Here is a 66,201-nt window from a genome sequence, read left to right on the forward strand (position 1 = left end):
TGAGCTGAATAAGTGTCACCTGAATAGTTAGTGCATCTGCCTTAGAGTGAGCAAAAGCACATAATAAAAAACACATCAATATTGAGTTTAGATATACCTGAAGCGGCACATCCATCCTCCTGGCAATCTCCCGTAAGATGGAGGCAGTTACAGCAGTGGTGGCGTATCGCTGGTTGCTGTTAAATTTTATGACTGGACCCTAAACCAGAACACAGAGACATTTAGGACACAGAGAGAGGATAAGAAGTGTGTGTGTAATGGTGTGTATGAAAGGTTACAATACCTTATGGAAAGCTGGTCTGTGATTCTCTTCATGCTTATCTCTTTGACAGTGAAAACAATGAAAACATTACAAATCAATACCTTCAACCACATGAATCTATAAACCTTTTATAATAACCATAGGCACTGAAAATGAAAGACCTTGATAAAGGCTATTAGCTTTTATGGTCTGACACCAGTATGTTTATACACAGCTGTAACTGAATGATTCTTTAAAATGCACTGATTGGCACAGTGACTGACTGGTAGTTTGGATGCAGAGCATGAGCCATATCAGCGCTGATCATGAAGGACACTGGCATGGCCTCCTGAAAGGCAGTCAGATTTTCTTTGCTGGTTGCCAGGCGACGCAGAACAAGCTCCGTCAGGTTTGACATGGCACCCTGAGCACTCTCTGACCCTACCTGCAGGACAAAGGTCAAGGATTTGACTAAGGGATGTTTATTATGTCTAACTTAATGCTACAAATCAACTTTAAAATGGTGCACTATTTTGTCTACAAATTATAATTTTGGAGAGAATTGGAGAAGAAAAGCTACCAGTAAACCTGTGATTTTTTTCCTTCTAGCAAAGCAACCAAGAGGCATATGTCTAAAACGGATACATTTTGTTAGAGTGAACAAAGAAAATATTTTGCTCACCTCTTCGTTGTCATACAGAGTGACCATACGGATATTTGGCTCTTCCGAGAGAGAGGCAGTAGTACTAGAGTCTATCAGAGCCTGAAACAGATTAGGACACATAACATTGTAAAAGCCGCATTTGTTGGGTTGTGTGTACAATGTTACATGCCTGGGGTAATAAAAACATAATGAAACTTACGGTCAGAGCACAGAAGCAACTGTGAAGGTTGTCCAGACGAGGAGAAAAAATAAACTCTTCATACACACCTCCCAGTGCCTGTAAAGTGCAAACACATTAACCTTTTTTCTTTTATTTAATTCTTTATTAGGTTCAGAACATCCCAGTTTACTCAGATGTGGAATGTGATTCTAAAATTATTAGTGTGTATGTTCTGTGAACACAAAAAAAAGTGAATGATAATTAGTATGTACAGTCGGAGAATTTACAATTAGATATGTTTTTTTTCTTTTGGATTCAAATAGCAGGGCCAGCTGGTATAAACGGGGTAGCAGGGCTCAATTTTTGGCATCCACATTGTCTTATTTGCTGTTTACAAATGGCTTAAAGTTGGTTACTTTTTACTTTTATGGAAACAAGAACACCACTATTGAAAGCCAAGATCAACTGATTAAACAGGTAGAATCAGATTGGCTCTGGCTGGATCGGAATGGAAACCTGCACCCACATCGTCGCTTTAAGGATAAGATTGGACACCCCTGAGGTAGAGGATAGATTTCTTTCTGGTGCGTACTGTAGATTTAAGCAGCCTGACAATCAGTGACAATCATTCAGAGAGAGGGACAAACTGCAGAACTGCCGCCCCCACTGCCTGACCCTCCATTTCACCTGTCAATTCCCACCCACCAGCCAGCTCTCCTGTCATACGACACCGGGAAGGTTGAAAAATAACACGTTCTTCCTTCGAGACACATTAAGCCAACAGAATCTTTTCAATCTGCTGCTCATGCTGCATCACAGGGCAGTGTAACACTAGGAGGAAAGCGATATCTACCCTCTTCAGCATACGTGAGCTAAGAGGTGCCTGTGATTGTCAAGTGTCACCGTGATCGACGGGAGAGAGAGAGAGAGAGAGAAGGAGAAAGAGAAATGTCATTCCTACCCAGAAAGCAGAGCCAATTTTGCTCCCTTTGCTCCCAGTCACAGATGGCTGTGGCCTCAACGGGATCACTTATGAGCTCCTGACGATAAAGTGAACACTTTTCTGTTGTGCCACTCAGGAGCCCTGAGTGTGTTTATATGTTTAAGTGTGATAGTTTTAATGTTTAGAATGAGACTCCATGCTATCAGGCATAATGGTTTCATAACAGCAACACTAATTTACTGATAGATGATGTTGGTTACTTTTATGTCCAAATATGCCAATATCTATGCCACACTAGATCAAGATCAATATCCCAGTGCAAATTCCATGGACCACATATACTGTGCCTATTAAAGCCTATTAAAGTATGTACTTGTAGTGCAGTACTGTTAAGCCATAGTATTTAGTATGGTTTCTTTTCTATGTTTATACTTTTTTTCATGGCCAATTTGACACTAATTTAAAAAATATTAATCTGAATAACACAATGATTTACTGCTATTGATAAAATAATTAAAATCTTAATTTTAATTTTAATAGTAATCTATTTGGTCTCATCTTAACAGGGCTGTCAAACACAGTTTCAGTATTGTAACCTGTCAGAGCAACTACAGTACAGATGGATTCAAGCCAGGCACACTGATGAATGCAGAGAGGCAGGATCAGATACAGTTGTACAAATGAACCCTCATCCACAATTGACTTTATCCTCCCTGGACAGTCCTGACAGGCGCTTAGCTGCTGCTGTGGGCTCTAGCATGGCACCGATGCCCTCTAATTTGCTGTGAAAAGCAAAATGCCGTGTCAGATTTTCCTTAGAGGACTCACCGCTGGCTGTGTGTCTGCCAGACACAGCTCAAAATCCAGCAGCACATCAGACTTGACCTTCAGCTCATCACAGAGCAGCTGGACCAGAGCCGGGTGGTGTTTCTCTGCCTGAGGAACACACAGAAATCCACAATGTTCTAAAATGTCCATTCTAGGTCTATCAAAAAAAAAATTCACTGTTTGATTTCTACTCAATTTTGCATTATATTTACATAAATTCAAATTGTAAGATCCCACATTCCCATTCCTATAGAAATATTTCATAGTCTATTTACTGCGTAGGTTCTACAACGCTTTTATGTTGTACCCTGTATAATCAGTAAATAGGAAACTATTAGGTCTGACTGTGTTCAATGGGCTTAAATAAAAAAAAACAAAGAAACAAAGTAAAGAGGTGAAGATTTTACATGGATCCTGGGTCATGAAAGAATATCTATCTATCTATCTATCTATCTATCTATATCTGAGTCAAGAAAACATTTCTAAATAAAAATGTATCAAAAACATTATAGTTAATTATAAATATAATGGTATTTCCTTTTTGTGATTTTCTTTGCTTAATAAAGCAATGCAGAATTCATATTTAATGGTGTATATTATACAAATGCATACTGTAGTGCTACTTCTAATGTCTGTTCAGTCTCAACCAGTAATATTAACTCATATAGGGCTGTAGGACTCTGTCGTAAGTCTTTTATAAATTGAATTGGATTGTCTCAGACTCACTGGCATTTGTACTTGGACTTGTCTTGGGCTTGGGCACTGGTCTTGGAAATATGGTCGCTGAAGTTTAACAAGAAGTATATCCTTCTTCTAGAGAACAGCTTAACCTTTGGAGGGATGCACAGATAAAGCTAACTAGCTTTCCTGTCTCAATCTTGAGTCGGTCGTGCTTTCATCTGGACTCGATCTTAACTTGGCCTCAACCTCCTTAAGACTCAGTCTTGACTCGACTGGTCTTGGACTTGTCTTAAAACTTGACAATGGCAGTCTTGACTACAACCCTATTGTTATCATGTTCTTTGGTTATTCGTATATTACTATTATTCTGTAACCAGTATAAAATACTAAGTAACCACAGTAAACCTATTATAGGGGGGGAAACTGTAGGAAATTACAAGTGTGAGGAATGTAAATTAGGATTGGGTATTATTATTAAAAATGTTAAATAAGTAAGAGCTGAATGAATTAGATTTTTTTAAAGAAATTGAACAGCTTAATGACCAAAAAAAAAGTGAAGAAATTTGATTGCTCTGGTCCATGCCAAACTTATGACTAGAACGTCTTCTTACTTTTATGGCACTCATAAATTCTATTAATTTTAATTAGCCAGAGTGTCTTAACTTTAGCTGGATTGACAACCTGTGAATTAGATTTATAATGTGCACCAGATTAGTTGTTCTTCCAAACACACAGTGAGAAGGAAAAAATATGGAAGATTGATGTCTTACTGTAGATCCTGCATTGCAGGGATCACTAGAAGAAGCAGCAGAAGCACCTGTCTCTAGCTCCTCCTGAATGGCAGTGGCCAGGAAAGGCACGCTGAATAACACACACAAAATTTTTTTTAAATGATCTGACTACACAATATTGTATTGTATTGTACTGCTTGAATCTCTGCTTGCTCCCTCTAGCCTGCTCCTCATCCTTCAGACTCACAGGTGGTTCTCCTTGTTAGGGCCAAACGAGTCGTTGATGTCTCTCTGCAGGTGAATGGCCAGATGGGGGATCCTCAAGATGGGCCGCTGGACATGCACGAGACGATGCACCAGCTTATCTCCATTCTACACTCACGAACACAAAAATCAAGTGCTTGTACTTCTAATACAGGCAGGGTGCGATATATAATCTGTACATATATACATATACACACTCAGATGCCATACCCTGACCATGACACGGCCGGCAACAGTCAGATCCCGGTCGAACCATGTGTTCCAGATTCCTCCACCGTAGCACTCTACACCTACCTGCAGGCAGCCTGACCTCGTCTTCTTGGAGCGTGGCTTTACCTGGACACACAGATGGACACACAGATGGATACACACACATCTGCTTGTCCTGGTTGCCAGTGCAAGTCATTTATCCACTCCTGCCTGCCCGGTTTGTGTGATCAGATTTAAATCTGTTTCATCTGCACTTTTTGTTGCTGTGAATAACACAACTATGTGTAGACAGTGTCTTAGAGTCTCTATACAGTTTTATCACTTTTCTCAAAGATCAGTTGGCGAACGCTTACCCTCAGACAGGGGCTGTCTGTGTGGGCTCCGATGATGGAGAAGCCGTTGCCTGGTTTGTACAGGCCGCCCACAGAAAAGGCAATGATTGTGGAGTAGTTCCGTGTCAAAAAGTACTGTGGAGCAAGAAAGATATTGCTATACATCATTACAGGACAAATCACTTATTACATTTCTACTAATTTCTGCATTTCTTCTGCACATTCTGCTAGATGAAAAGTGATTTACTAGATGGGGCAATATATGATGTGATGCTGGTGCCTGATCCTGACACACTACTCACCCTCAGGATCTGCCTGATTCATCCTAATACTTCTCCTTCTACTTGGCGCATTTGCACTTGCGACTCAGTTTGTACTGTTGTGAATAATCCCACATGGAAACCTTAACCTTTCCCCATATCAGCTTATTCTCAAGTCTCACCCTTGCTTCAGTGGATACTCTCTACTGTATACTGCAGGTTTGTACCAAAGAACTGCTGCTGCAATCATAAAGACTGGACTCTTATTCACAATATGCTCAGAGTAGGGATCCTTTCAACACAATTAGCACTTGTTTGACTTTATAGTATGCAACTGTAGGAGAGTAAGGATTTATGGTCTTACTATCCAGTGTCACCAAGATGACATTGTGTTCCCTATTTCTCAAGGGTGTCATTTCAAAAAGTTTTTTTTTTTTCTTATCAGTATATCTCCACTGGCTTGCTTATTAGGGATCTAAATCTGGATTTCATATCTGCAGGACAGAGGTTTTGCAGAGACAGACACATGCAAATGTTCACATGCGCGCACACACACACACACACACACACACACACACACACACCAGGTTTGCTGGTTTGATATCCCAGTGTTCGGATTCCTTTAGCTCTGTAAAGCCAGCTTTTAAAAGACGAGTCTTGCACTCTTCAACCACTGTAAGAGAAAGTGAAGAAAAGAGAAAGAACAATTAAATCTAACACATTTGATTGCCCTTGGGGCACATTATGCTTGAGACTGCAAGTACTATGACTTTGTACTTAATCATTCAACCGGGTTCATCACAGTTTTCATCAAGAACAAGGTGCAAAAAGTGCAAAGAGCAACCTGAGATTATGGCTCATGAGATATTATCTAAGATCTTGAGAGACAGGCTCACTGGCCAATCTTATTTAAAGAAAGCTTAAAAGAAATGACATAACTTGATGAATATAATCATACGCTCTGTCAGTAAAGTTTATAAGCATGTAGTTCTTCATAACCTGTGCATTATAATACATTTACATACATTTACATAATCTTGAACTGATACTATAATTTACATAGTCTTGAACTAATATAAAAATAAAGAGACATCTAGCTTAAATAGAGATTTAGAAGATCTTGTTGCTGTAATGCTGTTTTTCTTACCATGATATGGTGAAACTCCACGATTCACAAAATTAAGAAACTCCTTTGCAGCATTCTGAACAGCTTCCTTTGAGGTTTTCATGATGAAAGACTGAAATAAGCACAAAAGCCGGTTAATAATAACAATAATAATAAAAAAAAAAAGAGGTGCATTAACTTACAAGTCACAGACAAGCCGGAATAAGTCAAACACACACGTGATGCACACGTCAAACCGCTGGCCAGATGTTAAAAAGTCTTGTGCTGTGACGTACAGCATTCAGTGGCTTTCACACTCAACTCACCTGCATAAAGGTTCAGCCCAAATATCCAGCTAACCTGATACAACAGCAATAAAGCAGTAAAGACTCAATCTGTGGGTAAAGTACAGCGGCTTCACCGCCACTCGGGCGCTCCACTGCCCTCTAGTGTTCTGGAGGTGTATTTTCAGCAGCCAATAGCAACTGTTTGAAATGACTGGGAAAATGAAGTCATTTACTAATGCTGCGTTCACGTGCTGTCGGATTTATCCGCCTTCCCACTTCTGAAGTCAGAATTCCGAGTATGTCGTGTTCACATGCTTTGTTGTCGGAAAGAACACGGACGACACCAGGTTCATTCACACATATTTCTTTTTTTCTTGTACTTTTATTTTGACACCGTAACGCATTACTCAGCTAGCTTGCTGACGATAATGGAATTGTGCTCATGTACAAGCTATTTTCACGGTGTAAAAATGTACAACATGTATAGACTGGCTGCTGATATAGTACATACATGAATATGAGCAAAACTGCAAGCTCTGACAATTAGCAGCATACCGTAAATACGAGTACCGTATTACGAGTATTTATGTATTACCGTAAATACGAGTTTCCCACTAGGAAGTTGCACATGAATGACCCCTCAAGTCGTAATTACGACTGGGAACCTCGTATTTACGGTAATTTCGATTCGTGACGGCAGCATAAGTCATAATGAGAATTTTTTTTTTTTTTTCTTAAACCTTCAAAATTATGACTTATAAATTGAATTATCGCGTCTATTTGGTGGGGGCCACAGTGGCTTAGTGGTTAGCATGTTTGCCTTGCATCTCTGGGGTTGCAGGTTCAAGCCTTGCAGGCTCCCTACCTTGTGTGTGTGCAGAGTTTGCATGTTTTCCCATGCTTCCTCTGGGTATTCTGTGGTCTCCTCCCCCAGTCCAGAGACATGCATTATACAGTAGGTTGATTGGCATCTCTAATTTGTCCGTGGTGTGTGATTGTGCCCTGTAATGGGTTAGCACCCTGTCCAGGATGTGCCCTGAATCCCCTGGGATAGGCTCCAGGCTCCTTGTGACCCTGTGTAGGATGAGTGGTTAAAAAAAAGGTGGATGGATGGAGTCTAATTGGACAAAAAGTGTTGATTCAGCAGTTCTGGCAGTACTTCCAGCTGTTAATCACAAGTCTCTACAGGTTAAAAATGTGTGTAAGAATCCTGTCCCTGAGCTTTCCACAATTCTCTAAATATAGGCAATTATTTATATAGAAACACAAATACATTGTACTGTTTGGGAACACATCATTATATATTTCAGCTTCTTAATATGGGTCAATAAAAGTATATATAAGCTATATATACACAACTTTTTTATGGATAATTACTGATATAAATATTTTATTTGTATATTTTTATCCTAACTACATTAATTTCACATAAATGTTGCTTCTTAGACAATATAATGATTCTTGCTGAAAGATGATCTATTTCTTTGGTTATTGGCATGTTTATCATGCAGTTTTCTCAAAATTATTTGGTTTTCATTTTTTCAGATGGCAATCATTAGCATAATTGGTTCATTTGACAGGGATAATGGGTCAAGGTGGTGGTTCTGTAATATCTTGAGTAAATTTATTTAACATTTTTATCCCTAAAGCTAGGCAAAACATGCACATGCCATATATTTGGGGAAAAATATTTTGTCACTCATTTGCTTTTTGTTGCTTAGGTTTGCTTATTGTTGTTGGCTTAGGGAAAGTAAAACTGAAGTTCCTTGTTTAAACACTGGATGTCGCTATCACATAAAATGAAATATTTTCCCCTCTCATACAGGTCACTCTGTAAGTATTGGAAGAGCAAGGCCAATTCTTTTGTTTTTGCTACACACTGAAGACATTTGGGTTTGAGATCAAACGATGAATATGAAATGATAGATCAGAATTTCAGCTTTCATTATCTGATATTTACATCTAGATGTGTTTAACAACTTAGAACATAGCACCTTTTGTTTGAACCCACCCATTTTTCAAGTGATCAAAAATACTGGAACATGTGACTGACAGGGGTTTCATGTTGCTCAGGTGTGCCCTGGTAGACTGATTGTTTAAACAATTAATAGCTCTGAATGTCTACTCTTAGTTTGAGCCATGGGTTTTACCTGTGAAGAGTGCATTTATTTAAATTAAAAAAAAATAATAATAAATTATATATATATATATATATATATATACATACATAAAATCATGATAATGATTAAAATGTTTGATGTAAAATTCAAACTAACATGTCTGGGTGTACAAAATTTTCCAGAAGACTAAAGTGAAATTCCCTGTTTCTAGAATTTTATATGAAATAAAAAGTACAATGTATCTTCCTTTATCAGTTCATACTTATGTTTATTCTGGTAGAACATCAGCAAACAAGTTAGTTCCAGTTATCACTTACATTACAGCAGCTATAAATAATCGTTCCCTCACTAGCCTCTCATTTTTTTCTCCCTTGAATCTAATAAAACAAAAAATGCAGATGTCATGTGACCAAGAAACCACAAAGCCCTCTTTCTGAAGACTTTGCCATGGTGTAAATATTTACGGTACAGCTTAACTTCTGACTGTTACAAAGCACTGACCGCTGGAGACGCCTTCCATAAATGTTCAATAAACATCTCCTCACAGAAAACTGTTTAAATCTGTTTGTGTATCCATCATTCCCACCCCTGTGCAAGTTGATACTATGGAAAGGATTAATTAGTATTAATGTCAGAGCCATCGTTATTAATTAAGTAATCAAGGCCTTCTGACCAGTCGAGAATTCAACAGCGCTGTGGTATAAATTGGTATAAAGAATACCAGAGATGAGTAAGATCTTAATTCCAGGTTATGTGCTGAATATTTAGGCTTATGACTTTATCTAATGATGGACTGCTGATGGAAGGTAAAAGGGCAGAAAGTACTGTGTCACTACAGCCTGTCTACAAGCCTATAAAAATAGATTAATAGTTTATTCTTTATTACAGGAGCCAGTGTAACCCTGCTGTAGGCAGAGTGTAACCCATGACATGGCCACTTTAATAAACCAGTACACAGTTGCGGATTAGGATGTGAATGTCTGTTTGCATTCTGTTGCCTGGCTGCAATAGAATATTTAGAAACATGACCTGTCTCTCTCTTATACACACACACACACACACACACACACACACACACACACACACACACACACACACACACACACACAACGTTTTTCATACTGTCCTTGTGAGGACCTTCCAGTGACATAATTATTAATGCAGCTAAATCTACACCTAAATCTAAGCCTTACTTTAACCTGAATAACCAAAAGCAAACCTTATGTTTTTTTTTAAATAAATGTTTTTGTAAAAAAAGCAGTTTTCCTCATAAAGACCAACCAAACGAAATTAATAAAATTTCAAATAAATACAAATAAAATTGAATTGAATTAAAAATGTCCCCACATAGATGAAACTGACAGAAATACCTATCTTTTGGTCCCCACTAAGATAAGAAGATAAAAACTAAGATAAAAACATGTCCCACACACCCACACACACACACCCACACACCCCTCTTTATAAAACCTAGCATTCACTTAGTGGTCAGGTGATATGACAAGGTTAACATGAGGGAGCTAATAGTTACAACAGGATGTATAGCTTGGTAGATAGAAACCTCGCAATATAAAATGAGAATGAAGTTCTGAAGTTTTTATGGTCTTTCATCTTTTTTATTTTTTTTTTTTAATATTTGTATTTGCATGATGTTGCCTGGCTGCAAAAGAATATTTAGAAACATGACCTCTCTGTCTGTCTCTCAGTTATCTCTCTCTCTCTCTCTCTCTCTCTCACACACACACACACACACACACACACACACACACACTTGGGAAGCTGTAGCTGGATAAAAGCTTTGAATGTATTCATAAGCATACAAAGATATGTTTAAAAATGAAATTGATAGGGAAAAAGTATTCAGCCACATATATATAATTATAATATATTAATATATCAATATATTAAAAAACATATATGTAAGCGTTACATAAAATACATCAAGTTCTAGATATAAATGCTGCAAAAAATGTTTGTGGGGAAATTGTACCTGGTATCAATATGTTGCCAATTCAATGAAAAAAGCTACAGAGCCATAGCAAAGAACTTAAACATCCCTGTCAGTATAATTGTTTAAACAATATGCAGATGGAAAGTTCATGGAACCACTACTAATAGCCCCTGGTAAAATGTACAACACACGGATTCACAACGAGCTCTCAGACAGAGAACAATAGACAATCAGCTGTACCTCAATCATCTCTGTTCCACAGCCCCATGAAAAACTCCTCTGGTTAAAAAAAAAAATGCACGTCTACAAATTTCACACAAGCATTTAGACAAATGTAAATCCTTTTGGAACAAAAAACTACACAAATATAGAAATCTTTGGCAATAATTCAGTTTGTCGTGTTTGGAGAAAGATGGGTTGAATGTATGGTCCCAAGAACACCAAACCTGCAGTGAAGTATGGTGGTGGGTGCATCATTATATAAGACTGCTTGTCTGCAAATGGTACTGGGGCATTTTATGTCATCATAGGAAATATGAATAGAGCAATGTACTGGGACATATTAGAGGAGAATTTAATCTCACCAGCCATTAAATGGAATCTGGGGAGAAGATGGATGTTTCAACTAGACAAATGTATGGCCAAAATAACTAAAAACTGAAAAAAGAAGATGAAGGTGCTTGCATGGCCTAGCATCTCCTTACTTTATTTATGGAGGATTTTGAAACTGAAATTTAGTTTCTAATCTAACCTAATAAATCTTAAAGTGAGTGAAATTTCCACAAACGAACACAAAGTGTAAATGCAGACTGTGTGTCTATGATGTACAGAAAAAAAAAATCTAGTGTAAGATACTGTATATAGCACAGATTGGGAGAGGGAAAGGGAAAGGGGGATTCTGATTACATCAGAAAAGCATGGGCACTACAGTGACCTCATTTGCCACGCAAAGGCTTTGAAAAAGAAAAAAATATTTCTCATTTTCCAATGGTCAAATTATTTGGGATAATTTCAGGACTTTGGGGTGTTTGTCAGGTGTAGTTGGGTGGGAAAAGTTGCTGAAACTTGGCAACCCTGGTTAATGATATTAGCTGTTCTGTGTACACCTTGCTGGTGATGGGAAACACACCTGCTGTATCGAACACAACCAAACAAAGGTATGTCTTAAACTGCTCAAAATGAGCTGCTAGACTGTATGCTGGATGACTGGATGTGTTATCAGCTGTCAACTGCCTATTACAGGGTTACTCTAAAAACTCACTAGATAGTAGCCTATAGCGTAAATCAAACGTGATAACCTCAAACAAAATTTAGCCAAGAGGCTATGTCGTCCTGCCCCAACAAAAGCTATGGTCACAAGCTGCTGCTGTTCACTTCCCAGGACGCAGCAGGGTTGATGGAGGGATGACATTTTTCCACTGATTGCAGCTTATTTGCACAGTAATTGGGAAGCACTGAAGTTGAAAATAGGAGGTAGATCCTAGATCTGTACAAAAAACTGTATGTGAAGTCATCTACATTTACTAATTTAATAGAATTTATATACTATACTAGTATTATACTATAGAGAAAGTTAAAGAAGCTGATACAACTGCTGCATTACCAGATTTCATCAGGAATAGAATAGAATAGAAATAGAACAGAAAATCACAACTAATCACTAATGGCCAGAGTGTAAGTATTAAGGGGAACTGGCTTGTCAAAGTGGTCTTGCACCAGCATATTTGACTTTATTTGTCTGTTAAGAGGTAAACACAATCATACAGAAAGAAATGTCACAGTTTAATTATTGTTGCTTCCTGGAATGTGAATAGGTCCAGCCTGTGTGTGTGTGTGTGTGTGTGTGGTTATTGTACAGTATGATATAGTGATTTATTATCAGCTGAAGTGTGACATGCTTCAAGGGTATGCATGTGTACATATTTACAATTTAATGTTGTGCGTGTGCAGCCTGATTTTGTAAGTATGAATAATTAGGAAATTAATCCTGAATGGTTTACTTCCTTCTGCTCCATATTTTAAACATTTTAACATTGAAAAATTTGGCAACCCTGCTATGTTTCTCACAGGGACTGCCTCTGTATCTGTGGAACTTAAACATAAGAAGTTTGCTCTACCTTATATAGAGGTGAGAGCAGAAGAAAGAGATGGAAGGGAAAGAAAGGGGGGAGGTAAGAGAAAGATCGAGGGAGGGAAAGACAGAGAGCCAGTTTATATCCTCTGTCACCTCTGATCTCTGTCTCTGCTTGAAGACTTCCAGAGAAGTCTCTGTAACGACGTAATTCCAAAGCGTTATCCCTAAATGCCTATAAATAGACTATTGCTTGTGGTGAACTGTTCCTATTGGCTGGTCCAACCTTATTTGATCATTACAATGAACCTGCCATTGGCATTAAATACGGATTAAACACGCACAGTGATGGCTCCAGACTGGCACTCCTTGCTTCGAATTCCCAAGCATCAATTCTGAGCCCCTGCTAGTATCTCACTTGACCTCTGAGCCCAGCACATTTGCACATCTTTACTCCCTCTCAGGTGAGGTCATCATCCATAGATGCATCATGACAAATGACATCATTAGTGGCGCCCTGTGTTTACAGAAGCTGAAGACGAAGAACACGACTCTCGTTCTTCTAGGAGACACACATCACTTCTTTTCTGCCTCATGCCTTTCCTTTTTAAGGCAGGTTTGAACAGACCTCACCATTAGCCTCGAGTGCTGCATTCAGTAGCTCTGCTTAACAATGCGAGAATGAGGCAGACTAAGATGCAACTGGTGCATCCACAGGCTATGATGTCAGAACATCAGAATAGCATGATGTGGGATGTTGATGTTCTTGTTTGTTAAATATCCAGCTGACAGTCTGTGATTTGTCACATGAAATCGCTGTGTAATCCTTTTAAGGGAATGAGAAACAAATGGAGATAACAGCTGGCAATCTGAATCAAGCAAGCCTGTCCAAAATAATAATAATTACTAAGAAATTTTGAAATGATTCATCCCGGGCTAGGCAAAATGATGGTTTTCGTGACTAAGATGATGGCTCATATGGTGCATACATTTTTTTTTTTCCTCACCCTGATGATGTAAAACTCTGTATATTTCTGCAATGAAATCCACACACCTGACAAGAGCCAAGGGACAGCTAATATCACAAGAAAAGCAGATATCACAACACAAATTAAAACATGGAAGATGTTTGAGACAGAGAAGGTTCAGACTGGAGAAAGTAAGAAGGATAGAAAAGGTTGAAAAGTATGGGATGGGAGGGGATGAGATGGGATTGTCCAAAAGCCTTTAGGGAGGGGGATCCACAAAGAGGGCCTGACTTCTACAAATAGCCACAGCTGCTCATCGTCCCCTCACTCCTGTCCTCTTTCCTCTCTTGTGTGTGAGTGTGTGTGGCCACTCCGTCCTTCCAAAATGAGCCGCGCCTCTTACGCCTCCTCCCAGTCCTCCTCATACCGCCGTGCCTTCGGTGGGCCCGGCTTCACCACAACCCCCATTACCCGCTCCTCTATGCTTGGCCGTGGCTCCGGGGGCTCACATGTTAGCTCACGGGTCTACGAGGTCACCAAGACAGCAAGTTCATCATCACCAGGCTATACCAGCTACCGCGCGTCTTCCTATGGCATCCCTGCTCTTTCAGCAGGCATCTCCCGCTCCTATGCCGCCGGCTTGGGTGAGACACTGGACTTCAGCCTTGCCGATGCCCTCAACCAGGAGTTCCTGCAGACGCGCACCAACGAGAAGGCTGAGCTGCAGCACCTGAACGACCGCTTCGCCAGCTACATCGAGAAGGTGCGCTTCCTCGAGCAGCAGAACCAGGCTCTGACGGTGGAAGTGGAGCGACTGCGGGGCCGAGAGCCAACGCGCATTGCTGACCTCTATGAGGAAGAGATGAGGGAGCTGAGGCGCCAGATAGAGGTCGTGACCAATCAGAGGTCCCGAGTTGAAGTGGAGAGAGACAACCTGGCTGATGACTTGCAGAAACTCAAACTCAGGTGAGAAGTACTCAATAAATCCACTTCATTACAGAAGATAAATTAGATATATTAGGATAGATAGATGGACGAGATCAACTGATCGATAGATATTGTTACAGCAGCCAAAGCAGAGTATGAATGAAGAGCATAACATATACACCACGTGTTTGACTGTGCACCAGTACGCTTCCTCTACCACTGTGAAAATGACAACAGTCTGTTTTTGTAGTGTCACTGTAGGTGCCACTGAAGTCTATTTTAGAAGAGCCAGAGAATATAAGAGGTCAGAGGAGTCATAAGCTTATCGAAACTTGGTTATTTTTGTCTGTAAAACGGTCACGTGAATGCCCTCAGAGGTCAGGTCTGTGTCAGAACGCATTTATATTAATAGGGCCCTGAGCTCCTGCTGTTTAGTTCTGCAGTTCTGTTTGGTGAGAGACAGAAGAGCTGCAAACACACGAGAGGGATTTGCTTTCACTGTTGGATGTGGAAAAGGAATTATAGATCTCTTGGCGTAGGTGTAGCATGTTTTCATGGGCAACTGGCATTTGCTCTGGTCTTGCCTTCCTCATTATAAAACAACACACTACTTAGTTGACTTAAGCTCTGGCCTAATAAAGGCAGCTGTTGACAGAGTTTACGTCACTGCAGTTTTTTTTTCCTATTCAGGACTAAATATCATGACATCTTTGGCCCCACATCCAGTTGGATGGGTTGATCTGTGTATGTTTTGAGACAGCAAGAAAGCTCCTGTCTCTATAAAAGGAAAAGAAGGAAGTGGCTTTTAAGATCTGTGTACTGTCTCTGACTGCAGGCTTCAGGAGGAGATTGCACAGAGAGAGGAGGCCGAGAACAACCTTGCAGCATTCAGAGCTGTAAGTCTGCCTCACAAAAACTCACTGAGGAACTTCCATCATTAGTATAGTGTGTATTGTTTAACATATAAATATGAGATCCATAATTCTGTGAAAATGACATTGAATGTTCTATGAAAACAGGATGTGGATGCAGCCACCCTTGCCCGTTTGGACCTGGAGAGACGCATCGAAACTCTGCAAGAGGAAATCGCCTTCCTCAAGAAGATCCACGAGGAGGTTCGATCAGCCTAGACATAGACACACACACACACACACACACACACACACACACACACACACATACACAGAATGATTTCTTCTAAGCAGCAGGTGTTTATTAGAACAGAACACTAATGTTGCACTATAATGGCTACTTTTATATTAAACATCACAATATGGAAATCTAAAATTGAGAAACATTTTTATTATGCTATACAATTTATCATTTTAAATCAGCAGAAAAGTTTTTCTGCCATTTATTTTTTTACATGCCTTTCTTCTTTCACATATATAAATCTTTTAATCAAAATATGACACAATTAAGTCAAAATAAGTCACACAGAGTTCTAATCTTTTAAATGCTAAATATGAAAAAATGGTAAATCTGCCACCACAGTATGCAACTAAATACAACATTAAAGCATATTGCACCAGATGCAATACAAAACATTAATTATGAGCCAATTAGCTAAACAATTAAAATATGACTGAAGGTGTGGTCCCACTGGAATATAATTCTGAAGCTGTATCTGTTCCTGGAGATTGCAGAGCAACTTTCAAGAGCAGTATATCCGTATATAATAAGTAAAACATGTAGATATGCAAAAGAGTGTGTGTGTGATGCCACCAAGCTCTTTAACACACACTCATCTCTTCATTTCGCTCTGTTTAGGAAATCCGTGAGCTGCAGGCTCAGATGCAAGAGACTCAGGTGCAGATCCAGATGGACATGTCCAAGCCTGATCTGACCGGTGCTCTGAGAGACATTCGTTCTCAGTACGAGGCCATCGCCGCCAAGAACATCGCCGAGGCTGAAGACTGGTACAAGTCCAAGGTAAGGAAACATAGAGAACAAAATTGAACATTTAAATCTTTTATCTCAGTTATTAGCAATATAAACAATGTTTATGGGAACAGACACAAAAGCCGTTGAAGGGAGATGAAGGGAATGAGAGAGACACTAAAATCCAAAGACTAGCGACATATAACGCTTTTATTTCACCTTGTTACTTTCAGATTAAAATGATTTACACACACACACACACACACACATACATATACATATATATATATATATATATATATATATATATATATATATATATATATATATATACATACAGACACACAAACACACACACACACACCATCCATTTTATTAGGAACACCTATACGCCTCACCTGGTGGGTTTTGGTGCGCCTGTGCCGACTGTAGCTTCAGTTTATGGTACTTTGGCTGACAGGAGTGGAACCTGTAGCCTATTTGCCTCATTCTGAGATGCTTTTCTGCTCAACACGGATGTAAGGAGTGGTTATTTGAGTTACTTTAAGATTTCCTTAACATTCTGGCCATTCTCCTCTGACCTCTCTCATCAACAAGGCATTTCTGCCCACTGAACTGCCACTCACTGGATGTTTTATGTTTTTCACACCATTCTGTGTTGAGACAGTATAGATTTCCTGTCAGCTCAGACCAGTCTGGTCATTCTGGTCATTCACTCTGATCTCTCTCAACAACAAGGTGTTTCAGCCTGCAGACCCTCTGCACACAGGATGCTTTTTGTTTTTCGCACCATTCCGTGTAAGCGCTAGAGACTGATGTGCATGAAACTCCCAGGAGATCAGCAGTTTCTGAAATACTCAAACCAACCCATCTGGTACCCAACAAGCATGCCAAGGTCTCATTTTTTCCCCATGTTGATATTTGATGTGAACATTAACTGAAGCTCTTGACCTGACCATGATTTTATTTATTGCGCTGCTGCCACGAGATTGGATGATTGGATAATTTCATGAATTCGTAGGTGTACAGGTGTTCCTATTAAACTGGCTGGTGAGTGTATAATGTAATGTTTCATGTTGATTCATGAATCATTTTAGTATTAGTCACATTACTAAAATATATTAAATAATTGTTGTTGAAATAATAATTAATAAAACCTGAACAGAGCATAAATGTTAAAAAACAACAAACAAACAAACAAACAAAAAAACAAACAAAACAGGGCACCATTGCAATTTCTATATGAAAAACTCCTTGGTTAGAACAACAAAGTACAAACAAATTTCATCCCCTAATGAACATAAATTAATGTTTTTTTTCCCGTTTTTGACCTCTAGGTGTCAGATCTGAACCAAGCAGTATCCAAGAACAACGAAGCCCTGAAGCAGGCCAAGCTGGAGACCATGGAGTACCGACACCAGATTCAGTCCTACACCTGTGAGATTGACTCACTGAAGGGCACGGTGCGTTTATAACATGGCTCATTAATAACATCTGCAACAGTCATACCTCTGCATTAATGAATGTCGTTGCTGTGTCTGATCCCCAGAACGAGTCTCTGATGAGGCAGATGCAAGACATGGAGGACCGACATGGACGTGAGGCTGCTGGCTTCCAGGACACAATTTCTCGACTGGAGGCTGAGATCGCTAACATGAAGGATGAGATGGCACGACACCTGCGCGAGTACCAGGACCTGCTCAACGTCAAGATGGCCCTCGATGTGGAGATCGCCACCTACAGGAAGCTGCTGGAGGGAGAAGAGAGCAGGTAGGAAGGAGATAGGTTTGTCTAAAAGCAGGTAGGAGGACTGCTCTTTCTCTCTTTTCTTCTTCCGACCTTGGACAAATTCATCCACAAGAAGTTTATTAATAAGGCGTTGAAGTGAACTTAGGAAAAGACACTAACACAAAGAAAGTAGCCTCTATAACAGTATTAACAAATCATTTGGAGTTAGTACATGAAGCTTTATTGCTGTTAAAGCAGTTTTTCCCCATGACTTGCCTCTTTCACATCCACACATTTTAATGATAAAAAATAAACAAGCAAATAAATAATTTCTATACTGTTTTGTTAAAATTGCCACAGTGACCCTTTTTATGCCTTAGAGTCCCCCAAGTTAATATGAGTTCTTTATATTACATACAATTTGTTTTTGAATGTCTCTGTAATTTCTCCAACAGGATTACACTGCCCATGCAGACCTACTCCAAGATTAGCTTTAGAGGTAAGAGGAAAAAAACAGGAAAAACTTGGCTTAAATAACCTTATTTTTTGGTTACAACAATGTTCATCTGGAGCCACTGCTGTCCATATGATATGAATGACCAAACTAAAATGTGACCTCGAGTGGGTGAAACGTGTTAGGGACTGCAGCTGAGAAGTCTAAAAGACAATGAACAACAACGACCATTAACACTCTGGTGTTTTTCAACCAAATCCCGATGCCACTTTGTAGCATGTGTGTGTCTGAGAAAAGAATGGAAAGACAGAAACACACAAAATGAAAGCTGAAAAGAAAGCTGAAAAGAAACACACATAATGAAAGCTTAATGGCTGCAATTTGTTCAATAAATTTCACGTTTAAAAAATTTGTGACTATATAATGAGAATTCAAACCTATAATGGTTGCCCTCTAAAAGGTTTTAGAATGAGACAGACATTAAAAAAAAAGAACCGCAGCTCTTGTTATGGAGTTTTTTTTATATCCATATTACAGGGAAATAATCAACAGTGAAATCCATTCAACAGCATTACCACCTATTCATTTCTGATAACAGAACAACTCAAAGCACTGTACTTCTCTTACACCACAGCAACTTTAAACTTTAAATTAAGAAATGAAGGACGTGCTAATTTTTAACCAGTTATACTGTATAGTATAAAGTGATATTTAATGTTGTGGAACATCTGCAAAGACGTTGGTTCCTATTATCACTTACATTATAGCATCTACTATAAACAGGCATTTCCTCACCAGCTTCTCTATCTCTTCCTTGGGAAGTAATAAGACAAAAACCCAGCTTGAAAAGAAAACAGAAAGCCTTGGAAAGCACAGGAAAGACCTTCCCATCGTGGAAAACTGACTGTTACAAAGCACAGACACTGGAAACTCTTTCCATAAATGTTAAATAAATATCTCCTTACACAAAGCTTTACCATACAAATGATTATAAATTTAGCTTTGTTAAATAACAATAATCTTTTAAATCTGTTTTTTATGTGGAGCATCCACCAAACTACACGCTGTAAATGAGCTGTTACTATAGAAACGATATTGTTTTACAACAAGGGCATTAATACAAACCTGAGAATATTACACTGAGAAAAAAGAAAGAGGTCTTTATTTTATAGGTTTGTTGCATGTATGAGATGTTGCCAGTAAAATCTTGGTCTTTTTAACGTTAATGCTTTAAGATTTAATGTTTCATTGACTGTAGACAGAAGGGCATAATGTAAGTTTCAAAGAGACGGACATTTATGTATGTATTTAAGACATTTAAGTATGTATATTATTGTATATAAAATTGTACATAAACAAAAATGGCCTCAAAACCAGATTAGTGTGCTTATTGTGGTGATGTGTGACTATTACAGAGACCAGCCCAGAGCACCAACAACGTGCCGCTGAAATGCACTCAAAGAAAACAGTGCTCATCAAGACGATTGAGACCCGTGATGGCGAGGTATAACACACACACACACACACACACACACAACCTCAATGCGAAACATGCTCCAGTAAAGATATTGTCATACAACATGTCTCGACTTGTCAGAATAGAACTGCAGAATAGAATTTCCTTCCATGCAAACACACACACACACACACACACAAACACCTACCACTAAAGCGTACTCACAGCAGTAGTGTAGCTTCACTCTTACTATCTCATTATACAAGAAAAAAACAAGAAGTGTGTGTGTATAGTGCCAGCATATTCAATATTTAACATCAAAACATGCTCTCATGACTCATGATATTTAACATCAAAACATGCTCTCATGACTGCAAAATCCTAGAATTTCACACAAGTCAGTGTGCATGAAAAGTTATGACTGGTTATAACTAAGCCAAAGTGATTAGCCGTCGTAGTTTTGTACAAAAGCTAACAAAAATTGTTAAGGTGATTTGCAGGGTTGCTATCACCTTAACAAATCTAACTGCTGAGCTCTTGATTAAAGCCTTAAACCCTTAACTGCTTAGCTCATTAATGTTGCAACTTATAATTGAGTAACTACTGAAATAGCAAATGTATGCTAGTTATGAAAGTGAGCAATGTGGATAAATGCCATCTGTAAACGCAGACCCTTCTAACAACATATTTTATACACATTTTTGCATCTGCATTCTGCACGGACTGCATGGGAGCATCATCAGAAATGCATGACTACACATGCAGAGCTTAGAGAGAACAGTGATGTCAATGTCCTTATACACTTTCATGTAATAAACCTTGTGTGATGTGATGTGTTTTGCCTTTTACAGGTGCTGAGTGAGTCTACACAGCACCAGGAGGACATCATGTAGAGCTTCACCTAAGTAGCTGAACCATAAAAACCACAAGAGCTTTCAATAAAACCATAAGGTCCAGCCTTCATATCCTGTGCTTTTTTTCATTACTCAAAACACAGCTTATCTGAAACATGAGCACTGCTTCCACAGTGAGAGAAAGGAAGAGATGTTTAACATTTTGCCTTTTGAAAAAGAAACAACAATTTCTTAAGGAATCTACGTCGAAGATCCTTCTGTATTCACGCAGAGCCAAACCATGAGAGAGGAACTTGGGAAGAAGAAAGGACAAAGGTCAAAACACAGGGAGGGGCTGATATGTAGGTGAATAAAGAGGGCAAGAGAGGACAGGAGGGAGGGCAAGTGATGAAGAATGAACTCATAACCATGATATGTATGATGAGGAAATCAGAATAAAGTAAATACGCATCAACCATCCTACTCTCTGTGTGTGTGTTAAGTATGCAGATGAAGAGCTACCCAATAAAAACATCACAACCCACATGTTGGAATCACATACTTTATCGTAATATCCAGGTTCATACAAATACATGCTTTATAATAAGAAGAATAACGTTAGATTGTAAGGTGCATGTCCTGATGAGAACCGTTCAGTCAGTTCTTTGCGACCAAACTCTGCTGTCAGATGGAGAATGGTCTGTAAGCATGTCTCAAATGCAAATAAATAAGCCATCAAATAAATAAACACATCTATATGCCCATCGAATCAGCGCCCTATTAATAAAAAAAAATAGCAAAATCAGTTGACTAGTAAGTCAAATAAATAGTAAAGGCAAATAAAACAGTAAATGTGCTAAATGTGCATTCTAGTGCATTCTATATACAAAAAAGTGCAGCGACTTGACTGAAACATACAGGACAACAGAATTAAAAAAGAAGGAAAAAAGAAAGATCAACAGATGCCCTGGAAGAGCATGGTCTTATCAAACACACAGATCATCAGAAATGAGAAAGCCTATTTTGTTCTTGAGGACACCACAGATGTTAGTAGATGGCATCGGCATCATCACTACACTTTACAATGGCACGGCAAAAGCACAGCAATGAGTGACAGGAAGTCCAAAAAACAACAACTACAAAAAGAAAAAAAGAGCTCCGTCTTTCTTTCAATCAACTCCCCCAACCGGTGCTAGTGCCACTAGTTCCATGCATTTCAACAGTTCGCAGTGTTCCAGCCGTCCCTGAGTATCACTTTACCTCCTGTTTTTCTGTCACCATCAGAAATTGCGCTCAGACTGCACCAGATAGTCTGCTGTAATATGGCTCTTTCCCCTGCAGCCTTGTTAAAACAAGGCCAAGGAGCAGATTCTCCTGAGACAGCCTCCCACTGGCAAGTCTCCAAAGCCTCCCCCTCAAGGCAATCCCCCTCCTGCACAGCTATTTGGTACAGTTCATGACAAAAATGTGGACTATGACAATGCAGATGTAAATGGTAGAATCTACAGACTTACAATGAGAAGAAGGATCTTTATGTTACAAGATTCAGCACCAAGAGAGAATTTCCTCGCTGCAATAATGCAGGATAGACAGGAAATGTTTACGGGGGTTCACTGCGCTGCTTTATCACACTGACATTATGTTTTATTTTAAAAAAAAATTTAAAAAAAGTGTGATGGAGCTGAGCCTCGATTTATTCTTTTACAGATGTTCACCTCATAATTCTAAGAGTGACTCATGTGCCACAGCTCAGGCACATGTTCAGCAGTAGTGTGCGTATGCATGAATGGGAGTGTGTATGGGTGTGTGTAGGTGCGTGCAAGTCTTGAATACACTCATTAAGCAACATGCTCATGTCTGTAGCTTCCCCCCGCTCATTGTCTATACAGTTCTTACAGCTGTGTACGCACAGACAGGTCAGGGACAGCACCAGGACAGTGAGGTGAATGTGCCAGAGTGTGCAACCATGTGCGAGTGTGTGTCGTCACACTCGAGGGTTAGGTCCAGCCCCAGAGGTGAGGGGGACGGTTGAGCCGCAGTCGTAGTCCATGTCCACAGCTGTGTGTGTGCCAGAGAGCCGGGCACCAGGATACACACACCCTTCTCCTTGCCGCTCTCGGAAACTCTGGATGTAGCTCTGAAACAGAGGGAGAACAGAGTGAGGATCTGATATATTGGTGAAAATAGAAGTCGTAACTAGGTACAAATTTGTGAGAGAAACAGGTTTTTAAAGCAGTGTGTGATGCTTACTGGCTACTTTATAGGAAACACATACTGTACACACACACACACACACACACACTATAGGTGTACAGTTATCTTATAGTCAGACTATCAAGTGATAAAGCGACAGGTGACCATTCATTTTCTATATATGAATGCAACATGCATCCACGAATTCGGCGACAACGGCAAGCGACAAAGCAATAAGTGAAATTTGAATTAAGATTTTCTCAATACTATTCAAATTAGATATGACACAGTAAAGCGACAAATTAAAAAAATTCCTCTGGGCAATCCTATGGAGCATGTAGTCTGAAGAAAAATGTACAGCCATGCTAACATCTTATCCTGTCATATACAACCTCTCAATAACTGTGTATGAAACATTAGCAAGAAAAATAAAGCTTGGAAGGAAGTAGCAGAGATCATTGCTGCCTTTGTGAGTGTGCATAGCTTTTAGAGTTAGCTTGCTTTGTAAATATGCCAGTGAAGCAAGTACGAAGCCTAGCAATTAACATTCAACTCAGACAAACAATTAGTGCAGTATATAACTTGTTAGTAGCTATAAACTTTAGCTACTACCATTTCTCATTGAACCTTAAAAACAAAAATGCTGGACAGTGCACACCCGTAAGCGACAACAGGACTGGTTCCTACATGGTCACAAGCCACAAGAGCGACTAGAGAATAAAGCTCTCTAAATCTTCTGCATGCAAAATTTGGGTTAGCTGTCCTCTAGCACTTGACCAGTGACCATATGATAGATGAGCTGTGTACAAATAAATGTGTGTGCTTGTGCACTTATTTCTTACAGGAGACAGGACATCTCCATCATAGCGGCGGACGGGCTGGGGTTTCCTACGGTACGGTGGCTCTGGGTGCATTGCTTTGCCTGAGTGTGTGTGGTGTTGAGACTGCTGCTTCCTCCTCTTCTTCCTGCTGCACTCTCTCCTCTCCTCCTTCTGTCGGATCCGCATGAGCTGCACTCGCCGCTGCTGACGGCTTATCATCACTGACAGATGAAAAATACACGGTGGACACAGACCACAGGGTTTAATGTTAATAGAAAGTGTGAATTAAAACCTCATTTACTATTAAATGAAAAAAAAAATACACATATACTTCAATTTCAATTTTTACGATGTGTTTAATGTAATTTACAACAGACACACACACACACACAGAGAGATCCCTGCTGGAGATACTTCTTAGAGCACACTGACAGACGGAGCCATCTGCCACACTGCCCACACATACACAGTCACACAAACAGACACAGACACACTCTCCAATACACTCATTCACCCAGAAAGCCTCAATCATGCATTCTAAAAAATGCACACACAAACAGTAATGCACGCACACACTGAAACACTAGATATATATAATTAATTGGGAAGACAGCTGCAATACACAAACGATCACAAATAAAAAAAATTTTAAAAAACACATTAAGAACAATCACTTGCTCGTAATGATGCTGTGTTCTAGAGATAGAGAACTGAAAACAATAATTCTGGTTGGTCTGGCAGACATGTACTACAGCTTGCGGGAAAATCAATGTGGACTCTTCAATATTTTATTACCAATCACTGCGTGTGCTTGAAATTTGTTTGTGCAAGTATAAAAATGAATGTCTGTTTGCTGTCTGTACTTCTGTGCACACCATGCTAATACTAAATAGGAAACCCCTTTGTTCTCAGATCAGCCTCAGTTCTTCATGGCACAGATTCTACAAGCTGTTGGAAGCACTGCTTTGAGATTCTGGTCTGTGTTGACACTGGTGCACCACATAATTGCTGCAGATTTACCAGCTGCACATTCATGCTGTGAATCTCCTGGTCTACCACAACCCAGAGGTGCTCTGTTGGATTCAGGGATCTGGTAAGACTCACTGTCATATTCATAGAAGCAGTTTGAGATAATGTGTGCTTTGTGTCATGGTGCATTATCATGCTGGAAGTAGCCGTTACAAGATGGCCGTGGCATTAAAACAATGCACGATTGGCATTAAAGGGCCCAATGCGTGGTAAGAAAACATTCCCCACACCATCACACCACCACCACCAGCTTGAACTGTACACACAAGGCAGGTTCGGTCCAACGATTCATGCTGTTGACACCAAATTCTGGCCCTACTCTTTGTAGGTTGATGCATAAATCAAGTCAGTAGACCAGGTGTCATTTTTCCAATCTTCAAATGTCCAGTTTTGGTGAGCCTGTGTCCACTGTAGCCTCAGATTCCTGTTTATGGCTGACAGGAGTGGAACCTGATGTTATCTTCTACTGTTGTAGCCCATCTGCCTCAAGGTTGTTGTGCTTTCTGAGATGCTTTTTGAAGGTTGTAAAGAGTGGTTAAAAGATTAGTTTCATTTTTAGCAAAAGAAATCTTTTGCTAAAAACACTGTAGCTTTAAGATGGCTTGTATTGAAAACGAATGTGACAATAGACACTACACAGCCATTTTATTAGTAACACTAGTACACCTGCTTATTCATGCAATTAATCCAATCAGCCAACTATGTGGAAGCAGTCCTAGAGCTTCGGTTAAAGTTCACTTCAAATACAAGCATGGGGAAAAATGTGATCTCAGTGACTGACAGTGGCATGGTTGCTGGAGCCAGGCAGGCTAGGGCAGAAACCTGTGATCTACTTGGATTTCCACAGACAACAATCTACACTAAATGGTGTGAAAAACAAAAAAGATCCAGTGAGCAGCATTGCTGGAGGTGGAAACACCTTGCTGAGAGAGGTCAGAGGAGAACCGTCAGACTTCAAGTTGACAGGCAGGTTATGGTTATAACTAGGGGTCGCGACCCCTACATGATTTCGCTTGATTTACAGATGGAGTAGCAAGAGAAACTCCAATCTAATTTTGTTTTATTTAGTTATTTTACAAAATTATATTAGACATATATCCAGCTACAAGGTGAATGGCAGGCACTGCAACCAATCAGGAGAAAGTGAATGTGTAAGAGTTTGATCCTTTAAGGGAGTTTTCACACATAGTTTTTTTTAAATGAAACATACTCAGTCCTCTTAAAGTGGACCCAAATCGGAACTAGAAGCAAATGGCCTCAGTGCTTTCGATGTTCGCAATACGAGTGGACTCAAAGGGGGACTCGGTTCTTGATCTGATCTCAGACCACTTGTTGCTCACACTGCAACTCCTTAATCAGTTTAATAGTGAATACGCCATCCAAAATGGATACTTTACATGCAATCATTTGGCTGAAATGCTATGATCTGGCTGGAAAACAGAGCAGGCAAATCAGATTTGAAGTGAAATACCAGAAACATTTTTGATCCTGAGCCATCAAAATCAACTCATGCTTCATGCCACATGAGTAGTAGACAAGTAGTACTGGCTAGAAGTAGACATGTAATACTGGCTGATGTGAGTGGTTGGGGTAGACAAAATACATGCATACACTACATATATTACACACATACTGTATACTAATAGTATTATACAGTAACTATTGTTCCCATCACTGACAATACTATTATTACTGCTGCCTAACAACTTGAGCTCTGTAACATAATTGCGAGTGCCACAGTGGCTCTATTAGCTTATTTGTCATGTTGCTACCTAACACTGCTGACCTTGTTGTGGGACAACATGGCCCCAAGGAAAGCCATTTAAATTGTTATCTGTTAGGGGACAGAAAACTGGAGCTACGTATGTACAGCAACCCTCAATTCCTTAATCTATAAAGCAAAATGTGAAGCGGACTGAGACAACTTTGTTTTCACAATTCACAAATCAGGTGGACCACAAAATGAACTCCAAACGATTGCTTATGGGTCACTTTAGAGGGGTCTGAGTTCATTTGTTGTGCTCATATATGCACACAAAAATGAAGAGTCATGGATCTGAGACCACTTGGAGCACTGAAATGCACCAAGTGTGAAAACACCCTAAAAGAAACTGAAGATCTTTGTTTGTAAATATTAATGTGGTTCAAGAATAGAATTGGGGAAGTCTGAGTTCAAATGTTGCTTGGTGCTCTGTTGCATGTGTAAATGTAGGGTAACAATCCACCATACCCAAAAAACTTTTTTCTTGTTCCTATTCTCATTATCCTCACCTTTAGTGTGGGAGTATCCCTCAGCTGTCACGCGCCATTGCACGAGCGCTCCCAGCAGGGCGAGGGCAGGCCAGGCTCCAAGCACGGCCCACGTCACCCAACACTGGGAGCGCGCCGGTACAGCCTTCACTCGCTCATAGATGTAGCGCACCAATGCGAACAGCTCCACAAAATAATCAGCTGCCACAGCGATGACTGCTGCTCCGAACGCTGCTGTAGACAGAGTGGTGAAGAAGCGCTGCCACTGCAGTGTGAGAACAGCAAACAGCATTCCCAGGCCCAGCAGCACCCCGAGCGGTACCCACACGGAGCGTGGTGGTGCTGATGACAACTCCTCCATGCCCACCAGAGTGCCAATGCCTGCCAGCAGACCCAGCAGCAGGCCCACCATGAAGAGGCCAACACTGCGCACTAGCATGGTGACCAGACCGCACAGTGTGCCTATGCCCAGGCCGATGCCCGCGCTCGCCTCAGCGCTCAGCTGTGTGTCCAGCACTCGCTCCTTGTAGCACAGGAGAAAGACCACCACTGAGCCGAACATCAGGCCTGTCAGGAAGAGCACGGCCTTGAAACAGCGGTAGCCTGTGAGACAGACAGTTTAATTTATTAGATTACTCATCTATTAGCTCTATAAAGTCCATCCCTCAGACTAAATTACTAGCTAAAGTAACAGGTCATGACAGTACTGAACCTAAGGTACACTTAAGGTTAAAATGATACCCAAAGACAAGGAAAGGTACATTATATGACCAAAGGTTTGTGGACACCTGACCATCACACCCATATGTGCCTGTGGAACATCTCATTCCAGATTTAGCCCCCTTTTGCTGTTATAATAACGGCTACGCTTCTGGAAAGGCTTTCCACTAGATTTTCGGGTGTGGCTGTGGGGATTTGCTCATTCAGCCACAGGAGCATTAGTGAGGTCAGGCACTGGTGTTGGGCGAGAAGGCCTGGTGTGCAGTCAGCATTCCAGTTCATCTCAAAGGTGCTCAGTGGGGTTGATGTCAGGGCTCTGTGCAGACCACTCGAATTCTTCCACTCCAGCCTTAGCAGACCATGTCTTCATGGACCAGCTGGAACATGTTTGGGCCCCTTAGTTCTGTAATGCTACAGTTTACATAGATATCCTATACAATTGTGTGCTTCCAACTTTGGGGCAAGGCCCACATATGGGTGTAATGGTCAGGTATTCTCAAACCTTTGGACATATAGAGTATAAATACAGGTACTATTTTAAAAAATGTTAATATCACTCATGGTGATATGATTAAGTTTTTTTTTATGCATTTTTCCCAATTTTCCAATAATTTTGGACTGCCATTCCCTGAACATGCTTAGACACCCCTAACTGCCTTGTTCTGTATACACGAACTAGCAAGATAATCGCAATTTGCTAGAATCATTAGGATCAACAGAGGAGAAAGGAAATCCACCGACAGCAAGGCTAATTATGCTTGTTTATGGGATTTGAATTCGCAATATCTTGAAAGGGGAAGCATTTAGACAGTTGCATCACTTTGACATCACCACATGCCATGTTAATAACTGTGGAGAACTCAAAGTTATAGACAGTGTGAAATAAGGAAGCACTACTTCAAAGTGTGCAGAAACTAACAAAATAGTGTCAGATTGGATGGTGAGATACAGACAGGGAGAGAGAGAGAGAGAGAGAGAGAGAGAGAGAAGTTGTGTGATGTAGAAAATGGGCTAAATGAGAGCCACATGAGTCATGCAAAACGAGAGGACGGGAGTTGGTGGAAACACGAATATCTACCAGCTGCGCTGACTTCACAGTTCAAAAATGGCTCACTAGTGTGATCTTGTGACTCTTCAGATCGCATTAGCATGTCTACGCTTTCATCACCCACCCATCTGCAATCGTCTGAGAGACAGACTGAGTTTCATCTCGACAGAAACAAAATTATACTACATTCAGGCCTTTAATGGGCAAACAGAGGCAGAACAAAAAGGTACTGTGCATGAATCTTAGATAAGATTTATGGAGAACTCATTCTTTGCAGAATACTTGGAACTGATTAACTGAAAAAATTTATTAGAGTTTGGGACAGTGAGCAGTAGTAGTTTTATGGTAATTAAAAAAAAAAGCTCCTTGCTTGAACAATGGTCTGATCAGACATTTTCCATCTGGTTTCTGGGTAAACACAATGAAGTGAGCTAACATTTATTTACCATGGACATAATTAGGAAGCGACAGTGAGATCAACAAATTACATTTTAATATTTTCATTTTGTGAGGAAAAACAAATGTCACTCAAGGCTTTCTGGACCACCAAGACATGTCATGTCAGAGTGGATCCATCCATGGCCTTTATTTACATAATCACACATTTTACATACAGCACATCACTTTGTCCACATTGTGATTGTGAGCTATGAGATTTTAAAAGCATGTCATATCATATTAGCTTGTGCCTATTTTTACAAAATAGCCCCATTACAGGAAGGATGGCCATGAATTTGCTGCTAATGCTATTTTCTTAGTGATTAGTCATTTAACCGTTTGAGTTTTTAATTAGCCCGATTGAAGAGTAAGAACTCTGGCTGGTTATGTTACGTTTTTAGACTTGTGCAAAAAAAGTCACTCTGGTTAAATTGGATCCATTGGATCTACACCTAGTACTGTGAAAAAGTAAGTAAACTCATCCAAGCATCGCTCTATCCATTTATCTTTCCATCTATCTGCTCTCCATCCATACTTCAAACCATGCATCACTTATCCCTGCATCTCTCTATCCCTCCTGCCCTCTCTATATCCATCCACCCATCCATGTTTCCAGCTATCCATTTCCCCATCTATCCATTTCCCCATCCACCCAAAATCTATCCAAAGATCTCCCATTCATGTATCTCTGTCCATTTATCCATCTCTATATCTATCCATTCCATCCATCCAAACATCTCTTATCTCTCTGCCCATCCATATGTCCTTTTGCCCATCAGTGAACAACACTAAATTCCTACATAGTGCTACATCTACTTATTTTTAACCGTTGAAATTTTTTAACTAGCCTGATTGAAGAGTAAATGACCTTCTGGTTGGTTGTGTAAAGTTTTCACCCTCATGTTATAGGCCACACTGACTAAAGTGGTGTAGGATTTTTAAGTGAACAGGCAGCAAGAAAACCATAAAACAATGATTCCTCGCTCACAGACCCTGAAGAGCCGAATGAATTACCGCCTACCTAATTTCAGCTATCCTGTGAACAACAGAGCAAACATTAGAACATCCCTGACCAGAGGATGAACCATCTCAGCCAAGAGGAACCTTGTCAAACCTTTTGATTTAGGCCATTGACCAAGACCGGATGGCTGGTCCACAGGATAACACCCAAGGACCCTGAGCCAAAAATCTGATAACGTAAGGCCAAATGGGGGGTGACTCACCCAGGGAGGCATCAAGAAAGAATCAACATAGGCCAGCCTTCTGGACTGAGACCCTTTGTTCTTTCCCCCAGGAACACAATTATCACCCTGTTCTCACCACCAGTCACACATCCCACAGAACTCAGCTTTAACAGAATGCATCAGATTACTTTATATCCCCTAAAAGGGCAAGGACTCTTAAAATGACGCACCATGGTTTGAAAACATGTTGTCTTTTAATGTCATGCCTTATTTATATCATGCTTATAGCCACAAGGTTGCCATTATTAATCTGATTGCTTAGCATGTATTATCGTGGTTGAGTATTATATGATTATTTTGGCTGATTATTAGCAGTATTATCTAGTAACCACAGCTTATAAATGTCTTGTTTGGTATGTGTGTGATCATTGTGTAATTTCCTAAGAGTTGGGATAAAGTAAATTTGAGTATAGTGTTATTATATCCATGTTACAAAATTCATAAACAAAGTCTAACTCTGACTTGTCGAAAGTTTGCAAAGCACATAACTCGGAGACCAGTATGTTAATTAGTATCAGAGGGGGAGAATGCAGTTTACGCCCTGCCCCAAGATCATGCTGATTGGAACAGGCACTTTAGGGTCGGCCCAACTAGAAAGGGTTAAAACCCCCTGAAAGAAAGGAAACTCAGAGTCTCTTTCAATGACTCCTGGAGTCTCTTCCAACAAATCACCAGGAGTTCTCATCAACCAAGAGCTCCAGAAGTTCTTGCCCTCGACATCACGAGATCATCACACTTGCTCTGACCATTTGCCAAGTCTGTAATGACCGGTTCCTTCAAAGCCTCTGACTTCAGTTGCAACTGCGCCAAAGAACCACCACCAAGCTCATCAAGCCCGCCTGAGAGACTCCGCTGGTGCGCGCCTCGCTCCATTCATCATCCTGATTGGTCTTAAGAGACGCTAATCAAAAGCAACCAGACCGCTGACGAATCCCTGTCCAAAGAGACAACTTAAACGCAAGTACAGTACCTCCAGATTCTCACTGAACTGGTGCATTTAACACAAAGTTTATACCCTGCCCCAAGATCATGCTGATTGGAACAGGCACTTCGGGGTCGACCTGGTGCATTTAACACAACGTTTAACACCCTTCTAAAAGACGTGAAGGTTAAATTAATTAGTTGATGGTTCGTTCAGGTCATGTTCTGAGAAATAGCACACAGTGGTAGAAACTTGGGAATTCATTCACTCTCTGTTCAAAGCCATTTTCACTCCGTTTATGTGTGTGTGCGTGTTTGTGTTAGATTAGTTTCTGTGTCTTAGAATAGTTAAATAAAGTTAAATGCAAGTGTCTTGTGCCTCTGTGCTTATAATTTACTGCTTTAAACTGCCGGCCTTCTTACTGTGCTCTTAATATAGTGTTTCACTGTATTTAGGACATTATTGCTGGTGGCCACAGAGGTAAATATCCCATGCACAATTAATAAATACACTAATTTCAACTTATCGCTGGATGAATAGTTGATCAGCTATTAAAATATTAAGTTCGCAAAATTTCCCTTCTGATCTGATCTGCTAATTAGCTACATATTTTGGTGGAGAATACAGGCAGCTTAACCTAAACAGCTAATTTCCTACACTGTAAACCATTCACATATTTTATTAACCCTGTTGATGGATAATGTTTAATTGTAGCACAACACCTGATGATGTCTACACTGTGATCTATTTAATTTAAAATTGTCTTAGTGGCACAGAATGTATAAAGGCCACCCCAAAAGCTTTAGGCTTTAGTGTCATATCAGACTATCAGTAATATATTTGAAGAAACATGGCCATCACACATACCAAAGAAGCAGTAGATGATGCCGAACAGGCAGCACATGGAGCAGACCACAGAGGGTACAACCTCATACCGACGATCCGTTCCCAAATCGCAAGGATCCAGTGGCTCTGGACCAACTTCTCGTGGAGGCGGAGCCAGTTTGAAGGCCAACGTCTGCAGAGTGGACGTCATGGTGACCAAGGTGCGACAAGCGAAAAGAACCACCAATGGCAGGATCCAAGGAGGGGAATGGGTAAGGGAAGGGGAGGGGCTTTGAGATTAGGGAACACCTCCTGTCCACATGGATATACCTGGAAATACAAAAGCGTAAAAACTATGAGCTAAAAAAAAAAAAAAATCAACATTTTTAGAGCAAAAGGCTTTGCGAATGCAATACTGCCGATTGTAGAACACACAAAGAAACACCATATTGTCTGTCTCTCTCCTTTCAGTCTTTCCTCACACGCTCCTAAGGATCATATGAGACGAAAAACTGCACCTCATTCAGAAACAGCGGTGCGGTTCTCCCACAGTTCATTTCCGTCCAATTCTCCACTCTGCTTGTTCAGACATGATGTAATCATCTCTTCTTCCCCCATATATCAGTGAGAGCCTCCAAGCAGATCACCGAGATCTGTTTCTTATTTTTAAATGTGATTAATACAAACCCACGCCACATGCTAAACAGTGAGTCAGCCCAGATATATGAATCAAAGTCAAGACATTTTGAGTTTTCAATGCATCAAGGCTTGCTATATTGTGTAAAAAAAGAACAGATATAGTACAATCCTTTCTTCATTAACTATTATAACCAGGCTCCAACACTTTAAAACTTAAAGGCAAAGTCAACTAAATTTCATAATTAGCTTATTCATGTTATCTTCTGTGGTGAATTTTCCACATACTGCAAAACAAAGAACTACTTTTTTTTCAGCTAAAAGAGATTTCTGAATTTCATTTGTTTACATCAGCTCCACTTTCACCCCAACCTCTCTGTCCATCCTTCTACCTATCCCTCTCTACATCCACCCATCCATTTGTTTCCAGCTATCCATCAAACATCCCGCTCCCATTCCACCCAAAACTCCCATTCATGTATCTCTGTCAATTCATCCATCTCTCCATCTATCTCCCATCCATCCATCCATCCATCCATACCTCCATCTATCCAATCATTACAATAGATTTCTTTTTTAATCTTGACTTAAAAGCAGCTCAGATGAAAATATTCTTTTATCTATCCATCATTTTTCCTTCTCTTTCCATTGCCTGTCATTTTCTTTCTCACCATCTTTCCTTCTCTTTTTCTCTCTCCCCAACTCTATCTTAGATCCATTCATATCCTATCCCTCCATCTCTATATCCCTCTATATGTCCACCTATTCATGTTTCCAGCTGTCAATCCATCCATTTCCCTATGTATTCAAAAATCTCCCATTCATATATCTCTGTTCATCCATCCATCCATCCATCCATCCCTTTATTCATAATTTTTTCATCATTTCTATCTATCCATCAATCATCTATCCAAACATCTCCCATTCATGTATCTCTGTACATCCATCCATCCACTGAAACAAATCATGACTTAAGAGGTGCTGAGATAAATATATTCTCTTCATCTCTCCATGTGTCTTTTTCTCTCAATCTTAATCGGTCATTCTCATTGCTACTCATTCCCCTCTATCTATCTTAGATTCTGTCTTTCCCACTCATCCTCTTTTATTTGGTATTTTCTCTCTACTCTAATTCCCCTCACTATTCTCCCTCTCTCTCAATTTTTCCTTTCTATTCCCCCCATTCTATCTTCCTGTCTCTCTTTTGCTCCCTCTATAAACATACCATGATAATCTCTCCTCTGGAGATTATGTAACACTGGTGGACCAGGGCAGAATAGTGGTGTTACTTATTGTTGCTCTGTGAAACACAGTGTTGCAGTCTGATCCTCAGTGCTGTAGCACATCCTGTACTTTCAATCTCCCAATGATAACAATCTCCAACTTCCTGTCTATTGCCATAACAACCACACAGCACTGTCCTCGGCTGCCTGAAGTGACCAATGGGAGGGCATTCTAACCTCCCATAGCAACAGCCTAACAGCCAATCGGAAGGGTGCCATCTCCCTGTGGTTTGTGTGTCTCATTTTGGTGTTTCCGACTAACACCCTGGCAGAGATACAAAAGCAAAGCCATGATTCACCAGCATGCATACACCTACACTCGCAGAGACACATTCATACATCCTCACACATATTTCATTCTAGTTCGGCGTCACATAGTCACGCCGTCTGGCGTTCTGCAACGTAAGACACGTGTTAGGATGAAATAAAAATGCATGTGTGCGACAGTCTAAATGCCACTCTAATATGAATACACTTGATTAAAATGCACACAGGTCAAGTGTAGACAGACAGGGGCAAGGGGGGGTACGTTCATGAATAACAACTGGACAGAACAAGGGATTGTGGGATATGTAGTCAATAAAGCAAAAGATGCTACAGGTAAGGAAAGGTTAAACACTAAATCTTTTCCCAATTTTTCAAATGGACAAACAATGTGTTCATTCGCCCACTGGTTCCATTGAGTTAGTGGCCCTTTTTGCTGACATAAACCTAAGATGAGAAAGATTCATGTCATTCCAGTGCAGGATTTCAAGATGACAAAGAATGATCTGGTTTAGTCTGTTTAGTCTATTTTGTCACATGTTTAATGGGAAAAGTGAATTTGTATGCTAATTAACAGCAACTACTTTCCCGACACCGTGGCATTAGGGTCACTAACGCATGCCCACCCATAATTTTCATGTCAGGTATGGGGTCTGGCACTATCTACTGAGATTTTAAGGTTAACCCAGCCTTGCATGGCTGGCCTTATAAATGGTTTTGATGGATTCACGAATAAAAATACAATAAGATCAACTTATGTTTAATACAGGACTGGAAAGTGTTTATCATTTTTTTTTTTTTTTTTTTTTTGAAGCAAAAGATCAGGTGTACATAATACAGAAGTGTATGGAATAATGTACTGTTATGTTAAACAGTACAGTCTTAAACAGGAAGAACAATGTAGTATAGCAATATTAGATAGCAAAGAATTGTGATTTCACTTAAATCTGTCCCAGTTTAGCAAAGAGATTTATTTCAGACTGAAATGCGTCGTTGCGAGCATGTGTTTGGAATAGTGGCATCATATATTTTTTTCCCTTATTCCCTATGACTCAAAGTGCATTTTGGGTGGATTTTACAGAACCTGTACGAATCTGGTACTTCTGTAATAGCAACTGAAAAAAAAATCAAGGAAAAATGTAGGAGTCAGGGAAAAGGTGGAAATGTCATGATACACTGTGTGTATTGTAGAATTGTCTTCATATACCATGATATGGTATTTTTGGAGTGTCTGGGTCAGATCCACTACTTTGGATTGTCCACTGCGCTTTACTGCTACTCTCTCTGTCCTGCTCTTCCTGTCATAAAGTCCTTTTTAACCCTCTCTTGATTTATCCTGATATAATTTATTAACCATTGATATGTCACATTCTATCCCTACAGACATACATTCACATATCCCAGAAATGCGGCATGATCCGTTTACTTTTTCATTTTCTTTCTTTCTTTTTTTTTTTAGAATTGTCTCATGAATCAGAAGAAGCACTTCTCATTGACAGAGTGATTACTGCGTCACACATGACCCTATCCAAATTAGACACTGTAACCAAATCAGAACCTAACAGTGCAGAACCTATTGTCTGACTCTCACAGACACACATACCCAAATTATATATATATATATATATATATATATATATATATATATATATATATATATATATATATATATACACACACACACACACACACACACATACATATATATTAGTGCTGGGCAATTTTCCCAACTAATTCAGTTAATTCTAATTAATGTTTTAATGAGATTTTCAAAATATTCTAATCAAGTACATATTTATATATATATATTATACATATTAAAATTTTTTATTAAAACAACCATAAGTGCTGTTTAAAAGTTTAAACCAATACGAAGGATAAACACAGCCTTCTTAACTAGAGGACTGAGCTCATAGCAGAGAAAGGTTCAAATATCACATCAGAGATATGGAATTGGTATAAAATATAGTGCTGCATTACATCCTAAACGGTAATTTGCCGGTTGGAATTACACCATTTTTGGCACGTTCGACAGACGAAGTGGGAAAATTGATGCCCCCATGCTGATGCTGTGGCCCCCATGCTGATGCTGTGAGACCATGTTGATTTGACATCAGTCTGTAAACAGGGAAGGAACTGGGATTTGGGAAGGAGACCCCAAGTTGACTTCTCAGTTGCAGTGATGTTTCTTCAGTCCTCAGTCCCCATTTACTCAATCGAGAAGGAAGTCTTCACTAAGTTGTGCAAAAATAGTAACAGTGCCATCTATAGCAAATAGTGCAGTGTTTTTTTTAATATCCTTTCTTTAAATATCCTTTCTTTAAAAGAACCATTGTTTGCTGCATTTGCTATAGATGGTGCTATTTTTGCACAGCTACTTTTCCCAAAGTCCATTCTAATAAATAAAAAAAAAAATACATTATGTGTAATTTATATATATATATATATATATATATATATATATATATATATATATATAAATGTACATATATATATACACATACACACACACACACACAAACACACACACATATCTTGTATAATGAGGACTTACCATTGCAATGGGTTGCTGTGGATTTATGTTGCCTTATTTTTATGTACCCTACTTTTTTAATAAGCTTGGTGTTGTATACTTTATTACTTTAAACATATTACATTTTACTTTTAAATACCTGAGACCATTTAAAAGTAGCAACTTCTTTATTTTACTTGCTTCTTTTTTTAACTGAGTACGATTTTGACACATTATCTATAATTTCACTTAAGTATAATTTCTCAGCACTTTTTTCAAACCCGGCAGTAACCCTTCCCTCTAAGGTGATAGGTGGAGCCAAACCATGGCAGCAAAATATTTTCTATAGCATAACAGAGACATTGTTTATTTCTTTAATTATACAAATAGGTATAAAATAGTGCCATTGCTTCCCCCCCAGCAGAAATGCACCGACACACACACACAAAGCCAGATCAATACGGCTGAAAACAAAAGCAGTGAAGAAGATTAAGTGGATTTTGGTTCAGCTATTGCTCCATTTACACCCCCTACCCTCCAGAAATTGATAAGCTATTCTACAACTATGGTCTATAAGAGATTTCTCTCACACACACTGTCTAGTCCTTCAGCTTTTTCCACTTCTGACACGTTTTCCTCTCAGTATCCCTTAACATTCCATTCTCACCCATTTATTTTGCCTTTGCCTCCATCTTGGTGTGTCTCTTCTATGCATGGAATGACGCCTTAGATAGTAAATACACAGTCAGTTCTTCAGTATCTGTCAGCTTACCAGACCACTCAGTGCACCATGTGTCAGTAAACAAGTCTACACTCATTCAGAAAGAAAGATCACATTGCACAAAATCTGTGCAGTGCTGCTCCTGTGTGTACAGTCTTCAGTCATCTGTGTGTGTGACAGGTGCGCCATTTGCGCAGGGTGTGATGCTATATTGTGCAATGCATGCCACCTGCTCCACCTCAGCAAGCTGTTTCCTCCTACCCAGCTATCTGTGGGCTCTTCACATTCACGACTGCCTTACTCATCCTCCCCCAGCATGAACAGGCCATGAGATAAGCCACCTACAGTACAAAATGTGTTTCTGAGTTATGTGTTGGCTGAACTGATCATAATAGTGTGAGTTTTCTGTGTGAGCATGCTTGGTCGTGTCTGGAAAGAGGTCAATTCCTGACTAATCTGGCTGTACATGGAGCATACAGTGTGTGTCATAGTGTATTGTTCCATTCTGATTATCTAACGTTTTCTGTATATCATTACATATACACATGGAAAAAAAAAATAAAGCTGACACACAAGTGCACAGTGAATGTTCAAAGTCAAAATAAATTCTTGATCAGCAAATATTTCAAAGAAAATCCACGACTGAAAAATGCTGCTTCATAAATATTCAACTTCCATGTTCCGAAAGCTCCAGATGAAAAATACTGTCGTAACGAGGACACTATGTACTATAATTGGCCTTGACCTGTGAAATATGAAAATAGCTCCTACTTTTTGAAAGAAAAAAAAAAACCCACCTCAGTTTAACTATCATTGAAGAGACAGTCAGTCTGAAGGAAAGGAGTGAAAATGAAAGCTAAGGAGCATTCAGTGGAAGTTAAAGATAAGGTAATAGACTTCATAACTTAGGAATAGAGTGTAATATTATATCTAAGCTTCCCAGTATCTGGATATCCCAGTAAGCACTGCTAGATCAATAGTGAGGAAGTGGAAGCTGCATCAAACTACCCAAGCACTACCTAGACAAAGCAGTCTCTCAAAACTCTTCGCAAAAAGAAGACAGAGACCGGTAAGCGAAGCCACATTGAGGCCAACAGTCACTCTGAAGGAGTGGAATGAAGGTGCACCAAGTGAACCATTTAAGAGCTCTACATAATCAAGGACTGTATGGGAGGGTTGCTAGAAAGAAACCATTGCTCAAGAAGAGCCACATGAAAGCACAAGAGCAACCTGGTGAAGAGGGGATTTTTTTTTGTTCTAAGAGCGAGATACTGTATTTGGGCTATGTGTGGTGCAAACCTAACACAGGCCATACCTTAATTAACACCATCCCTACAGTGAAATATGGTGGTGGGACCATCATGCTCTGGGGTGCTTTTCATCCTCAGAACTTGCTTCAACTTGGGAGAAATTTGGCCATTTGGGAGGAAAGTGGTCTATGCCAGGACAATGCCAAAGCAATGCAGGAGTGGTTAAAAACAAAAAGAATGGTTTACAAGTCAAAATCTATAGCAGAATCCCACTGACAAACTTTGGCACTGTTTGAAAACTGCTATAAAGAAACAACATCCAACCAACCAGAATAACCTGGAACAAATCAGCCAGGAAGAATGGGTGAAAATCATCCAAAACAATGTGCAACTTACTCCAAAGGACTTAAAGCTGCTATTGCAGCAAAAGGTGGTTCTACCAAGTGCTAGTCTGAAGGGTTTTAATACTTCTGTAAGCAGCATTTTTTTTAGTTTTTAAGATCTACTGACAAATAATAATTTTTTTACTATTGGTTTTTTTTACTATTGGTTTGCAATAAAAATACTGGCTGGAACAATCTGCGTAAATGTAATTTGTAATCCAGAAAAATCTGATAACTTTTAAGGGGGGTGAACACTTTTGCAGTCAATGTATGACAGGACTCCTGAATTTTTGAGAGATGCTTTCAGGAAGGGCTTCTTTCTTGCTACATTTCCAAGCAGCTTTTTGTTATGAAAGTAGTGTTTAACAGTTGATTTTGAAACTTGACAACCTTAGAAATCTAGAGAAAAACAACCTAAAAATGTGATCTTTTTCCCCTTTTGGTATGGCCCTAACTGTGCTTATTGGCACTTTTAACTGCTTATATATTGTTTAGAGATGGCATTTTGTTTAGTGATACCACTTTTTCTTTTCTGAGAATGATACCTATACTGAAACCTTGAGTATCAACCAATATCGATACCCATCAAATATTTCTTTTCCTTTAAAACCTGCTAAGCTTTAAAATGGTATGTGTGTATATATATATATATATATATATATATATATATATATATATATATATACACACATATAAATAAAAAACATGTGAACACCGATCAGCCACAAAAAAAAAACACCTGCCTAATGTGGTGTAGGTCCCCCTTGTGCAACCCAAACAGCTCTGTCCCCTAAAGGCATAGACTCCACAAGATCTCTGAAGGTGTGCTGTGGTATCTGGCACCAATACTTTAGCAGCAGATCCTTTAAGTCCTCAAAGTTTTCGACGTGGGGCCTCCACGGATCAGAATTTTTTGTCCAGCACATCCCACAGATGCTCAATCGGATTGAGATCTGGGCAATTTAGAGGCCATGTCAACACCTTGAACTCTTTGGCATGCTCCTCAAACCATTCCTGAACAATGGTTTTGCAGTGTGGCAGGGCACATTATCCTTCTGAAAGAGGCCACTGCCATTAAGGAATACTGTTGCCATGAAGGGGTGTACTTGGTCTGCAACAATGTTTAGGTAGGTGGTACGTGTCAAAGTAACATCCACATGAATGCCAGGACCCAAGGTTTCCCAGCAGAACATTGCCCAGAGCATCACACTGCCTCAACCGGCTTGCCTTCTTCTCATGTTGGAAGCCATTCAAATAAAGAAAAAATACATAGCTAAAACATGACTTACACAAAACTGCAGCTTTTTTATTCAGTTAAATTCATTCTAATCTTTACCATTTTTTACAGGATCAGATTGAATTTGTTCTTCTTTTCTCAGATATCTAATCCATTGTTTACTGCTGGTATCGTCCCTACAGCGAACATGGGCGTCAGATCGTTGCCATCAACAACCATCTGTTTCTCCTGTGTTGAAAGTTCTTTGGGTTTTTTCCATGATAATGGAGGACAAGTGGATTTTTACATGTCTGCGACCTCTCATTTATACCCCAGGGAAACAGTACATGGTTAAAGTACATGGTTCTTGGGATCTGCGGTTTACTATATTTCAGCGCAAGTCTATGACAAGACAAGAAACTCATTGAATAAGCCAAAAAAGTTTAAACCCACACCAAAAATCTAAACAAGTGATTATAAATTAGTCATTGGTTTGTGCTGAATTCCTCCATAAAGATAATTTGTGGCTATTTGTCTCACCCTCAATCACTGACTTAAACCAATATAACACCATACTCTCAGACACCAAACAGGTGCAAACTAATGTTTCATTTCTTTTTACATTTATTTTAACTTCCACAGGTTCCAAACAGTAAAGATTAGCAAATTTTTCTTTCTGGTGATCAACGTTAGAACATCTTTTCCGTTCCAAGCACCCCAAAAATAGCCTAATGTGGTGTGATGAAACTAGTCCCTTCCTCTGTCCTACTGTGAACAGCAGAATTTGCTACTCTGTGTGTAAGTGTGCGTGGGCAAAATCGGAACACTGCCAACCAGAAGAATCCTGGGCGGTAAAGAGGTGGGTGGAAAATTTTTGTGGTATAAAAATGGACTGAGAACATGAATGAAAAAAGCAAGACAGTGAGAGTGAGAGAGAGAGAGAGCGAGAGAGCGAGAGAGAGAGAGAATGGAGAATACTAATCTAAGCAGGACATGAGAGGAAATTTTCCGTATGAAATATGAAAAAAAAAAATGCAAATGACTGGATGGAGAGAATCAGAGGGAGTTAGCTTATGTAATTCCTTCATAACGTATCATCGCCCATCTACAAAATGTCTCCTACTGCTCCATCTGCCAACAGGGTTAATCAGAACAAACAGGCTTATGCAGAGATGTCCATTTTAAACACGCACACATCGTCAGGGATTTACTGAGTCATTAGGAACAGTTTGTTCGATGCCTTTAATGGCTCTAAATCGTCTGGACCACAAAGGATACTGCAGTTATGTCTATTACTTGGCTTTCTATCGCAAGCTAGCCTTGCTCGACTTGCATGGCCATAGCTGTATCATTTGTTATTCAGCTTTGTGCCCTAGTGGCATAGATTTCAAAAATGGAATAAACATGTTGCTAGAATATCAGTTGCTTTTAAATAATAAGTATTTAAATATTAATACTAATTATTTAATAATTTATTTGTTAATATTTAAGCATTGATCAAATGTTATTGGGCAGAACAATTCACTTCCCTGCAAACATTTTGCAATCTATTCCTATCACACCAGTGCTTTCATTAACTGTCATGTTTAGTTGTGGATCTCTGTTTTTCTTACAACTATTTTACATTTAAATGACTGGATTCTGATCCAGTGACACTGTCTGTGTGCAAACCTCCACCCTGAAACACGTTAAATTTGTCAAATTGTGAAATTGTTCGGATGTGTTTAGCAATTCTGTTGCTGATTTGTTGGCTGGTGCTGTATTCTTGTTATTCCTGTGAGAAGTTAGCAGCTGTGTGTCGCGCTGGTGTCACTTCGGTAGCTCATTTACAATGGAGGTTAATGAGAGAAAAAAATTTCAACAATCTCAAAGATGATAACATTGGGATAATGGTCAGGTTTTGTTGTTAGCATCTAAAAACTAAAGAGAAAGAGCTTCATTTCTCAGTGTCATATTAATAAGAAGTGCACAATAGAAGTAGTGGAGATAACAAACCTTGGAGTCAAAGCTCCAGAATGCAATGGAGGTACATGAGGCAGAGACTAAGCTTGGATAGTTAGCAATCTACAAGACAAGTATGATGACATTGATGGCAATATAAGCATAAAATTTACAGCTTTGGAACCTTGTTTGTTCTAAAGAGAGAACCAGTTTAATTTGCACTGGCACCAGCAGGTAGTCACATGGCACCGTGGGTAATGTAGCAAACTGTTAACCAAAGCAGAAATGTGCCAATGAAAGTGTCAAGTTTAAACTACAAAAGTCTGCTCAGAATTTCATTCTAAATTAAACCTTGGAACCCACTGAAGATCATGTGTTAATTATGAACATTAATATGCAAGTCTTTCCGGATGGATTTTTCACTCTAACATATTATCTATGATGATGTCTTTCTCACTGTTGACTTCAAATCCTCATTCTCAGTACAGTAACTCAAGAAAGTTTCTATAATATAGACATTCCTCATCAATTGCACAAGTGATGGAAAATCATGTGAAACTTCTGAGGCCTGAGGCTAAAACATTACACTAGGAGGACACCTTGATTTGAAAATTAACGCTAGCAACACACCAATATATTACATTTTTGCTATCTAACATTGTAGCAACAATTTAATGGTCAATATCTTTTATCTTCTCTTGAGCTGTCATACGTATTTTTTTCTGGAATTTCTTTTACAGTCAGTAATGATCTGCCCAGTTGTGATACTTGAACATTAGAAATAAAAACAGATTTGCTGGTTTTACTACAGAATGATAAATAAATGATTAAAGTGTGCAGATGGGGTGCCTGTTGGGGCAGCTGGGAATTTCTCCTGATAATGACTTGAACCCCGAAGAGGCTTTACTGAGATTACAAGAGATTTTGGTATAAGACTGAGCTCAGACCAGGTGCTGAACACCAGTACTCGCTTCCACAAACAAACACAACCAAACAAACAGCATCTGCTCCGATCATTCAGAAATAATCATGTAAGTGATGAACAACAGCCAAAATTAACGGTCATCAGCCTAATTCATGTGATCTTTTTTATGCTGGATAACAAGTGCGATTGACTACTAGGCCTAATTTTAGTGTGTCTATACATTTTGTATGCTTTATAACTCTCATATATTAAATACACAATTTAATATACAAGGGACTACTAACAATGGGCCATCATTATATCAATATTTTAGTAAAGATGTGTATGAAGCCAAACCTAGTAACTTTCAGTAAGATTGATTTTCTTCATTCTCATGTGCATATTTTAATGAATGCCAATGACTCGTAAATAAGTGCGTTCACAGCACAGCTGACTGAATTGTTTTACGAAACTAAATAAAAGGCAAAGCTCTCAGAGATCTGAAAACTACAAAATAGTGACTCAAGAGTAAAATCGTGAATTCTAAGTGGGGCTTGTGCTAAATCTTACAATAATGCAGCTCAGCCACTACAGCGCACTGGCAACCACAGGCACACACTAACACTAACTCCTTTTTATATGTTTATAAAAAGTTTGTCCTAATTGAATAACTAGAAATAAGTATTCAGACACTTTTGTTTTTGTTATTTAATATACTTCAGTGCATAATGTCTTTTGACTTCACGTGGAAAAAAAAAAGTATGTATTCAAACAAAGATATGTTTAAAAAACAAAACTGATATCGAAAAAACACCACAAATTAACAACATTAGTACTTTGTTGTTGGCAAATCTATCTCTGAGATGTCTATGGTAAGATTTAATTAGCTTTTTGCAGCAATGTGGCTCAATTTTGGCCCAGTCTTGGTAAATTGTCTTAACTTGCCCAAGGTTACGAGGGTCCCGTTGACAGACTCACAGTTTCAAACTCCTCCATAATTTTTTTCTTTCTCCAAACATGACAAGCTAAATTAGTGAAATCTTCCCAACTAATGGCAACGTCTTGTATAATGCCACCAGACACAACTTGCACAAGAACATTTTTCTACAGTATTTATATCTAGATGTTTAGATATACATAACCTTTACAGAATTACATTTTTAATATAATGTCTGAATACTTTTTCCCTATCAATTTTGTTTTTAAACTGATTTTTTTAAATACTTATGAATACATACATTTTTGTACATATTTATAAGTACAAAGTCAAAAGACATTACGTGTGAAAATTTTGGAGTGGATGTATGCACAGAATAATAAATAACAAAAACAAAATCTTTCAAGTGATCAATAGGAATATGAAGTCCCACAATATTTTCAATAAATTCCAGGATGCAGCTGAAAAAACATATAAGCTATTTAAACTTGTCAATATACAGTGCAGTAACCTATGGCAATTATAATAAAAGTATGGCACTATGATGTGAAGACTATAAATCAAGGGTGACAGTATGAGGATTTCCTTATTTTGTAGAACACAATCATTTTTCCAAACTAACTAGATTTTCATGAAGTTCCATGAAACCAATATCTTGTATAAACATTCCTGCAAATAATGATTTATGAATGAATTTGTTTGTCGATAAGTGAGGCCCAACCTCAGAAAATGCCAGGATTAATCATACAGAAACCCTAATTAGGCTAGGTATTGTATGTTGTTTTTTAATGTATTCATTATGAAATATAAAGCATTGTACTGCTGGTACCATCACATAGGTTTTAAAGTGCTAATATTTGCACATGATTTCAGCACTGCAGTCTCAGCTCTGGTGTGTGTGTGTGTGTGTGTGTGTGTGTGTTCAGTTAACAAGATTCTGCAGTATCTGTGGCTTACGCTGTGGGCAGCAGAAGGGTGGATTAATGGCATTACGATCTATCTCTGTCTCTCACCCTCTTACACTCAGACTAACTTGTAACACTATCCCTGTTGAGGTTTTCCACTGGACTGGACTGTAGCTAATATAGTGTAGTTTTTATAATGCAGCATGTCCATATTTTTTAAATAAATGCCACATTTTGTAAAACATACTTGCTCTTTATTTCTCTCCCTAAATGTTACACACCCTTCCTCTCTTTCTGTTGGCTTTGTGGCACTTATCATTTCCTTCTCATCTTTCCAGACCCATTGCTCTGTTTAGCTTTAAGTGCTTTAGCAAGTGTTTAGCTCACAGCCATTATTATATAACAGTGACTTTGAATTTGCAAAACTTTCTTGGTATTTAATATGCCCGTCCAACACCTCCACATCTCCACACATCTTACACACACACACACACACACACACACACACACACACACACACACACACACACACACACACACTCCTAAACAATCTGCAGTTTTGTTGCTGCTGAATAACCTCATGGTGGGTGACGGTGATGAAGATTAGATGTTCTTTTACACAACACTGTTGTGACCTTTTCTAAAAGCATAAGTCAGTTTCTGGAACACCGAGTGAGCACCTCGAGGGATTATAGAGATCACAGGCTTTATGTATGTGTATCAGCTACCTTTGTGTAAGCTGTGAAGCCAGCTGGGACTGTGACATCGGAGAAGAAAAAAAAAGTCTCCATCCTCAGCGGAAATTAGAAAAGACTTCCGTAGAGATTCATTTAGGAGACATGAAAACATGAGAGGGGTTTTGAAGCACTGAGGGCTTGTTTTTTTACTGCAGCTTCAGACCTGGGAATTATCTGCAGCATCTACATTCTGAGAAATTATCATCTTTTAACCAGTAAACATGAGACATAAACGCACAGGATTATAGTCATCATATAAGCATTCTCTAAATAAGCTCGTCCACAGACACAGTTTGTCTACGTTTAGTAGTTTGTTTTTTCCATTCAACAAACTTTTACGTATTTTAGTACTGCTAAAATGTAATCGCAATACAACTGGACCAATTAAATACTTAATATTATCTAATTCATATAATGTTTTTTAATATTACATGCACTCGAGTTTCTCTTTTTCATTCATCTAGTGAGCCATTCCTTTTACACACTAGTGTGTGTTTAACTACTTCACTCTGCTAGCCAGTACACAGAAACTGACTCTCTGTAACACAGTCTTTTCAATTAAACTGTAGAAGTGCACTCTGATTACAGTTTGTTTTTATGGCAACTTTATTCTATCTGTGTAACTGTGGCCTTTGTTTTATCCGGATGCCACTATGTGTGATGTGTTTCTGAATTTTATATAACTGTGTTATATTTACAATGCGTAGATCTTTTTCCACTCTCAGTTTAAGTGGATCAATGCCACTCACTGACCTCTAACACTCTAACTAGCACATGTTTTTATGACCCTCTCACTCTGTCCTCTGATTTGACCCTTTAATTCAATCCTCTAACTGACCACATGAATCGATGGGACCTGATCACGCATCAGAACGGATCATGTCACAGCTATAATCTATAATATACATAATCTAGATATACATCGAGGATCTTGTCAGTAAAGGAAGACGTTATCTGAAGATCAATCAACCTGACATCCGGCTAATTGGGCAGCGTAATGAGTATGTTGGATTGTACATTTGCAGCAGGATAGTTGGATTCTGCCTGTGGACAGGATCAGTACTGGGCTTGATGGTCGAAGGGTGCCATGTACTAACAGCAATCATCCGTCACGAGCTTGGAGTCTGGCCAAACACCAAATGTAGCGTGAGTGTGTGCCGACAGTCACACAGCCCACCAGCTGCCCTCTTCCTGACCAACAAAAAAAACCACACACATTTCTACCCATGCAGGTTATGTAAGGAATAAAACTCGATGGGGAGATTACCACCCTGAAGTTGACACACAGCGTGTTTCATTCCTCTCATATCACAGCACTTTGCCAACTATAGCAATTTTCCTTTTATTATTGTCACGCATAGTTGTGCTTTTTCACTGTTAATACTTACATTCAATGTTGTGGAACGTCTGCAAAACGAGTTAGTTCTTGTTATCACTTCTGTCATAGCCAAATAAAACACAGCTTGTCATGCTGTTATAGAAAATTAATCCGAAATTAATAGAAAATTAACCTTCTGATCGATCAGACTCGAGAACTCAGCCGCACTGTGGTATAAATTTTAGAAAACGAGTGTCACCCAAGGCTTGGCAACTATGTTTTACAGCTACAATAAATCACACGAGAGTGAGAAACAGAGAGATCTAAGGAACCAGCGTGTTGTGCTGACAGTGAGATAACCTCGCTCCGTTTGTTTTGGTTTGTTTTTCATTGTTCTCTCTCTCTGCGTGTTTCAACAGGTTCCCTCGTAAGCAGACTGTTTTGGAATCATATCAAAACATGGGAACAAGCCACGAAACTGCTGATGTATGTGAAAACACTTTAAATGTCAGGATGAGAGGGACTGGATTCCAAAGGATATGTTTCAAACAGCACTTTACTAATTTGATGGTTAGGGGAAAAAGTTTATGAAAACAATGTCTCCATGGTCAATTAGTGTAATCTCAGATTGAAAATGAGAGAAATCTAACCTTTAATTAGTTCTGCATGATATTGAAGAAAAATGTGATATGCAATAACTTGTTAAATAATGCGATATGCTGTATGATTATGCTATAAGTGTGTAAACTCAATTTAAATTAAACAACAGTTTAAACTTAAAAACTGACATTACATATATGACTTAGAAAATGACATAACCAACATACATGTTTCATGTTTTTTGAGGAAAAGAAAGCATTCTCTGCTATCTGCATCAATCTAAAACGCTGACTTTTCATAACTTTTTGAAGTATTAAAATCATTCAGTTATCGCAAGCCCTTGCGCTATGCATATCGCCATATTTACATTAGGGATATTCTAATAGTTTCGATATACTGTACAGCCCTACCTTTAATTGAAGTAAGTTTATCCTAAAACACCTTATTAAAAATATTTTTTCAACAAAAACTTGTGCCACAGTTATTGGCATCCCTACATTTAGCAATTTAGTACAATCTGGCAACATAACAGCACTGAGTCTCCTATAATGCTTGATGAGAAAGCTGAATATAGAGCAAGGAATGTGAGACCATTCCTCAGTACACACTCTCCTGTGTGCTTTACAGGAAATATAATTTTAGTCACACAAATGATATATATATATATATATATCACAAAAATTTTATGCTTACGATGTGATGTTTGTGGTCCATCTTTCTCATCTGGGCGATATGGAAAAAAATCATATCACAAGGCATTTCTATGATACACGATATGTATTATGATATATAGTTTGAAGAACAATTTCCCAGAAATACAGTACTGTTGCTTTAACCAAAAAAAAAAAAAAAAAAACACAATTTGAGGATTAATTGTTATATTTTATTTTGCATATATATATATATATATATATATATATATATATATATATATATATATATATATATATATATATACATAAATAAATATTTAACATTGAAAAGGAAAAAGGTTTGTTAAAATCTGTAATTTTTTTTACATTTTACAATTTTAAAGATGACATAAATATTAATATCACATCAGCTGCTTCCAGTGAGTTTTGTAATACTTAAAAAAAAAAATTATAATATCACAGTATCCATGATATCTCAGAAGAGCATACTGTGGCATAATTTATCACCTTACCGATATTATCTTTATATATATATATATATATATATATATATATATATATATATATATATATATTATATATATATATATATATATATATATTATATATATATATATATATATATATATATATATTTTTTTTTTTTTTTTTAGAGAGAGAGAGAGAGAGAGAGAGAGAGATGCCACAACCTGCATACTGACTTCCTGTAGAAAGGGAAGCCAGTATTTATCTGCATCCCTTATTAGATGTATACACCCTATGTAGTGCACATATATAGGGAACAGGGAGTCAGCTGGCATTCAGACAGTAACACTGCATTAATACTGATAGCCTGTTATGTTCATTTCTTTTCCACGTAAGCGGATGTCAGTAGTAATTGTTTAGCACAGGTATGCGCGCGCTCTACCTTTGACCGGAAGTCCTCTCCCGCAGCCACATGACGTCTGAGTGAAGCCTGACACCTGACACATCACCCTGGAGGTTAATTAAACGACATGAAGCTAACGCACGCTGTGCTATTTTATTATGACTCCTATGGCGCTAAATATCATTTAATAACATACCTTACTATAATAAACTCTCAGAAGAGACATTTTAGACAGTGAAAACAGCATACACACAATGGACATGAGGAATAATGAGGAACAGAGAGAGAGAGAGAGAGAGAGAGAGAGAGAGTAAGCTGCTCACCCTGGTAGGGAATCAGCATCCTCCTGCGCTTCCCTTCGCTCGGCCTGTGTCCTTCGCTTTTGCGGCTTTGCACAACCGCCAAATTCGGCATCATCTCTGGCGAGCCTCACCTTTTCAACCCGACTTCACAGTTCTGTCAGTAAGAGCTAAAGATGGACGCTGGAATAACAAATCACTGGCTAAGTTGCCGAGGCGCCCGCGTCTTCCTCTCTATCCGCTTTCACCACTGTTTTCACTACAGTCTCCGCTCCAGTTCACCCGACAGCGCATTTACAGCACCAGGACAGTAGCGGGTTTACATTACACTGTGCATTTTACACATTAAAACTGACTACATTGTCCAAAAAAACGATGCTAAACGCGTAAATACCTCGTTAGACTAACAGTATTTTTGCGCTTGTGTGGTCCTCCACACGCATAACTATGCTCTTTACCTAGCTCGGTCTGGAACGTACCATTTCACTCAAACGCGCGGGGGTCACAGGATGATGTAGTGCAGTTCCAGGCGCTAGGCTACTTCCTACCCGATGGAGTGTTAGTGTAGTCTACTAAAGAAATTACTCACAGCTACATGTACACGATGTACTGACACTGGTATTACATTGTTAATGTTTCGAATTGTCTAAGATTGTTCCTGTTAGACCTCTTGCATTATGGTTGGAACCACCTTCACTAATCATGACCCTTTTTTTGTATTTATTTATTCAGTGCTGCAAGAACAAGATTCTTGAGCACAGTCACATTATATACAACATTAATATTAAAAAAAAATTAATATAAAGCCAGACAAAATTTCTTACACAAAACTCAGTTCTTTTAAACATACATGTTTTCAGTGTTTCTTTTTTTGTTTGTTTGTTTTTAGTTTGTTCCAAAAGGTTTGTGTATAATTCAGTCTTTTATAAAATGTAGAAGATTTGGTTGACAAAGAGCCCATTTCTTTTTGTGTATATGCTATTTACCTAATAAAATAAATGATAACTGTACAATGTATTGTTGTTTACCTTCTGAAATGTCATTTTGAAACTAAACAGTACATCAAATACATAAATTTCTATCACACAGCCCAGTTTTCTGTTGCTGTAAGTTTCTAAATCTTTCCAAAATAATCGTGAGTAAATACAATGATAAAACAAATGCATAATTGTTTCTTTTTTCAATCCACAAAATTCGCAGGTATATGAAATGTTCAGCTTAAATCTTTCATGCTTTGCTGGATAAATCCTATGCAGTATTTTGTAAGATACTTCTTTATACTTCTGTATTTTCCATGCATTTGCCTGATATATATATATATATATCCATCCGTCCTTCCTATCTGTCCTCATATCCGTCCGTCATATATATATATATATATATATATATATATATATATATATATATATATATATATATATATATATATATATATATATAGGAAGGACGTGTAGTGTGACAAAGTCATTTTGTAAGTTATTCAGTGTGATGAACGGTATCGTGCCTTTCCAGTACGTATGACAAATAGTCTATGTTAGATGGACTAGACTGGAAAACAAGTTTGGCAGTCACTAAAACATTATAAATGTCACTGAGAATGATGTCAAGGTAGAGGTAATTTCACTATGTCTTTCTGTTGCATGAAAACTTTGGTAGTGAATCCAGACCTTGTCGCAGTGAAGGGGGTTGTGTACTTCAGTAAAAATAGGGCTAGGTCACCTTAATGCTTAATGATCCCAGAAGGGCCACCCTGGTGAACAGATCTGAGTGAAGACGCCCGACAAAGAAGGGTCACCAGGGTACAAAAAAAAAGATTTTAAAAAATTGTACAGTGCCTGGATTAGGGTTACCAGGACCCACCCCTAGTGACCGGGCCGCTGAGGTTACTATAAAGGTCAGAAATCTCTGTAGTGGCATGGGATGGGTGAGATTTGGCCCTATTTTTTAAAAAGGAGGAACCCTAATGTGTGTTCCAATTATGAGGGAGTCACAGCCCAGGAGGTGTCTGTACCTGGAATCTGGGAGGAGACTCTAATAGTTGAACCTAGGATTCAGGAGGACCAGTGAGCCATGGAGCAGTGGACCAGCTCTTTGCTCTTGCCCAGCTTTGTGAGGAGCCATGGGAATATGTTAATCCAGTTTACATGTGTTTTGTGGATTTGAAGAAGATGATCTATGATCTATGATCATGCTTTGACAATAGTCATGTCTGCATTCTTGGCATTAAGCATTAAGTGTCTTGTCTCAAATCGTGTTTGTGGTTCTCAAGGACAGGATAGCAACACACTGCCAGAGTTGGAGTGGTGCCCTGTATAGGGGATTAGAGGTAAGGTAAAGTAAGGTAAGGTTATTTGCGGCTCGTGTTCACTTGGCAGCATCTGACACACACTAGTGACTGGGATGAAAATCTGAGGCCAAGGTTCTCTCCCAGAAAACATTGGGATGCTTTAGATGAAGGGACAGACAGTGCTGCTGGCAGAGCACTTTAAATTGGGATGTTATTCATGAATGAAGGAAAAAGTGAGCACAAGATTGACAAAGAGATCAGGTTAATGAGTCCAGTGTAGTGTAGTCCAGTGCTTCTGTAGAGCTGCTGGAATCGAGAAGAGCCAGTTGAGGTTGTTCAGGCACACAAGGATGCCCCCGGTCATCTCCCCACTAGAGCTTATTCAGGCGAATTCCACTTGATGTAGACCCAGGAGAAGATCAGGACTTGCTGGAGAGATCTCACAAGTGACATAGGAACTCTTGGGGATCCCCTGGAGGAGTTGGAAACTGTGGATAGGATCGAGAAGTCTGGGCTGACCTTCTCAGCCTGTTGCCACCCCATCAGGAAAAGCAGAAAGAGAATGAATGAATGAACGAATGAATAAATGAATGAATGAATCAATCAATCAATCAGTCAATCAATGAAAAGATCTGATTTGTGATCAAAAGGGGCAAGAAATCTCATTTTTCCCACAATGATTTTCATAAGTTGGCACCAATGTGCTGTGGTGTTTTATATGCTGTTGTGTTTGTTTTTCTTTGAGCTGTTGTTTCATAATGCAGTAAGACCTGGAAATGTCCAACACAGTATGTATTTTAATAAGGCAGAGTATATTGTTTTGATTGTTAAGTTCAGGGGAAGTTGTCCTGGACCAAGTGGAGGTTCTGGGGATCCACTAACAGGTTAAATGGGCTTGTTTGACCAAAAACTTTCAGTGTGATGGATATGACTGAAGCACTGTTTACAATAAATGTGGTATCGAAATAAAGGTCATTGGCAAAATAATCTCATTTTAAAAGACACATTAAAACACACTCAGAAATCTTGGTTAGTTTGGAAAGCAAGCGGGTTATCCATTTAGCCTGATAGCTAGCAAATGAAGTTATAATACATTTGTTTTTTGAGTTTTCAACATGGTAGTTGGGTTGTACCCTGCATTTCAGTGCTTTTCCTAGTACTAATATAGCATTGTTTTAATTATTTGCAAATGTAAAACACCTACAGATACCTAAAAAGCATGACTAAATGTTTGAGGCTTGACTTGTACTTGCAGCTCAGAAACTTGAGACTTGACACAGGCTTGGAAAATGGGACCTGTGAATATCCATCTGTTGCCATACACAATTTGTCACCTTGTCCATCAGTGGGAAGGGACCGACAATGGACCACTGCTGACAAGATATTATTTGTGTCGTGGATCAGGTGCAAAGCAGTCATGCTGACACGGTAGTGTGCCTAGTACCGGTACAAGTTGTCTCAGGCACAGCAGTGTTGCTGAGGTTTTTGAACACTGTGTACACTTACTGCCACCTTGTTGATACACCATATGGGTGCACAGTCAGAGACTATAGCTCATTAAAAACCACCACAGCACTGCTGCACCTGAAACAAACTACAATGTGGTGGTTCTGTGTGATCTCTATCCACTTATAAACAAAGCAGAAGGAGGATTTTAAAGTACAGAGCATCAGATAGGTTACAGGGTGGAAATGTACACCTATATAATGTATACCTATATAAAAATATACCTATATAAAGTAAAATAAAAGTAAATAAAATGGCCATTGAGTAAAAAAAGTAAATAAATGGCCATTGAGTAAAATAAAAGAAAATAAAATGGCCACTGAGTAAAATAAAAGAAAATAAAATGGCCACTGAGTAAAATAAAATAAAATAAAATGGCCACTGAGTAAAATAAAATAAAATAAAATGGCCACTGAGTAAAATAAAAGAAAATAAATGGCCTTTGAATAAAATAAAAGGAAATAAATGGCCATTGAGTAAAATAAAAGAAAATAAATGGCCTTTGAGTAAAATAAAAGAAAATAAATGGCCACTGAGTAAAATAAAATAAAATAAAATAAAATAACTGAGTGTAAAGGTAGGTGTATTTAGTAAAGTGGCTACAGACACACTATGCCTTATGAACTTTGTGTCTGTTATGTACATGGAGGAATTGTTAGACTACTGCTACCACCTAGTGTCTGAAAATAGTGTGAAAGGCTTATGGGACTAGAATGACTAGTTAGCAAGAAGAAGGAAAAAATGAAGTGAAGGAAGGAAGAATGAAGGAAGGAATGATGTTTATTGACGTTTACATGTAGAAATTAATTAATAATATAATAATAATAAACAAGCAGATGTATGGTACATGTGGGAGAGAGCAGATGTGAACAGCTGTAGAGGATAGCAGGAGGTGGTGTAGTAAAAGAGGTCTGTCTGGTGAATAAAATCTGGACAGAATGAGGGATGTACTTTGCACTTATTTATCGCAAGGTGGCGCTTTGGTATCTCTCTCTCTCTCTCTCTCTCTCTCTCTCTCTCCTACTGTCTGAATCAGGGAAGGGAAGTGAAACACCTGCATGCAAATTTTCTGCAAATGAAGTAAAGAAATGAGGTCACTCCCTTCCCTTCCTACGCCCACTAAACTTTCACTCATCCTCATACACGTACAAGTCATTACATTAACGTTATCACGCCGATAAGCCGCATTGTACAGAAGCTGCTTTGCATTGAACGGTGAGGTGAGTACCGGAAGTCTCAGCATCCAAACGCCAAAACGGACCCCAAAGCTCCACCCATACAGGTGCCGGCTCCGCCCCTAGTGGTCTCAAGGGGCTCCGTCCAAACCCAGCTACTACCAGGCATACTGCTGCCTATTAGGATACAGGTGACTGACTATCAGGCCTGTGTGTGTGTGGTTTAGGACGTAGCCAGACTTCATCACTCACTTGTCGGAAGTAAGGGAAGGTGGGTGGAGGATGTTGACTGTCTATAAAAATCCGGTGTTTGTCGCTCTGGTTCACTTTTCATTACCGGTACGGATGGAGGACAGCAGTTATTAGGCTACATCTGAGACCAACTAACCAACTTGTGCTACTACTTAATTCTATACTTCCCTAACTGTCAGGTAATGGATGTATATCATTCATGTACTACACTTCAATGCCATTTTACAAGTTTTTCTTTTATATTATAGGTCCTGTAGGAGAGATGGTGCAGAAGAAAGCATGCAGTTTGCGTCCCGCTGAATGGCGCACTGTGTTATTTCAACACCTGGAAACGTGGTAAACATGTCGACCTGTACTGCAGCTGTACTTGCTTCACGTTGAGCCACGCGTACAATACGTGACCAATCAGTTTTGTTCGTTCGGCTCGCGTTACGCAAGTGCAGATTCACTTCAGATCCACTTCAGATCCACTTCAAAACTCCTGGGATGCTCTGGAAAGCAAGCTTTCATGGTGTGGTGGATGAAAAAGTTATAAAGTTCCAGTTACACACACACACTGCTTTGGATTGTTGGTGGTTTTCCTACATTAGGAAGAAAAAAACTGACCAGGAAGTATCAAGAATCTGTTAGTTCTGTAATGAAGTCACTTTAATTGTTATGACTTGTTATGACCAATATGAGAAAATGTGTATGCTTACCCTGTAAACCCCCCTGCTTATAAGTGTATATACAGTAGGTTATATACAATATGTTAAACTGCACCTTAGTGTTTCCATCCTTTGATAAGTAGCTGAGCTCAGCGGTGCGTGGTAATGATGTGCTACCTGAGCTAGAGTACTGTGGCTGTGAATTAATGTGATAATGCAAAAACAGATTATTTCCATCGCTTCACCTTTACCTGAAAGGCCTCTTGGATAAGTGTGCTTAACTGCGTAAGATGTAATCGCTCCCACTGGAAAGTTATTTTATTATTATAATTAAAATGCATCATCACTGTTAATCTCCAGATGTGTGCATGCTGACTTCACACATCAGGGTCAGTACGTGCAAAGGCCTAGCGTTTCCATGGGAACTGGAGAGTCAGAGCAGAGTTTGCTGGCGAAGTGAGAGTAATGTGTAAAAAGGCACTAATAGAAGGTAAACTATTAACTACTGGAGCCCAGCCTCTGCACTTTCCCACCTGACAGACCATCTGCCCAGGGCACTTAGACCAGACCCTGTACAGGTCTAAGTGCTCTGTAGTCATGGAGTCCATATCTCGGAAGTCATGTTGATTCAAATAAATCACCATTCATTGCACAGTACACACAAACACACCTGTCCGCTTTCTCAGTCCAGCCATGCTCACGCTTCTGCCTTTCTTTAAATATTGTATGTCATCCACCAAGCAGAATAACACGGTGACATGAATGTTAACATTGACAGGCATTTGTGCAACAAAACAACTCAATTTATATTGTGAGCACAGGCAGAGCCTCATAAATAATCTAAAATTCATTTTAACCTAAAGCAGAAATGTCACTGTTCAGAGCAGATGTTTAATTTATGGATCTTTATTAGATCAGAGGGTTTTTTGCTCAATGATGCCTTTTGCTTAAGGCCATTGATTTTCCTCCATCACTACAGTGGCTCTGGGGGCCATGTGTTGCAGCAAAAGACCTTTCCATTGTAGCTAATGAAATATGCAAACTGTGTTCATCTACCTCACACCCAGGAACAATCAGCCGTGTGTTAACATGGAGCGGACTGTGGTTAGTCTTGAGATCAGTTCTTTTATGGATGGTTAAATAAATGGGATGTTTAGGAAAAGATGCCATGTAAGCTCTATGTAGCACACGAGTACAGAGTGTTGTTAAGACAGATGCTGTCTGCCTGGGTTCTGAACTGTCCTTTTTATCTGCACATGCTCAGTCTGGGATTAGTTGCCATAGAAATGGTGAACATATGGTGCAGGTACACTCACTATTCAAACTGAGGCCAGTGATGGACAAGGCTGAAAATCCTACAACATCTGGGGCTCATTTGATATGTTTTAAGTCAGAAAACAACAGTTCCTGCTTACGATACCAGCAAAAGAGACATTGTGAATCAGAAGATTTAATAATTAGAATAGAATGTGTTAGAACATGGGACATGGAAAGATAATCAGTACCATCAGTAAGGTTAGCAAATAATACTACCAGTTCAAGTCAAGACCAGTCAGCTTCTATACTCAGGATATAGAAGATACAATGGAGTGCAAGTAGTGATATGTAGGTACATGGTTGATTGAGAATAATCAATAAGTTGTATGTGGAAGAGTAATATATAATGCAGAGTATACAGATGTGGAAAATACCATACGTAATTGACATAAATGCACAGAACATACTGCACAAATTAGAGATTATGTAGTAATCTCAATTTATGTAGTATGATATACAGTAGAAGATGTATTGCAAACTCTGGTGCAGAGGTACATGGATGATCGTAAGCATCTCAGAACAGTGCTAAAATGATGCAGTAAGTTATAATGTAGAATCGTAAGGTGGAAATAAAGAAATACATGTAATATAGAAATAAAGAAGCAAGTTTGTAGTTTAAAAGCAACACCATACACCATGTCCTATAGAACATTATGTACTTTATGACTGCTTCCACATTGCAACACTTTTACTTCTGGAGTGTGCGTGTCAGAAGGATGCAAATAGGAAATTTGGCAGTGAAATAGGTGTAACTGTTGTGTGTGTGGTTGTACTAGGGGTGTGTGGGGGGAAGAGTGGATGTGTGTTTACCCTCCCCACCGTTTCAGAGCAACACGTTCAAACCCAAGGACAGTCGATTGGCGATCAGCACTTTAGATGTGCGTCATACAGAGAGGAGTGTGTTTTCTGGAGCCTTCCTGACAACATGGAGATGCAAGAAACAAAACAAAACAAAAAAAAGATAGAACCTGTGTGTGTGTGTGTGTATGTGTGTGTGTGTGTATGTGTGTGTGTGTGTTTGGACCAACATATAGACAGACAATGATACGTGGCCAAAATGAGATCTGTCACCATGGTGGAGATGGAGTTCCTTAAATACCACCCCAACACACCCACATGCATACATGCATTCATGCATGCACAGAGGCAGAAGGCAGCAGGAGAGGGCGCAGATGTGTAAATAGAGCTGTTTGCTTTGCGTATGCTCTGAATGGCCTGAGCAGTAGGGGACAGGTGATGAATAGTAGCTGCTTTCTCCTCTGTCTTCCTCACCAAGCAGCTGTTCCTGCATACTGGACTGAAGAGAAAGACAAGCATAATGGTGCTGACTTCCCTATCTCTGGTACACTTTCCCAATGATGCGTCTGAGTGAATGACAAAAAGAACAGATTAAGTCATTCAATGTATTTTATGAATCATATTAATACAAGATTTGAATGTACAGTATGTACAAGGTAGGCCTTCAGAAAGAAAAAAAAAACATCACTACTTTCTCTACTGGCCACGTCACTTCAACTACTTTGAATACTTATCTTTTCTGTGTGTGAGTGTGTGTGTGTGTATGTGTGTGTGTTATGTAAATGCACTGATTTCCTTATAAAATGAGCACTGAAGTGATCCAGGAAGCTCATCATGCTCATGTTCTTGCTGAGCAAAAGCCCTTGTTCCTCACACACTTGTTCCTCACTCTCCACTTCAAAAAGCCCTGTCACTGGTTTACAGATGCTTACTGCTTCCCTTATACATACATTTATTTCATACATGTTCTCACATGTCTCTTACACTGCTCTGTACAGATCTCTCACATCACCTTTAATACTGTTATGTAATCATTTGTCAATACATGATGACTCAGTGTAGGAAGAAAGGCACTATTTGAATGGAATATGATTTGTCAAGGTGTAAGAAAATTGAAAATTGAAACTAATTGAATTTTCTTGCTCACACTTTCCACTAGATGTCAGTAGAGGCATAGCTGTCAGAACTGCTGCTTCATGACAGATTGAGCAAAGAGGCTTTTTACACCTTTCTCTGTAAAATCATGAATTGATGCCATTAAGATACACCCATACACAGTAGTGTTTTCTCCATGTAGCTCATATTATGTCTGAAAACACAAATGCATTTTAAATTACATGACCATTAACAGCAGTTGGTTCTTTGTACTACAGAAGACAGAGGACATGGGACCACTGATGCCTTTTGTTTGAACCCATAACCCATGATGCTGCATCTGCTTGAAGTTCAGACAGCATGCTGTTTCATTTTCATGTAAGAACTTGGAAAGATTTGTACAGATTACTTTTTTAGCCAACACTTTGGATTCAAAATAACTTCAAGTGGTGAGGAGAAGTGATGAAGAGTATGCGGTATATTGGCATCATAGTATATTATTCATAATATTGTATATTTCTCAACATCTGTTGATTTTCCAAGCATCCGCGTCCCAGTAACTGTGTTTCTACACACTCCTGTTAAAATAGCAGGTTTTCGTGATGTAAAAAACTGAGTGCTGTATCACAAGCAAAAGGTGCCTTAACAATGTAGTAGTTAAAGGGGTGCACACGTACAGCATCAGGTTATTGTAAGTTTTTTCTTTTTGCATTAAAGGTGGAAAAAGATCTGGCATGATTTATCTTGGTTTCTTTTTTTTTCTTACATGACAAAAACCTTCAGCTGTAGCAGGGGTGTGTAGACTTTTTATATCTACTGTGTGGTTCTGGAATAGAAAAAAGTAAATGTTCTTCTGTGTTGCAGTTTTTCCAAAAACATTTCCAAAATGTTACATATGAAATGTAGTTGTATCCTGCAACAAAACAGCAATCTAAAATTATTATTATTATTATTATTATTATTATTATTATTAAATTGTACAAATCTCCATTTAAGGAAGGACACTGCAGGTGTATAGGGTAATAACAAACCCAATAGATATCACAATCAGTATTTGCTAGTTGGTTACTGATGTTCTTACAAGTATTTTTTTTGTATTGGACTTTTACAGAAAATTTTCCTGGAATATCATTTCTTTAAATCATAGACTCCACAAGATCTCTGAAGGTGTGCTGTGGTATCTGGCACCAAGACATTAGCAGCAGATCCTTTAAATCCTGTAAGTTGCGAGGTGAGGCCTCCATGGATCAGACTTGTTTGTCCAGCACATACCACAGATGCTCGATCGGATTGAGATCTGGGGAATTTGGAGGCCAAGTCAACACCTTGAACTGTTTGTCATGTTCCTCAAACCATTCCTGAACAATTTGTATGGTAGGGCACATTATCCTGCTGAAAGAGGCCACTGCCATTAGGGAATACTGCTGCCATGAATTTTGGCTGCAACCAATTAGGTAGGTGGTACGTGTCAAAGTAACATGCACATGAACGCCAGGACCCAAGGTTTCCCAGCAGAACATTGCCCAGAGCATCACACTGCCTCTGCCTGCTTGCCTTCTTCCTATAGTGTATCCTGGTGCCATCTTTTCCCCAGGTAAGCGAGGCACATGCACATGGCTGTCCACATGATGAAAAAGAAAACATGACTAATCAAATGAGACCACCATCTTCCATTGCTCCATGGTCCAGTTCTGATGCTCACGTGCCCATTATAGGCGCTTTTTGCGGTGGACAGTGGTCAGCATGGGCACTCTGACCGGTTTGCGGCTACGCAGCCCCATACACAGCAAGCTGCAATGCACTGTGTGTTCTGACACCTTTCTATCATAGCCAGCATTAACTTTTCCAGCAACTTGTGCTACAGTAGCTCTTCTGTGGGATCGGACCACACGGGCTAGCCTTCCCTCCCCATGCGCATCAGTGAGCCTTGGGCACTCATGACTCTGTCACCGGTACACCAGTTGTCCTTCCTTGGACCACTTTTGGTAGGTACTAACCACTGCATACCGGGAACACCCCACAAGACCTGCTATTTTGGAGATGCTCTGACCTAGTCATCTAGCCATCACAATTTGGCACTTGTCAAAGTCTCAGATCCTTACGCTTGCCCATTTTTCCTGCTTCCAACACATCATCTTCGAGGACTGACTGTTCACTTGCTGTTTAATATATCCCACCCCTGGGACATATTCACCTTTCAGTGGTTTTAATATTATGGCTGGTCGGTGTGTGTGTGTCTGTATATAATATATATATATATATATATATATATATATATATATATATATATATATATATATATATATATATATATATATATATATATGTATATATATATATATATATATATATATATATATATATATATATATATATATATATATGTATGTTATGTATGTTATATATGTTAAATATATATGTTATATATGTTTTATATATATATATATACACCACATTTTGGGAAATTACTCTGTATTGTCTTTCTAATTAGGGATAGGAATGAAATTTCATGAATGTAGGTCATCTGAAACGGAACAGTTTGGTCCTAAATATAGAAAAAAACTGACTTTATTTAAAAAGGTTTAAAAATCCATGTTTTGGTGTGTTTCTATTCTAGTTAGTGGAATGACTATCAGCATGTAAGGTTTATAAAGGATACATACATATATACCATAATAACACATAAATCGACATACTGTATACAGTATATCAAGAAACAAGCTTTTCAGGGAGAAATGACATTACGTCATAGTAAAGTGGGCGGGGCTTAGAGTTTCAGAAAATGCTGTGGTCAAAATGCGAGTGGACCAAAACATGGAAATAAGCATGTTTCTGTTGAGTTTTGATGTATGTTCTTCATTAGTACAGCTTAAGAGAAGAAATTATTTTTGTAAATATCTTAAAGAATGACTGACCAAAATTGGCATTTCTACTTATAGTATCTTGCTCTTATATACCACTGGTGAGCTAAATTGCATGGCTATTACTGTGCTTATAACCAATATAATCACATGATCATTTGGATGATCAAATGTAAAAATCATGATCAGAATGTTATTCACAGTGGTTTGCATTCCACATCAGACAGACTGCATGATGCTGAGGTTTTAAGAGTATTTAATGCTCTAAAGCGCACTCTGCTGGATAACATTCAACACATGCAAGAACTTTAATACTGATTAATTCAGATGTTCAGCCGAAACTGACCTGAATACACGAATTTACACCTCACACTGTATCACAAAAGAACTTTCTTTAAGTGATAGTTAGTAATATTACTAATCATTAGGTTTAAGATTGAGAAGTTGATCTGAGAAGTCTACACGTGTGAAGCTGCGACCAAACGTCTGCCACAAGATGTCGCCAACGCCTAGGATGTGTGATTACAAAATCCAAAAGGTATTAAAATAAACCTGCACTTACAACACTTAGTTCTTTAGTTCTTTAGTTCTGCTGTCAACCAGGTCTGAGAGGTAAACTCTCAGATCTACATAAAGCCTATTAGATTTTAACATTTTTTTTTTAAATCTAAGAATTCAATATTATGAGTCTAAATATATGTGGATGCTGCATAGTTTTATTTAAACACAATATTTTTTCAAGCATAAAATCTTTTCTTAGTATAGCAATGTCTTTCATCTGTGCTTATTGATATGGTGAATGATATGTCTGTGCTTAAAGATAAATAATTGGCTTATGTATTATGTTATATCTATTTCTATACATAATGCTATTATTTTAAAAAGAAAGTTCTTAGCAGAAGGATTTTTGTTAGAGAAAAGGTAAATACTTTCTGCAGTTGCTTATGTATTGTATATATATACATATACATATACATATACTTTGACATTATTGATTGAGTACAAAAACATTTTAGATTTCCAAACATTAGGTTTCCAGCACAAAATTAAATGTTACAGAAAAATGTTTATATGTCAGTAAAGAAAGCAGCATATTAAGTAATAACCATTTTTCAGACAAAAAACATAATGAAGGCTGCTGGGTTTTTCTGCAAAAATAAGAAGCAAGTGCAACAGTCAAAGTCTCCAGAAGAACTGTGGCTGGTTCTGCAAGATGCTCAGTAAAACTGCACAAATTGTACCTTAGACTACTATTTTTTTTTTTAAAGCAAAGGATCGTAATATTGACTTTGTTTAATTTATTCATCATTCATTCATTTTTTAATGTAGAAACATTTAATTTAATTATTTTTGAAGGCATCTTAGCTCTATAGCATTTCTTTGCATGTGCCTAAGACTTTTGTCTTGTACTATATATATATATATATATATATATATATATATATATATATATATATATATGTATATATATATATATATATATATATATATATATAAAATAGTATTTTGTGCAGCAGAATAATTTACAGATATATTACTGGTATATATATCAGTATATCAGTAATATATCTGTCAATAATTCTGCCACACAAAATACTTTTCTTTTATGTTCTAATGAGAATGATTTTTGTTAAAGAAAAGGTTAATATTCTTTCTATTTGCACAGTATTTTCAACGGCTTATGCATTGCATGTTTTATCTATCTATGTATTATATATCTATTTTTGTATTATTTGTTATATCTATCTATAGCTATGTTGTGTCTTGCTCTTTTGCATCTTCATTTATTGGTACTTATTTGAAATATTCTTTAACGTTGTCAATAATTTTACCATACAAAATATCATGTTTTTAAAATGAAAATGATTTCTGCTAGAGAAACAGTACATACTTCCCCTAGTTTCTTGAATGGTAAATTTGAAACATGTTGTGTAATGTTTATTTTATACAATCCTTTTTGTCCATTCTCTTGGAGGGTGCCAATAATTGTGAAGTGTGCTTTTAGGTCGGGAATAGCCTGGTACATGTGCGTAATTTTTGTTAGATATACAGTAGGCAGTTTATAGGCAGTTCATTGTGTTTTAGACATGTTCATCAGTGTGACAGATACAGAGAAGTGAGATGGAGAATAATGAGTCCACTCCGTATACAGAAAAGCTAATTATATGAACTATAGCACAATCCTGTTTAATATTTAATTTAATCTAGAGCAAACAAAAAAAAAACCACCCAAAAACAAGATGACAGCAACCTTATTGCCTTCGTCATGCACAATTTGGGCATAATGTTTTCTTGTTTCTTTTGTTTGTTCCTATATTTTCCTTCACAAGCTCAGAGTACCTCCATGTTCTGTACTGTTCCTTTTTTTGTCTCTGTGTTCTAAGCCAGACGTCTCCCCCCATTCCCCCTCCTCATCACACCCTCGCTTCCTCCCTTTCCACTGTGTCTCACTCTCTTTCTCAGTCTGCTCCTTGTGCCATTGCTCGCTGCCGTGGCAACGCTCTGCCAACAATTCCCCAGAAGGCTAGGGAAGGAGGGGGCACGATATGAATCTTTCTTCACCGTGATTATGTGAATCAAAATCTGAACAGGGAAAATAAGGCGCCACAGGCTGACTACCGTTTTGTCTGAACCTGAAGGAGCACATGTTCTTTCTTATTTGGAGACAGTGTGTGTTTCCTGTCTGTTGGGTTTACTGGGAGTCCTTAGCTATGTAAGGAATAAAACATGACAGGATGTACTGTTACAGGAAATAATCAGTGATCACTCTAAAATGAAATATTTTCCTACAACAGCATACCCTGAAGTTTTATTCCACTTATACCAAAGTGATTTGCTAACAATTAAAATTTTTAATTCCATTTTAATTTTTAATGAATGACACTTTTTTTTAACAGTTTATAGTTACTTTTAACATTGTGGAATGTCCACAAGACAAGTCAGTTCCTGCTATCACTTATGCTATAGCAGCTAGGAATCAACCAGCCTCCCTTTTTTTTCTCTCTCTTGAAGTCTCTCTTAAGACAAAAAAGCAGCTTGTCATGTTATCAAGAAACCAGAAAGCACAAAGTCCTCCATGCTGAAGACTTCCTGTGGTGGAAAACTTAAGGTTACAGCTTTACCTCTAACTGTTACAAAGCTCTGATACTGGAGACTCCATCCATAAAAATGAATATATAAATTTATAAATAATAAATGAATGTCTCCTTACAGAAATCTTCACCATATCAATGATTATACAGTTTTCTTTGTTAAACTAGCCTTAATTTATGTAGATAGTCTGCTATACATGTCCCCTTGGATTAGCCGTTACTATAGAAACAATAACATATTGGAGTGAGCGTGTTAATATAAACCTGTTATTTGAATCATATCCAGCACTACTTTTTCAGAGAGGCTGTTACAGAAAATTATTCAAGACCTTCTGGACAATCAAGTGTTGTGTTATAACTAGTAAATTCTCCAGAAGGCAATTTGAAACTTTTCCACCACCATTGTGTGAATCAGGATTTTCACAGAGAAAAGATGGCACCCCACAATGAGTGTTAAATTTCCCTCTCACAAATTCGCACAGTAAAATGCGTTATCTGAAGGCACAGAGTTTCTTCTTTATTTGGATGTACTGTAAACTGTACTTTTGTATATTTTTTGTTTTGTTTTTAGTTTTGTTTTGTAGACAAGCACTGTTAAAGCACTCGTTACACCAGATAAAATATTGACATTGACATTGAGACAGTGGACTCATATAAGTACCTGGGTGTTCACCTCAACAATAAAATGGACTGGACGGACAACTCCACTGCACTCTACAAAGGACAGAGCAGATTGTACCTGCCGAGGAGACTTTGGTCTTTTGGAGTGCAGGGAGCACTTCTTAAGACTTTTTTTGACTCTGTAGTAGCATCTGCTATCTTTTATGGGGTTGTCTGTTGGGGTAGTGGCATCTCTGCTGCAGACAGGGAGAGACTGGATAAAATCATAAAGAGGGCCAGCTCTGTCGTGGGATGCACTCTTGACCCAGTGCAGGTGGTGGGAGAAGGAAGGATGATGGCCAAACTATCACGTATGCTGGAGAACGACTTCCACCCCATGCATGAGACTCTGGTGGCACTGGGCAGCTCATTTAGTGACAGGCTGCTCCACCCCAAGTGTGTGAAGGAGCGGTATCGCAGGTCTCTCCTCCCTGCTGCTGTCAGACTGTACAACCAGCACTGCTCCCAGCAGACCCCACCACTTAACTGGACAATAAAT

The 66,201-nt window shown here is 38.7% G+C and overlaps 3 protein-coding genes across 5 annotated transcripts in view; 1 reads left to right on the top strand and 2 right to left on the bottom strand.

The window, feature by feature from the left end:
• The window catches only part of dnpep (aspartyl aminopeptidase), a 7,965-nt gene extending 1,074 nt beyond the window's left edge, over positions 1 to 6,891 (bottom strand). Inside the window, exons 1-13 of one of the 3 annotated variants that reach the window (XM_026933102.3) lie at positions 6,746 to 6,891; positions 6,462 to 6,552; positions 5,899 to 5,987; positions 5,076 to 5,189; positions 4,723 to 4,848; positions 4,496 to 4,620; positions 4,288 to 4,378; positions 2,837 to 2,944; positions 1,105 to 1,182; positions 924 to 1,004; positions 526 to 686; positions 284 to 323; positions 98 to 199 (exon numbers count right to left, since the gene is read on the bottom strand). In XM_026933102.3, coding sequence (XP_026788903.1) covers positions 98 to 199; positions 284 to 323; positions 526 to 686; positions 924 to 1,004; positions 1,105 to 1,182; positions 2,837 to 2,944; positions 4,288 to 4,378; positions 4,496 to 4,620; positions 4,723 to 4,848; positions 5,076 to 5,189; positions 5,899 to 5,987; positions 6,462 to 6,552; positions 6,746 to 6,751 — 1,212 coding nt within the window. In that variant the 5' untranslated portion in view covers positions 6,752 to 6,891. The other 2 variants (XM_026933103.3, XM_026933104.3) reach the window with 2 other exon arrangements.
• A 7,235-nt stretch (positions 6,892 to 14,126) lies between these two features.
• On the top strand, positions 14,127 to 21,225 carry desmb (desmin b). The gene is made up of 9 exons (XM_026933174.3): positions 14,127 to 14,782; positions 15,579 to 15,639; positions 15,763 to 15,858; positions 16,514 to 16,675; positions 17,962 to 18,087; positions 18,174 to 18,394; positions 18,808 to 18,851; positions 20,222 to 20,310; positions 21,114 to 21,225. Exons 1-9 carry the CDS (start codon positions 14,202 to 14,204, stop codon positions 21,153 to 21,155), a joined length of 1,422 nt encoding a protein of 473 aa, XP_026788975.1. The 5' UTR covers positions 14,127 to 14,201; the 3' UTR covers positions 21,156 to 21,225.
• Positions 21,226 to 21,641: 416 nt separating this feature from the next.
• Positions 21,642 to 50,525, bottom strand: tmem198b (transmembrane protein 198b). Its single transcript, XM_026933175.3, has 5 exons — positions 50,037 to 50,525; positions 32,628 to 32,915; positions 27,410 to 27,991; positions 24,131 to 24,330; positions 21,642 to 23,232 (listed from the first exon to the last, which is right to left on the bottom strand). The coding sequence occupies exons 2-5, from the start codon at positions 32,794 to 32,796 to the stop codon at positions 23,080 to 23,082; spliced, it is 1,104 nt and encodes a 367-aa protein (XP_026788976.3). The 5' UTR covers positions 32,797 to 32,915; positions 50,037 to 50,525; the 3' UTR covers positions 21,642 to 23,079.
• Positions 50,526 to 66,201: the final 15,676 nt, after the last annotated feature.

This window comes from Pangasianodon hypophthalmus, chromosome 2 (assembly GCF_027358585.1).
Source record: "Pangasianodon hypophthalmus isolate fPanHyp1 chromosome 2, fPanHyp1.pri, whole genome shotgun sequence".
Taxonomy (NCBI): Eukaryota; Metazoa; Chordata; class Actinopteri; order Siluriformes; family Pangasiidae; genus Pangasianodon; species Pangasianodon hypophthalmus.

Coding starts and splice junctions, on each gene's coding strand:
- tmem198b (XM_026933175.3), bottom strand. CDS start 32,796: ATGACGTCCACTCTGCAGACGTTGGCCTTCAAACTGGCTCCGCCTCCA. Junction 24,331..27,409: donor GGGATACTCCCACACTAAAG/GTGAGGATAATG, acceptor TTCATCTGTCAG/TGATGATAAGCCGTCAGCAG. Junction 23,233..24,130: donor ATGGAGATGTCCTGTCTCCT/GTAAGAAATAAG, acceptor CCTCTGTTTCAG/AGCTACATCCAGAGTTTCCG.
- desmb (XM_026933174.3), top strand. CDS start 14,202: ATGAGCCGCGCCTCTTACGCCTCCTCCCAGTCCTCCTCATACCGCCGT. Junction 15,859..16,513: donor TCAAGAAGATCCACGAGGAG/GTTCGATCAGCC, acceptor CGCTCTGTTTAG/GAAATCCGTGAGCTGCAGGC. Junction 16,676..17,961: donor AAGACTGGTACAAGTCCAAG/GTAAGGAAACAT, acceptor TTTGACCTCTAG/GTGTCAGATCTGAACCAAGC.